We start from the raw sequence: 72,089 nt of genomic DNA, 5'->3' as shown, positions 1-72,089 counted from the left end.
AATGTGGGAGGAGGCAATTTCAAATAAAATCTCTCCAAAACTGCATAATTTTAAATCACATTCTAGCCAACAGATGGCAGATGGAATTCAACAGGGATAAGTGCATAGTAATGCACCCAAGAAAAAAATAATCCCAGCTACACATGTATGAGGGGTTCTAAATTAACTGTTATCACTCAAGAAAGATTTTGGGAGGCACCATGGATAATTCTCTGAAAACTTCAGCTCAGTGCGTATCAACAGTTAAAAAACCTAACAATGTTAGGAACTATTGGGAGAGGGATAGAAAATAAGATAATATCATAATATCATATATCATATATATCAAATATCATAATGCCTCTATGTAAATTCATGGTGCTCCCACACCTTGAATACTTGTCCATTTCTGGTTGCCCCATCTCAAAAAAGAATATAGTGGGGCTGGAAAAAGTACAGAAAAGGACAACAAAGGTGATCAAGGGTATGATTCCATACAAAGAGATTAGGGGAGGTCAGTTAGAAAAGAGATGACTGAGGGGGCATATGATAGAGGTCTATAAAATCTATGGTTTCAGAGTAGCAGCCGTGTTAGTCTGTATTCGCAAAAAAGAAAAGGAGTACTCGTGGCACCTTAGAGACTTTGTTAGTGCCACAAGTACGCCTTTTCTTTTTTTATAAAATCTATGAATGGTGTAGAAAAAGTGAATAGGGAAGTGTTATTTACCCTTTCTCACAATACAAAAGCCAGGGGTCACCCAATGAAATTAATGGCAGCAGGTTTAATACAAACAAGAGGAAGTACATTTTCACATAACACAAAGCTAACTTGAGGAACAAATTGACATTGGATGTTGTAACGGGATGTCGCTTCTCTCCCGTCTTCTTCCCTACAGAAACTGCATGGACTCCAAATCCTTCCTGCCTCTTTATTAGCCTTGATGGGTTAATTGGCTCCTTAACCCACCCATCTGGCCAGCTTGATTGTCTAATTACCCCGTCAGCTTTCTCAAGGGAACCTAATTAATATCTGAGTGATCAGAGTGTAGGCTCACCTGTTCCCCCTGCACTCTGCAACACATGTTGTGATGGTCAAAAATATAAGTGCGTTAAAAAAAATTAGATAAGTTCAGAGAAGATAGGTCCATCAATGGCTATTAGCCAAGATGAGCAAGGATGCACCCCTGTGCTTGAGGAGACTCTAAGCCTCTGACTGCCAGAAGCTGGGAGGGAAAGACGGAAGCAGATCACTCCAACTGCCCTATTCTGTATGCCCCCCTTGAACCTTTGGTACTGGCTACTGTCACAAGACAGGGTACTGGGATAAATGGATTATTGGTCTGACCCAGTATGGCCGTTCTTTCATTCTTATGTTCTAATACCTGCTTTAATTTACAGTTGGAAATACCAGAGAAATGGAGTATAGAGATTTTCACCATTAGGTCACTAGTTAAAATCTAGCACAACCAGGCAACAAGCAACTAAAAATCACTATAATCTGAAAGTGTTGTGTTGGCCTATGTAAATCATTTGGTATCCTCAATCTGGGTCCTAACAGCTACTCATATCTAAAACTACTGTTGTAATTGGCACTGATAGAACCCCTAGTCCTGCAGAGAGGCCAAGGATTGGGCATAGACACTCCAAATATAGAGATAATCACCCCTCTTTCCTAGTCATGACCCCAATGAATAGCTGCCAGACAACCTAGGGGAAGCTTGCACTACTGTTACCAATGGGATACCTGTTCCATGCAACTTCAGCATTCAACACTGTCAATCAGGTAGTGTTCAGAAACATTAAAAATAATTAAAAAGAAAGAATACAAAAAACTTTACCTTTTATTTAAACCAAACTTCTGTGACTCTTTACAGCAGAAACACCATAAGACGTGATGATCTTTGGGCTTTCCTGCAGTGATTTTGCTTACAATATCTTTTATATTCACTGCACTCTGCTTCCATACCAGTGATCCAGGCACAAGCAATGTACTATATTTTATTGTGCCTCGTTGCACCAGCATTAATGGGAGTATGAAAGCTGAATGGAAGAAAAATATCACTGAGCATATTTCTGGGTTATAACTTCATGCTTTGAGAAAATAAAATATCACATTCTGTTACAACTAACTGCTACAAGTAGCAATTTGAGTTTAATTAAAGGAAAGTCAGAAGGCTGAGAATAATGACCTGAGATAATAGTTATAAGTGCTGTTTAATAATCTCTTTACTCAGATCATTCTGGGAAAGGCCAAATTCTGTCACCTTGCATATCCATTCACATACTGACTGTATAACTTTGGTGTGGATGCCTGAGAAGCACAATGTCAGCTTAATTTACTTTTTACGCTATCCTTTCTTTCCCCAAAGTGCATTCTGGTGGATATGGCACCAGAGGGATTGCTAGAAATTTGGTCACACCAGCTCTCATTTAAGCATATTTAAGGCCCATTAAGAAACCATCTATCTGGGCTTCTTAATTGCAAGGCCCAGACCCAGGGTATGAACTCTGTCCCAAACCCTTACATCATGCTAGCTGGGAACAATCCAGTTTCATGAGCCCTATAAGTCACATGACTGGAATTGAAGTGTCTGTACATAAGGGGTAATGGTAGATGGAGATGTCTTTTTAAAACAGAAGGAGGGGAAACCTGTGATGTGTCCTAGCCTGGATCAAGAGAAAAGATCAAACATCTTGACCGCCCAACCTAGGAGCTCAGTTTATCAGTCAAACTCTTAATCAACACAGAATTATATGTACTCTACAGACCAGGTTCCTGGATAACAAACAGTAAAGATCACTGGAAAATTTCAGCCTACCGCCACTGGGGAGGCCTTCATGACTTGGTGGAAAGGAGACACATTTGTAGCATTGTCTGTGATACAGCAGAGCAAATAGGGCATATTTAAGTGTGTGTGGGGTAAATCTCATGGAATATGAGGGTTTGTGATCCTCTCAGTCTAGGTCATTCTATTTTTTAAAGGCAATGTACTTTGTTTTTAAGCTAATAGGAAGCCTGTGCTCTGTAGTAGGTATTAAAAAACCTCCCCTAAAAGCTAAACAGACATAAGTGAGTGCAAGATGGGCAGGTACTGCGTACAGTCCATCAAAGTGCTGTAGGTAGATAGATAATACAGATATTTACTATGTATAAAATATATATTATGATGATGTGATTAGAGGCAAAGTGGGATTGACAGACACTGTGGTTAGGTTCTGTAGATGGGCTGATACATACTGTAGACAGACAGATTTTGTAGACAGGCAGATACGGTAGAGAGAGGCACTGTGGACATATAGATACTGTGGGTAGAGACATTGTGAGTAGATATAGACAGTAGATAGACAAATAGGATACATACTAGTTATTTTTTTCCATGGGTATTTCTCCCTCCCCCACTTCTCCTTTTGTTTCACAATCTCTCCGCATTTGCTTTTCACTGTACCACTCATGGCTCAATTTTTCATCCCCCGTTTCCACTAGATTCCACATTCAAAACCACATTGCTGAAGTGGTCTCGTAATACGTTGGAGTCCGTCCATCCCATCCCTACCTCTGACTGTTCCTTTCATTGGCTTAGCTCCTACAGTAAGCTTTGTTTTGGACCAACCCCTTCATCCCTGAATTCCGTGTTACAAAGATAGAATCTCACCTCTGATGTCCTGCTGGGCATCTCTCAGAGCAGCATGTGATGGGAAGAGTGAGGACAGGAGAGAATATCAGACAATGCAGCAGACTCAATGAGAGGGAGTGGTAGGTAAGTGGAGGAGATTAGCAGGAACCTGAGGAGTGGTGGTGCTGGAGCAATAGGCAGGACAAAATACTGAATTGGAGAAGAGACTGCACTGGGCAGGGAACCCATCTTGAAGAGGCCTGGAGAATAGACTGACGGAACCACCGCTGTGTGTGTCTGGAGTGTGGGGAGGTGTTGGAGGGAAATGGGAAAAGTGAGGAGGTGGAACAAACTCTGCTTTTCTTTTGTCTGTGACATGCTCCCTTCATTTTGGGTTATTTTAGTGGAGCACGCAGCGTGACTGCAATACTCCTTTCCTTTGAGAGAGCAAGCCTAGTTCTTATCTAACTTACATCACTTTTACATCCATATAACTCAATGCGGAGTTGGCTTCAGTTGGGTTACTTCTGATATACTCCAGGATAAATGTGAGCAAAGTGAGGCAGCAATTAGCTAAGGACTGGGCCAGATCCTCAGCTGGTGTAAATCACTGTCGCTCTACTGACGTCAATGGAGCTGCACTGGTTTGCATCAGCTGAGGATCTGGCCTAGAGGTTTTATGTATAGTGGTAACTATTAAGAAGTCAGCCTTTGTTAACAGCTGTTGTACTTAGCACAGTTATTCCTGTTCTATCTCAGATGTTACTGACGGCTACCTGTCAGTATGCACTGATTTGCTGGTTTAATTTGGGAAATTGTTATAGAATTCCATGTTATTAAAGGAAGCACTAAAAACAGGGGCTTCAAATTGATGATTGCAATTACATTTTAAAAGCAGAGGTACAGTAAGAATAAACTGCTTTTTGTGGATGGTTATTTCGAGCCATATTTAAAAATGACACTTTTGGCTCAAGGTGTCCCTAAGCAAAGAATACTATAATAGACAGCATAACAAAATAAATATTCACTCAGGTTAATTAATTAGGTACTCCACCTCTGCATGGTGTTGGTATCAAATGTTTTCTGTCATTAGATTTCAAAAGAACTTTTATCTTGTTTCTGTAGAGGAATAAGGAAACACAACGAGCATAAATATTTCAAACTGCCTATAATTAAAACTTCATGTGTTTGCCATGAAAACCTCTCTAGCAAAGAAAGCCAATTGTTGACTGGTTATGCTCTCAGCCTGCCCCCTTTTATGTTAAAAGCTGAGCATTAAATGTTGTGTGGCATTAGTTCTCTGATAAAATGTTCTCAATAGGCCAGTGGTGGTAATGAAATCTTGCCTTTTGTATTGCACCATTAATATTAAAAGTGAAGAGACAAATGTTCATCAAGGTATTTTCCATTAAGTTTTTCAATTGGGTATAGCCAGCTTCAGTGAAGAAAGCAGTAGAATGCCCCACCTGACTGATGTTATCTGAGAGATACTCTGCATGAGAAACGAAGAAGAAGAGAAGGGCTGAAATCACAGAAGGAATTAAATGATGTGGTAATGAAGATGCACTGTTATAGGAAAGCATCAGTCCGATGGGAGCTCCCACTTAATTTAAACAGCCGAGGCCAAATTCTGCTCTCAGTTACACCAGGGCAATACTAATTAAATTAATGGGACAAAGCAGAACTTGACCCCTTCTGCCTCTGAAAGCAAAGAGGAGTCTCACTTGGGGGTATAAAAAGGGGGGCGGGTTTCTGATTATCAACAGGTATGGTATCAAATCCCAAAAGAGCCCTAGGGAATCTGTGCCATTTGTACTTCAACTTCTGTAGCAAGGTTCCTCAGAGCTGGTGCTACTGACTAGATCAGTTCTGGGCTAGGTTCTGTTTGGCAGGATTCTCTATCCACCCATCACTCATACAAAGTGACCTTCAAGCAGAAATCCAAAGGGCCTGACCCAGTGTCCATTGACATCAGTGGGAAGAATCCCAATGACCAGAATGAAGAGCAGAATATGGTACAGATTGTGGTGTTTTAAGGGCCTGCAGCTTTATAGTGACATCTACTTTCTTCAGTTACTGGGCCAATAACTCTACTAAAGCTCAATGGAGTTGGATCACATTTTCTGTGTGTGTAATATGTTTTCTGATTGGGAGTGATATTTACGGGGCTGACCTTCAGCCTCCCCCACATTTGGATCACTCTCCAAGCCCTAATTCTAGGTCTCTTTATTAACTGCATGTTTTCAATCTTACATTATCACCCTCCCATGCCCTTACTCTACTTTAACCTTTAAAAATTCACACAATGTTGCTGGCTGTTCACACAATCTCCTCCATTCACTCTCACTCTAATGTAGCCAACAGACTGGCAATTCTGGCCCATTCCTGTCAGTTGTTTATTATAAAGCTCCATTTCTGGAGAATGCATCATTCTAAATAATATTAACCCAAGGTCCATTCAATTAGCAGAGAATTACACCTCTATTTTATTATTTCTTCCATTGTTTGCAAGTATTTTCTCTCATCAACACAGTGAACCAAGTTTAAGGTCAATGATATAGATTTTGCTTCCACTCCCAGTTCAGCAAGGTCAAACTGCCTAATGATTTTGTAGTATATTATCATCAGTTTATTTTCACAAGTAAAGCTAAGTTGAACAAGAGGATAAACACAGCATGCTATTTTTGTACATTTGCTTAAACAAGGACTGATCTTTGGTGGACAGACAATAAGTTTTGGACTCTGCACATATACAAAGCATGAATAATCACTTTATGTTTTTAGAGAGAGGGTATCTAATGAGGCTTCATTTTTGTAGTGAGAACTTCATGGGTTCTAATATCCAAGTCAATAGGAAGGTCACAAGTATGGTTAAGAGTGGGAAGTCAAAGGTGGCAGGATCATGTAGCCCTATATCAGTATATTGTAAAGGCACCTATTAATGCTGATACAGTTAAAGGTTTAAATTCTATTTAAGGATTTGCAATTTTCTCATAAACATGCATTATATGTGACAGTTTCACAGCCACATGCTTCTCTTTATGAGCCTACAACTTAGCTATGTTTCAATAATTAAGATAAAAACAGGGTGAATACATTACAATTTAAAGTGATGCATTCACAACCTCTTTCTTCAATTTGGTATTCTGGATGTATAATTCATAAATGAATAATATTGTTAACACACATGCACAAAATATTAGCAGAGTTGTCATGGTGAATGCAGGGAATGGATAATAACCAATATTAGGTACTTAAGGCCATTTGCTGCCATAACCCATGATGGAGCACCCAGTGATGCTCAGCTAATCAAATCACTGCACTGGCTGACTATGCTTAACCCTATTATTTAGCAAACAGAAGGTTGCCTTGTGCTTTGATGCTAAATGCTCTTTGATTGTTTTATTTCTTCTGTTGCAGTGCTCCCTCTTAAAGCGCCTCTGAGGCTGCTCAAATGAAATAAAAATATTTTATTAGTTTTCTTATTTCATATTCAGTGATATGTATATTGTGTCCCAAAGTTAACTGTATTTGCATTTTATAGTGACTTAGTCATGGTTTATCCGGAATAGCATGCATTAACATTGCTATATCCTGATTTCCTGATTTAGAGCCATTCATAAGATGCCCATAATGAACATAAGAGAACCCTCATACATACACAGCTGTAAGGTAACTAGACTGTCTAAATGCACATTAAGGGTAGTAGCTAAACTGTACTGTTCTAAACCTCAGCCAAGCAACTTATAATCAAAGTTTAAAAAATGTTATCACATTTAAACAATGCTAATCCCACAAAATCATTTAAGATCTTTCTGCTGTGTTGATCTTCAATGAAATAGTTATTGCTAACATATGACTCATCATTAGGCTGCATGGTTATGACCCCATTGAGATGCATTGGGGCAGTTTACCATATGCTTATAGCTATCATTTCTTAATATGAGTGCTTAAATGTACAATAGTAACATGATCTTAACATCATTGTTTGTATGGAATACAGAGACCGACAGAGGTCTTCCAGATCCATATGCGAGTGTACAGCATTTGAGCCTCCATATAGCTCATAGTGCTGGTTTCCTGTCTCCTGTTCTGACTCCACTTTAAAAGCCTCAGTGTATCTGAATCAACCCTCTACACCCCAATTCTTAGCCAACCCCCAGGCGTCATGTGTTACCAATGCAATTCCCCAAAAAAGAGACAGTTGGAAAATATTCCGCAGGAATGCTCAAGCAAGGAAAACCGAACATGCTTGCAGGAAAGAAATCTATTTTTACAGCACGATTGCTGTTTTCTCAAAAAATGATTTTTTTCAGTGTAATTTCATAGCCTTATCTTTAGATTGTTTCTGTATGAGACTCCTCAGCACATGCGTTCACACACACACAGATGCACAATGTTGTAATTGCCAGGACAGCTACAGTGCACTCTCTAGAATCTGCCAAACAGGCTCCTCTGGGCTTGTTTAATCACAAAGTCACTGCTATTTGCCCATTAGGGTCGTGGAGTCAAGTCAGACTGAGAGTTGCCACAATTTATATTTGAATATTTTGCTATTTTATACGAGCGAGTAAGAGACAGAGATCGGGGCTAAAATTTTGCTCTCAGTCAAACTAGTATAAACCTCAAAGAATGCTCTTGACTTCAGAACAGTTCCTCTGGCATTATACCAGTGTGACAGAACAGAATATGGCCCAAGGACTCTCTGCGGACTTGATTCTTTGCTACCTTGTAACTTAAATTAATTTACACCCCTGCAAAGTGGGTGCCGAAAGTTGTCATAATGGAATAAATGAATGATTGCATTTTACGTTCATCGGGTAAAAGGTATAACTGAATAAGTAAGTTCAGGGTCTATAATGACAGGTTTCAGAGTAGCAGCCGTGTTAGTCTGTATTCGCAAAAAGAAAAGGAGTACTTGGGGCACCTTAGAGACTAACAAATTTATTTGAGCATAAGCTTTCGTGAGCTGTAGCTGTAGCTCACGAAAGCTTATGCTCAAATAAATTTGTTAGTCTCCAAGGTGCCACAAGTACTCCTTTTCTTTTAGGGTCTATAATGAGGCCCTATGAACCCTGAAAAAGTCACCCACTACACTAACAAATTTCCTTTTTCTTAGAGATTCTCCATGGAATTCCCTTTACTGTCTTATTCTTTTATATGCCTCCTGAGGGTTTGTTCTTTTTAAACTAAAGCTATAACTCATCAGAAATATTACCCAGGCTCCTGCAGCTCTGATTCCTAGCTGACGTTAACTCTATCCCTATGTGGAGTCGTCATATTACCTGTCTCTACGTGCACTAGATGAGAGCAGAAGCATGTGTGTATGTGTATGCATGAGTGAATAATCGAAGGACAGATCCAGCAGAAAATATCTGTGATTTTCTGGGCTATCCAAGCCCAGGAGGCCATGTATACTAGCTCTGCTGTAGAATGACCTTTCCTCTGGATAGCTCCTGGAGCTTTTGACATCCAGCAGCTGCAAAGGTAAATTTGGGCTGGGATCGCACCACACAGAAGTATACTGAGAATGAATAATTCAGTGTCTCTGATTTTAAATTTATCAGTTGATCTGTGTCCACATTTGCTTTCCATAAAACAAAATCTGATCTCAAATGATGTATGGTAACACAGTACAATGAGATATGACAAGACCAGTTCCACCCCGTGGCTAGTGGCTAGCTTTCTCCCCCCATAAACCACAGTCTCCTCTGTTGTGCTTACTGATGAATAACTAACGATAATTCAGAAGCGCTCTAGCTGTATGATAAATTATATGATTCTTCAACTGGAAACGCATAAACAGACAGCACCATAATAGATAAAAACATGACAGGGACATAGCATAATTTTCTCAGGCCATCACACTGTCTTAAATCAGCTCTTCTATTCGCCTTTTCCAGAAGACTCTTAAACAATTTTTAAATTATTTCCTTCCCAGCAGCATATGGTAATACTCGTTGCTAATGTAGCTTTAGTCATATTTGTAGGGAATTAACATACTAATTACAAGAAGTTTCTTAGAGAAACAATACTTGGTGTTAATTGTTGCAGTTTTGGTTTTGTCTGCTTTTATTGCAGAGGTAAACAGATAGCATAGAAAACACAGTAGTGAATGCTAAGTATGTTCATGTTAAATCTAAAGGTACACAAGTGTATAGGGAAAGGAGGTAAGTTCATAGGTGTAGGTCAATGCATGTAGCATTAAAAAACTCACCACCAATACATGAGCATATATTACTATGGATTGCTATGCTCCCCATGGTACTGAGGAGCAGGCAAGGGAAAGATCCTCAGAGATTTACTCCATAAACATGTTGAGTAAGCATATATGAAGGCTGTTATCTATTCAGCAAGAAAAGATTAATGGAAAGGATGGTGGTCATTGAATATAACCAAAAAATAGTTGGAAAGGTGCAGAAGGTTGCACTTCTACACAGCTTCTGCAGCAGTGGATCAGAGTCATAGCAGATTTACATGATCCCCCTTGATGCTCAGGAAGCCAACTGAACAGTTTGAATACTCCAACCAAGGTGTGGATTTCCAATCAAGCAGATTTCTTTTGCCAGTGATATAACACTCGGTCACTTGTAGCCAATGGTTAACAGTTACTTGATTTACACCAATGTCACAGCGTGGTGCCATTATTGTAATCTGTTATGGATTGCTCCCCAGCCCCATATTAAGTATACGCAAAAAGAAAAGGAGTACTTGTGGCACCTAACACGGCTGCTACTCTGAAACCTGATATTAAGTATGGTTTGACTTTTCCCTGACTGTCCACATTCCCATAGATCACACCCTGCCCCTCTCCCCCCCCAAATTTGTGCTTTATATTTTTGCTTCCACATGGAACATTTTCCAAATGGTAAATTGGTCTAGCATGATATCAAGGAGGAGATTTGGAAGCATGGTGTTATGCTTTTTACCATGTAAAGCTTGGGAACACGCATTCCTAAGCCTCCAAAGTGACACAAAGCAGGAGAGGAAAAGGCAATATTCAAGCAGTGCCTAAGGATTAGTTTATTGTCATCCCTACCTCATCCTGATACTTAGGGATACAAATCTCTGACTAAGACAGGGTTTTTGTATATAATTCCATCAGATCAAGATGAAATTTCCCCTTTAGCTGGAAATACATTGCTTTTGTGAATTGCATCGAAATTTTCCTTTAAGATAGTTTTTGGGTGGATTTCTTTTTTGCCTTTATGTATATTCCTAGTGAACACACGTGACTGAGGACACAATGCTGTCCTTACTCAAAAGTCATTGACATGATAGGGGTCTATGGGCATGAGTAAAGGACATAGGACTGAGCCTGTTGTCAATATATATGCACTATTTGCTCTATTGTCAGTAGGAAGACCACTATTTTTATAAAGTTGGTTTTGCACATGCAAAATTGATTTCCTTTAGGTCAGTGATAGACAAGCCACTATTAGAATGGTGTCTGCATTTTCTCATGCTGGAGAGTTTTAGGTATAAAGAGGTGGGTAGCATCTGAAATCCAGATTACAGCAGAGTTTAGTGCTACCCACTAAAGCAATTTAAATTTTATGCCAATTTTAATACAATACATGTGTATTTTAATTTATTATATTTTTTACTGTTCTATTATTTGGTGTTATGTATAATGTGATAACTATTGGCTGATATAATTGGAACAATACAATCCACTGCTGCTGATGTATCTTACAGAGGACCACCTTCAGTCTTTATCAGACTAATGGGGCATTGGCCTTTTATTTTTCATGTATTCCTTGTGTCATTTATTGCCCTTCTTGGAGCAGGATATATTGATCTTGACTGTTATAGGAAGTGAATGAGCTGATGTTATTGTCCCATCTTGTCCAGTTTGCTGGTTATCTTTGTGTACAGTTATAGCAAGGTTAATTAGCATATATAAATTCTAGTTATCTGATTTTCTTCATATACAAATTGTTTTTACCCAAGCCAATCAATAACTTTTAACTTAGACCAGACAATCCTGTTCCTTTGAAGATGCATGGACAAGATAATACAACAAAATATTGTGTCTGTACAGTTGCTAACATGGTGAGATCCTGGTCCAAGACTGGAGCTTGTAGTTATTACCACAATACAAACAATAACAGTGGCAAGTGCAGAGAAGGGTCCTCAGAATGGGCTAATATCACAGAAGCCACCAACACAACCGGCAGCCTTGCTGGGCTTCAAAAAGAGAGGCCAAGGAGGCCAAGGTCTAAATGGATGTGCACGCTAATTTACAGGATCCTATTCCTCTCAGAGGAATCACCTACACGTGTGGAATGAGGCACATTAGTGGACTGTGCAGGGAAACCTATGGAGCCTCCGTTCACGCTGCACTAGTTCTGTGGACTTACTCTCTCTATGAGAGGACTTCAGTCTGGAAGGGTAGCTCTACACTTATGATAGCACATAGAGTAGAGACCTGTCCCCCACAGCTAGCATGAGTATAAAGAGTAGTGGAGACAGTGAGGCACTACTTAGACGAGTAGAGTATGGAAACACCGGGACCTTAGATATATATACCCTACACGGCTCTTTAGACGCCCACACAGTGCCTTTCCCATCCACACTCTCTTTTGAACAGCGTAGTGTCCCACTGTCTCTCCCCACTGCTGAAACATATCTTCACCTCAGTGAAAGGCTCCGGTATCAGGAAGGCAGTGGGGAAGGGTTCTGACAGTGGGGAGTTGCTGGAAACTTCCCCTGCTGCCTCCCCCCTGCCAGAGCCTTTCACTGCCGTGTGTAGCTACACAATGCGGTGTGGACACTGCCTACCATTCATTGCAAGGTGTACATACACATACCCTACAAGGCGCTGCAAGGGTAGACAAGGCCTAAGACAGAACCTTTCCTCATGGAATCTATTCTAGGTCTATTAGCTTGTTTACTTCCTTCAGTGCAGCTGTGTATCTGGTAGGCAGCCTTACATATATTTTAACTGCAACTTTGAGTATTTCCCACTCATCCAGCTTGACTCAGGTTTTGGCAACTCTTTGCATCTCTCTCATTATTCAGTTCCTAATCCAAGGAGCCAGCTGATGTGGAACCCCGTCATTTTGCTTTCTATCAATCTATTTGTAAGAATACAATGTGCCTAAGATTACTCCTTGTCTAGCATGGCAGGGCTTGTCTCTGATCGTTTCAGAAGCTCACTGAAGCATGGCTTCATTTTGCTGAAACCTGGTGGGCTGTCTTTAATTAGTCTGTGCCTTTCCAAATGCTATTCTGTTATTTTTACCAATGTGGAGCAACACTCCAGTGGTTCTCAACTGTGTTTCAAAATGAGTAAGCATGATTTTTTTTTAAGGTGTGTCAGTGACGAATATCTACCTCAACTCCTTCGTTTTTTTTGCTCTATGTATGGAAGCAGCAGTCTGCGGCTTCTGCAGTGTATTTCTATTACTTATTCTTTTTTATATTTCAAGGATTTAGGAATAATGTGGAGCATTACTGGGACATAGCACCCAACTCTTCTCCTCTCCTCTCAAATTTGCTTTGATATGAGGAGGGAAATCTACTTTCTTCATTAGCAAAGACATTTGCAAAATATTTCTTTTCTCTGCTAATGCCTCCTCTCTTTTTCTTCACAGGAAATCATGGGCCTGAATCTGCACCAAAGAAGTTGGTGGGGGTTTGGCTGCGGACATTAAAGAGAGCAGGATCGGGCCCAATATTAGTACCACTGAAAAAGTGCAAGCTCAGAGCTATCACAGGCTGAGACATATTTGCCACACTGTAATAAGGTGATAACAGCATTATTAAAGAGTCTCATCACAGAGTCACCAACATGGAAGTGCTCAAAACAGCAAGCATACCCAGTATGCAAACACTCCTCAAAGAGAGATGTCTCTGCTGGTTTGGGCATGCCGAATGAATGATGGGCATATCCCAAAGGACACCTTCTATGGCAAATTGGTATCTGGACAAAGACCCAAAGGACACCCAAAATTGTGTTTCAAGGATGTGTGCAAGCGAGACCTCAAAGCAATGGGCCTGGATGTGGACAAATAGCAATATTGCACTCAAGACCACAGCCTTTGGAAACAGGAGCTTAACAAAGGTCTCTGGAGTTCTGAGAGGAAGCCTTCCAGCTTAGCAAAGGAGAAAAGAGCTTGCAGAAGGCAGAGCCCAAAGGGACGAAACATCACCTTTAAATGTAACAGATGTGGCAGAGATTGTCTCTCTCGAATGGATCTCTTCAACCATATTCGCAGCTGCCATAAAACCAACTGAGTAAATTCTTTACCTTTCGGGGCGCATACCCATGGTCTCTCGAGACTGAAGGATGCCTACCACTACTACTACATCATAGGGCTCTCTCCCACACCTGTGCAAACTGGAAAGAAACCAATTAGATACATGCTAGCATCCCAGGTCTCCCGATGAATGTTACAAAGGGAAGAAAGGTTAAAAGGAGGCCCTAAAGAATGCACAAAGGGATACACAGGTCTTTCAAACTTTGAAACCTGCCCAGCAGAAAGCCAGAAGCCTGGTAGAACACAGCCTATCCTATTAAGGCAAAGGGGACAGCAGCAGAAGTGTTGTAATCTGATAGCTCAGTTCTTCATTGAGAATATTTGAATGTGGCTTTCCTTACATCATGTTCTTTAGATTATTTTATTGCTATAATCACCCTTAAAAACCTGGGCATTAAACAGAAATGTTTCAAAGATCCCATCAGCCACTGGTGAATTGCACTTGCCGGTTGAAAACTTCAGCTAGAGCAAGACAGAACTGGCTGCTCACTGAATGGTATTGCCCCAGAAGTGCTACTGATACCTGCGCTATATGATCTGCACTCCCTGGTGGTTGATTTCTAGAAAAAAAGCTTGAAGTGTTGGTTCTGGCTTATAACATCTTCAGTGGTAACACCTCGCAGCCTGATCAACCCTCTCTGCCTCTGGGGCATTTGTGAGCGGCCAAGTGTTAATAGTGTCTTGGTTTAAATGGGAGAGGCAACAGGAACAGGCTGCCAACAGAGGAGAGGGGTTCCACAGTCAGCAAAATGCAGCCTCTGGCTGTGTTATCTCGTTGATGTAAGTTCTGTGGGACGAGAAGAGAGGAAGATGTGCATGCCCTCTAGATCTACCTCCATCATACACACACTGCACCTGACTCCTCTTCTTTCCTCGTTGGAGGCCCCAGGCCTATATAGATGTAGGGAGGTAGATGGACATCTGTAAATGTAGGGAGGTAGATGGACATCTGAGTCCCCTGCAGTACAGGGAGGATATCAACAGATAGTAGGTCCCTACTAAGTGTGGATCTCTGGGGAATGATTCAGGCCATCATGACCCTGTTTCTTTTCTTTTCACATATACATCTTGATACAAAGTCCATTGCACTCTATGGTAAGACTCCCATTGACTTTGATGGGAGCTGGATCTGACCCTCACTGCAGAGACTTCCTGGGGTGGGTACAGGACTTCAGGGAACAAGGCCTACTTTTATACCCCAAGATAGAGCTGAGCAAAATAAGGAATTTCCATCCCACAGGAAATTCTGATATTTCAAATATTTGATTCATCCAATAAAGGCACAAAAAATGTTGAAACTCCTGACTAGACTACATCTTCCATGATGCATCCAGAATCACACAGTTTCCCTAAAAAGAAAAGGAGTACTTGTGTCACCTTAGAGACTAACAAATTTATTAGAGCATAAGCTTTCGTGAGTTACAGCTCACTTCATCGAATGCATCTGATGAAGTGAGCTGTAACTCATGAAAGCTTATGCTCTAATAAATTTGTTAGTCTCTAAGGTGACACAAGTACTCCTTTTCTTTTTGCTAATACAAACTAACACAGCTGCTACTCTAAAACCTGACAGTTTCCCTAATGCACCATGCAGCTCAGTTTGGGAGGTCATCATCACATTGCAGGAGATGTTTCCAATGGGCAGAGGTCCTTGGAGGTCTAAAATGGGAGCCCCAAATTATAGATCCCATGAGGGAATGTGCTAGGGGAAAGACCCTTTAATATTGTTGTTTGAAAACTGAGTTGAAATGAAAATTTTTGGGTCTCTTCAATTTACAATATTCATCTTGATTCTCAATGGAAATTTTTGTCCACACTGAATATTTCTCATGGAATAGAGAATGAGTTTTGCAGAAACTCATGGTGAGCTATTACCAGCAGGAGAGCTGGGGGGATGAGGGGGAAACCTTTTATTGTGATAATCAAGGTGGGGCATTTCTAGCAGTTGACAAGAACGTCTGAGGAACAGCAGGGGGAGGAATAAACATGGGGAAATAGTTTTACTTTGTGTAATGACACATCCACTCCCAGTCTAAGTTAATTGTATCCAGTTTGCAAATTAAGTCCAATTCAGCAGTCTCTCATTGGAGTCTAGTTTTCAAGTTTTTTTGTTGTTGAAGAATTGCCACTTTTAGGTCTGTAATCGAGTGACCAAAGAGATTGAAGTGTTCTCAAACTGGTTTTTGAATGTTATAATTCTTGATGTCTGATTTGTGTCCATTTATTCTTTTATGTAGAGACTGTCCAGTTTGGCCAATTTACATGGCAGAGGGGCATTGCTGGCACATGATGGCATATATCACATTGGTAGATGTGCAGGTGAACAAGCCTCTGATAGTGTGGCTGATGTGATTAGGCCCTATGATGGTGTCCCCTGAATAGATATGTGGACACAGTTGACAACGGGCTTTGTTGTAAAGATAGGTTCCTGGGTTAATAGTTCTGTTGTGTGGTTGCAGGTGAGTATTTGCTTCAGGTTGGGGGGGCTGTCTGTAAGCAAGGACTGGCCTGTATCCCAAGATCTGTGAGAGTGATGGGTCGTTCTTTAGGATCGGTTGTAGACCCTTGATGATGCGTTGAAGCAGTTTTAGTTGGGGGCTGAAGGTGATGGCTAATGGCGTTCTGTTCTTTTCTTTGTTGGGCCTGTCCTGTAGTAGGTAACTTCTGGGTACTCTTCTGGCTCTGTCAATCTGTTTCTTCACTTCAGCAGGTGGGTATTGTAGTTGTAGGAATGCATGATAGAGATCTTGTAGGTGTTTGTCTCTGTCTGAGGGGTGGGAGCAAATGCAGTTGTATGGTAGAGCTTGGCTGTAGACAATGGATCGTGTGGTGTGGTCTGGATGAAAGCTGGAGACATGTAGGTAAGCATAGCAGTCAGTAGGTTTCCGGTATAGGGTGGTGTTTATGTGACCATCGCTTATTAGCACTGTAGTGTCCAGGAAGTGGATCTCTTGTGTGGACTGGTCCAGACTGAGGTTGATGGTGGGATGGAAATTGTTGAAATCATGGTGGAATTCCTCAAGAGCTTCTTTTCCATGAGTCCAGATGATGAAGATGTCATCAATGTAGTGCAAGTAGAGTAGGGGCATTAGGGGACGAGAGCTGAGGAAGTGTTGTTCTAAGTCAGCCATAAAAATGTTGGCATACTGTGGGGCCATGCGGGTACCCATCGCAGTGCCGCTGATTTGAAGGTATACATTGTCCCCAAATGTGAAATAGTTATGGGTGAGGACAAAGTGACAAAGTTCAGCCACCAGGTTTGCCGTGACATTATCGGGGATACTGTTCCTGACGGCTTGTAGTCCATCCTTGTGTGGAATGTTGGTGTAGAGGCTTCTACATCCATAGTGGCTAGGATGGTGTTTTAGCCCATTGCCAACTGTGTCCACATATCTATTCAGGGGACACCATCATAGGATGTAATCACATCAGCCACACTATCAGAGGCTCGTTTACCTGCACATCTACCAATGTGATATATGCCATCATGTGCCAGTAATGTCCCTCTGCCATGTACATTGGCCAAACCGGACAGTCTCTACATAAAAGAATAAATGGACACAAATCAGACGTCAAGAATTATAACATTCAAAAACCATTCGGAGAACACTTCAGTGTCTTTGGTCACTCGATTACAGACCTAAATGTGGAAATTCTTCAACAAAAGAACTTCAAAAAACAGACTCCAATAAGAGACTGCTGAACTGGAATTAATTTGCAGACTGGATACAATTAACTTGGGCTTGAAGAAAGACTGGGAGTGGATGTGTCATTACACAAAGTAAAACTATTTCCCCATGTTTATTCCTCCCCCCGCTGTTCCTCAGACATTCTTGTCAACTGCCAGAAATATCCTACCTTGATTATCACTACAAAAGGTTTTTTCCCCCCACTCTCCTGCTGGTAATAGCTCACCTTACTTGATCACTCTGGTTACAGTGTGTATGGTAACACCCATTGTTTCATGTTCTCTGTGTATATAAATCTCCCCACTGTATTTTCCACTGAATGCATCCGATGAAGTGAGCTGTTTGATGCTCACGAAAGCTTATGCTCAAATAAATTTGTTAGTCTCTAAGGTGCCACGAGTCCTTTTCTTTTAACTGCTTTAATGACATTACACATGCAATCACTTTCCACTGCCACGAAACACTGAAAATATGCAGCTTCATCTCTTTGTATTGCACAATTAGCTAGATGACTCCTTTGACTTGAGTGGGTGACTGGCCATATCCTATCAGGTTTGTATAATAGGTGTAGCTGACAATGGAGTGGCTGCAAAGTAATTGGAATAAGTATCACAGTTCAATGGCTTCAAAGCTTGTCTCTCTCACCAACAGAAGTTGGTCCAATAAAAGATATTAACTCACCCACCTTGTCTCCCTCAGTTCAACAGAGACTCCTCTTAACCCATGCCAGAGAATAATCAAACAATGTCTTTATCATATGAAGTTAGAATTTCCCCACTTAGCTGTACACAATGCTATTCTTTTCTTATGATGGGATTTAGTGCTCTTCACGTGAGGACTATATTTTGAAACGTGCTTCCTTTTCAAATCAGGAATATAGTATAGCTTGAACCAAGCATTACACAGGCAAAGGCTTGTACAAGACCCCAGCAATACAATCTTTTTCTGATAGCAATGCATATTAACCCTTCTAACATATGCGATTAAGTAGACAGTGGGCCAGATTCTGATCTCATTACCCCAAGGTCAGTCTGGACTCCCTCCATTGGCCTGTATCAGAATCTGGCTCAGAGACCTGGAAACAGAATTTGAGACTGGGCAATGGCTGGAGCGGGAGAAGGGGGAAGTTAAGGGAAGTGGAAGAAGGAGGCAGCAAAAAAAAAAAGGGGGGGGGGAGGAACAGGGTAAAGGGACATAAAGGTCACAAATACAGGTATGAAGAGATGGAGAAAGGATGGGGCATGGAGGAGAAATAAGGGTTTGTGGTATTGGGGAAGAATGCTCTGAAACGGCTGGAAGGAGAAAGGATGCATCACATGTGTCTGAATTCAGCCGTATACAAAAGAGGCATGAAAGAAGCTCTCTCCACTGGTTCAGTTTAGCTTTTGAGATTCAGCCTTTGGTGGGATTCCATCTCTGCTTGTGAATGGCTGGGCCAGATCCTGCCTTGTGTGAGTCTGTGGCTTGACTCTGATGGAACAAGGCCTTCCGGGATCTCCCCTTTGTAGATGGATCCTCAAGTGGCCAGGAACCATTGTAGTGACTTCAATGCCCTGCCTTACTTTTGGAGGAAAAGGACCATACCGCCCCCATCACCAATCCCTGGCTGCTATAAAGATCCCAGGGAGTCACTGGCAGTTGAGCGCAAAAGTCAGATAAAGCCATCTTTGTGTGTCCGCCACCATCTGCAGTGAGAGCTCCTGAGCTACTGTTGAAAATCTTGTCCAAATCTCTCTAACTTCACCTCTCATTCTTTGTGAAATAACTAATTATCCTGGCAACCAGATGTATTTTTACCTTATTGCTCTCACAGCATAAATAAATCCTTCACATTTTGTTCTCATAGTTTAACAATGTCAACTGTAACCTTCAATAAAGAGATGACTTTATGTTGTATGGTACATGTTATTCCTAATTTATTTAGCTATAAACCCCTTGGTACTGGCTTGTCCTTGGAAAGCCAACAAACACAATACAATATAAGGCCCAAAGTTTTTTCTTAGAACTATAATTATTTGATTTTAAAGAGTTCACCCATTAGGATGAGTCACTAGAAAGTGAATAATCAATCAGGTTGTTGGTGACTCATTAAATGAATCCTTTGATCTCAATTAATAACATGTACACAGTGTGATATTTACAGGGAGTGACATTGGAGGTAATGGAAGCTCTGTGGATTATATTAGTCACATGTACTTTAAAATTACATTAGACATTTGTTTAAGTATTTACACAAGAGATCATAACAGAACAAGTGTTCATATTATAACAGTGCCATGGATGCTACTGCATCTAAAGCTATTGAATTTCCATTACTCCAGTAGACATGCCCCTCATTTTATGATTCAATGATTTGACCATGGGAAGTTGTTCCAGCCTGTAATCTAATAGAGATGGATGCCAGGCAAGGGCAATAACTTGTCAAGGGCCTCGGTTTACTTTCTTCATTACCTCAGCCAAGTATATCAGGTATACCTTAAACAAATATGATTAAAGGTCTAGAAAACAGGACAATAAGGGAAGATTAAGACAATTGGGTTTGTTTAGTCTGGAAAAGAGAAGACTGAGAGGGGACATGATAACAGTTTTCAAGTACATAAAAGGTGGTTACAAGGAGAAAAAATTGTTCTTAACCATTGAGGATAGGACAAGAAGCAACGAGCTTAAATTGCAGCAAAGGCGGGTTAGGTTGGACATTAGGAAAAACTGCCTAATTCTCAGGGTATTTAAGCACAATAAATTGCCCAGGGAGACTGTGGAATGTCCATCATTGGAGATTTGTAAGAGCAGGTTAGACAAACACCTGTCAGGGATGGTCTAGATAATATGTAGTCCTGCCATGAGTGCAGGAACTGGACTAGATGACCTCTCGAGGTCACTTCCAGTCCTATGATTCTATAGTTTATAAAAATAGTCTGTGAATGTTATTTAATAAGAACCCTGGTCTAGAAAATCCAAATAAAAGATCCTATTAAGAGGGATGACATCAGAATGGTAAGTTTGGACAGCAAAGTTACACTCAAGCATATCATTTTGAAACATCAAGCAGGGTGGAAAAGATCACTAACAATGGAGTGACTTCTTCAGCGATACAAAGGCAATCAATGTTAGTTCTTCACTTTGAGGCACTTCTTTACAAGAGGTTCTCAATCGTGACCAACCTGTCCTTCCTATATTGCTGAACATGATTAGTGGCCCCAGCTAGACGGTAGGGAGGCCCCAGAATAGAAAAGCTTGAGAAGCACTGATGTAAGATGCAGCCAAACATATCCAGGACTTGTTGAATATCTATGGGTATGTCTACACTGCAGTTAGACACCCAGGGCTGACCCATGCCAGTTGATTCAGGCTCACATGGCTTGGGCTGTTTAACATCAGTGTAGGTGTTCAGGATCAGGCTAGGGCTTAGGTGGGGTCAGGTGGGAAGGTCCCAGAGCTCAGGCTCCAGCCTGAGCCTGAATGTCTACACCACAATTAAAGAGCCCTAACGCCTGAGTCAGCTGGCACAAGCCAGCCACGGGTGTCTAATGCAGTGAGACATGCCCTAAGCAGTCAAGATGTACACTTCATTGTGGACCATGCTGATCACCTGCCATCAACAGTATGAATGAGATTGTCAAGTCTGAATAAGACCAGAAGGGTGATTATGTGAAAAGGCATTTTCTTATTCAACATATATAATCTGAGTGTATCCAGATCAGATCTTCTCTATTCCCTGATCCAAACACTAGCTCTGTAGAGACAAATACAGCTGCAAACATTCTGCTCTGTGCTGCCTCAGGTAAACGCAACTCAAGTCTCTAGCTGCAGAACCTTTTATTTTTGAGGCTGATGCAAAAAGCAGGAAGAGCAGACCTTGACATTCATGTTGCAGGGTTGAGTTTGCATTGTTGGCAGCTGTGAAGATAGCCTCTTCACTTGTAAACCAAGAGCCTTGAAAGATGTGGGACTTCAGGATCTTTCCTTTAACCCCCTTCTCCCTCAACCTCACCTCCCTTCCCGTCAGAACCATGGTAGGACAAAGCGATGAGCCCTTGAACACCCCTCTAAACGTGACAAATCCTTGAGTCCTTCTGCTTTTATTCAGCCCTTTTTCAGGTGCATTCCTGTTAAAATGGGTAGAATTATTGTCTGCCTAAGGTATCAAGTAAGCTACAAATAAAGGCTTTGAGGATGTAGACCTCTAGGAGCTGTAGATACTCCCCCACTTTCCTCCACACTTTCTTATATTGTAAGATCATATTTTTAAGCACAAGTCCCCACTGAAATCAGCTTGCGATTCTGCTTAAAAAAGGTGGGGCCCCATTTGAAATAGCAATACCACAACCTCAAGCAGTTCAGCGTGGTTCAATGCGGATACAAAGAATGCTTATCTGAATCCTATTTAAAAACCTTGAGCCTGGAAGCCAGGATGAGACTCACAAGATTAGGTTTCTTTACAAGATTAAGAGTGAGAAACAGCTGGTGTAAACTGGCATGGCTACACTGAAGTGATAGGCGCTATCTTAATTTAATCCAGCTGAGGATCTGGCTCAGCGTACAATGAAACCTGTTATATGTAACCACCCAAGGAACCAGCAAAAAAAAAATCCATTGCTTCGTGGACACAGGCATTTAATTAAAGGTCACACAAATTTGTTATCTTAATCTAGGAGATACTGTAAAGTAGTTACTTAAATCAGGATCTGCCAATTTAGAGGTAGACTTTAGGGCAACTTCCACTGTGTTTCTTTATTTCATCTAGACCTGACTGACTGTTGGTTGGTCACCACCCCCTGCAGAAAATTGACAATTTGTAAAAAAAGATTTTTTCCCCTTCGGTTTTCAGTCTTTTTTTTTGGATAAACAGTTGAGATTTTCTGTGGAAAGCAGACACCTTTAATGAAAAAGAAATGTTTTGTTAAAAATGCAGTTTCACACTTTTTTTTTTAACTGCCCTATCTAGAAGTATTCTCCAGTTTGTGTTGAGTTAGTTGTTGATTTCATTCAGGACATGGAACCAGGAAACATTGGAAAGCATTTTGGAAGAAACTCAAGTTCTAATACACCCCCGTAATGAATGTATGCCTAACTTAAGTGTTGTCTACATGGGAAAGTTGTACCAGTATAGTTTGTATTGGTAAAATTAATTATATTGAGATAAAGCCAACATTGTGATTCCACACAGCTTTGTCTGCTCTGGGGGGGGGGGCAGGGAGCGGAGGGTTACTTCCCTGCAAAGCATTGTGTCCACACAGCACTGTGCTGTATTGATATGAACATGAAGTGGTCTAGGTGAATATCCAAGGCTGCAAAACACTGCTGCTTGGGTCCATGCATTCAAGGTACTTTGTGGTGGACTGTGAATACCTTGGCAAAACTATAGAACTCTGGGTCCAACTCTCATGATCCCTTCCACAATAGCCCACAATTTATTGGGTGTTCACTACACTCCAGCAGTTTTAAACTGCTGTCAGGCAGTATGATGGAGCTGAGCAGAGCTGGAGCTTTGCATACACAGACTAAGCAATTGCTTAGGGCCTGGAGGAACTCAAAGGGGCCCTGTAAAGGAAAGCAGACTCACCCCTGCAGCACCTCCTGCTGGTCATTGGGAATTAGTTCTTTTCCATCCTGGAGCACCCTCTGCAGGCTGGTGATCCACACAGCTCTGGCCCCCATGTCCCTCACAGACCCCAGTGCCCATCTTTCTGGGGTTCTGGCTCCTGGCAGTACCCCCACACTCTGCCTCTGGGTCTCCCCTTCCTGGGGAACTCCCACCCCCACTATCCCCACCTTGACTCAGACTGAGCTACTGCCAGTCATCACCAAGCCTCCGCTCCCTGGGGCAGACTGCAGCATAAAGGCCACTCCTCATAGGCAAGGGGGTTCGGACCTGCTGCCTTCCTCTGCCTCCCAGTACCTCTATAGGCCTTGAACCAGGCCCTATACCTGGGGAGTTGCCCCAGCACAGCACCACCCTCAGTACCCTGTCAGCCAGGCCCAACTCTCTCCCAGCCTAGGGAGAGACTCCTTGGGACTCTAGCTCACAGCCTTTTTATACAAGCCAGCTGGGGCCTGATCGGGGTGTGGCCCAGCTGCGGCTGCTTCCCCAATCAGCCATCCCCACCCACAGCCCTCTCCAGGGCGAGAATATTCCTGTTTAGGGCCCCCTCAATCTGTCTACTATCAATATGAACTGGGTAATCCTGATGTATTAGGAATCATGCAACTGGATTTAGAGCTCATCGACAGTTTTTTGGTAAATCTTTTCCACCAAAAATTGCTGTTTCATTAAAGCCAAACTGTTTTTCAGGTGCATATCAGTTTTAACCAAAAAAAAATCATTAGAAAAGTTTCCCAAGTCAGAATTCCTGGCAGGAAGGTGTGAGAGAGACCTGTCCCAGAACAGCCAATAGCCTGGTTGATCAGACAACGCAGGGTCTTACCTCAATCACCCTCATCCCTGCGGAGTTCCCTAACAACCAGGCTACAGAGTCAATCTCTCATGTTTTTTCATGAACAATTTCAAAAGGCGTCATCATTTTGTCCTGGGTCAGAATGAAACCAACTTCCAAAACCTCAACATTTTTCATGAAACAAATTGCTGTTTTCCAGCTAGCCTGAGCCGGCTGGCGTTAAAGGGAATCACAAATCACCATCCAGTATGATTTTGCACAGCTACTCCTAGAGGTGATGGCAGAGAGGCCAAGGCAAGCACACTTTCATGACATATTCCTTGACAGGCTCCACCTGAAGGAGCGATGCTTCTAGGCTCAGCTAACGAGCATAGACTGGAATGTCTAGCTTCACAACAGCGGTAGCTTCACAACAGAGGTAATAGATGGGAAAACGATCAAAGAAAGAATTAAATGTGCAATGTGGACAGGAAGCTGGGCTCATGAACAACATTATTACTGTTTTTGTTGATGTTTAACCATAGCTTTGTAATTAATCGTTTGCATTCCATTCCAGGAAAACTCGCACAATAAATTATGCAATGCAGCTCTGAGCTGGTGATGCTAGAAAGGGACCTTCTCTTGGGGATTTATGCCCTGGAAATAACATTTAAAGACAACTTGATGGAGTTGGACAGCCTAGTGTTAGATGGAATAGCCAAAAATAAAGCATCAAAAATGCATATGATCTGGCTAATACCATAATGCTTTCTCTGGAGTTGTTAAAGCCTACAGGGGCATGTAAATCCCTATTTCTGACTAGATATATTGCAGGAAATGCTCCTTCATGTGAAATTATTTTTTTAAGAGCAAAGATTAACAATGAACCTCAATGACTCTAGCAAAAGCTGGCTTTCATGCCACTTTGACTTCTGCATCTAAATGGTGCAGGGGGATTGAAGCACATAACTCCCACTATCTCTAATGGGAGTTATGTGTGACAGTTGCTTTGCTTCGTGATGAGACTAACTTGGAGGTTTATGTGCTTCAAATAGTAATATTTTGAAGAGGGGGAAAAATTGAGCCACATGCAGAGAAAACCTTATCTCCAATGAAATCACTCAGTCACTTTTATGATTATTCTTCTCCTAACACTCTAGTCGATATAATAATTTGAAAGGTTTTCATTTTTTTAAAATGAACTGTCTTCTGAATGGTAGAGGAATCTTTACTAACAGTGTGTTGCAGTTCTACACTCAAATGACTATTTGTTTAAAGATTTTTTTTAATTGGATTCTGTTTGCAGTTTCTTCTTATTCAGTGTTGAACTGCATCGATCAGTTTCTGAATTAAGCAAGGCATTGATGCTTTCAAAAAGCATTGTATCCATATTAACACTATGTGGAAAAGTCAGCAGCTCCGAGTGTCCCCAATGAAGAGAGGAGCAGGTGGAGTCTCCATCACTGGCAATTTTTAAAATCAGGATTGGTTATTTTTTCTAAAAGATATGCTCTGGTTAAAAACAGAAGTTATTCTATAGCCAGTGTCAGGCAGGACCTGAGTGGCGCCTTCTGGCCATAGAATCTATGAAAGTGATAATCTAAAGGCAATGGGTTTAAATTAATTTAACTCTGAGAACCGTGAGTTGAGGTTGCTCAGCACTGGAACTGGGTAAAACTTTTAGGGTACTTTTCTTCCCTGAAAAATGAAAATTTGGACTGACAGAAACATTTGAGAATTTGGATCAGATTTGCTGATTGTTTCAACCGAAACTGGAAAATAAAATCTGTATTTTGTTTTGACATTTTTTAAACCCATCCATGGTTCTATTTGAAATGCCTTTTTTGTTTGGAATTTTATTACCATTTTACTTTTTAAAAGGTTAAAAAAAACCCTCAACACACAACAAAAACATTTTGTTTCAGGTCACATGAAATATTTTGTTTGATCCCAAAGATTTTTGTTTTTTTGTTTTCTTTTTTTTGGTTCAGAAACCAAACCAACCCACCCCTACCCCCAATAAAATAACAAACATCACAGCTCCGGTCAGCACTCCACAAAAGACCCCAACAAGTTGCTGGTTGAAGCCACGGTTGCACTGCCAATGCCACGTGGTGGTTGGAAAAACAGACACACAAACACTGGTTTGGATTTAAAGGGCAAAATAACACAATTTTATTAATGTTGCATGTTAATTACCTGTCACTAAACCTGCCCATCATCAAATTGACTAGGGCCATCTCTCTACAGGCACCATTATTGTGCTTCCACCAAACCCTCAGGATTCTAGCTCTCTAAGCCATTAGAAGCCCTGCCAGCCTATAACTGTAGAAAGAACTGGATGAATCCCAAACGTGTCTAATTGATTTATGATGTTTAAATCCCCTCCCCATTTCCAATCCAATTGTAAAAGCCTCTCCATCCCCTGGTCTGCTTTACTTTTGGGGTATTTTACTTTGAAACCTTCCAACAACTGCCTCTTGGTAACAGCTGTAACAGCTGTGGACCAGCAAGCCTCACAGTGAGGTGACTTCTTAATCCAGCACAGCTGAACTAAACACTAAAATAGGCCACTAGCCCACACTAAGTCAGGCTGGGCCTGGGGTAGGCAAATCCCCTGTCAGCTGGCCAACTAGCATTCAGGTGAGGGGGTAAATCTGGCAATCATCCTTGGCCCTGGCCATGCCAGGGTGGACCAGTTATTAAGACCAATTCACAGCACTCTCCTTGCAGGCCTCAAGCACAATGAAGAAGGGAGCAACTACTTTCACAAGGGTGCCAGGGATGGACATGGATAAAAGGTGCCTCTTTGGTAGCTAAAAGCACCATGAAGAGATTAGGGTTGACAGACCTGGGAGCTGGCAAGTTTCAACTCCACCAATCCCTCCTGACCCACTATAAGCATCTGCGTAGCTGGCTGGAGGTTAGCAAACCCCACCCCTCCTCATGGGAGTCAAACAATGCCACGGAGGCAGGCAATTACCCACTTTTCTTCAGTCATCCCTTCATAAGGAAGGAGAGTCCTTGCTGTTAGGATCATTCCATTTGAATTCTAATGCAGTCTGTGTCATATTTAAAATTAGTTAACTCTGTTTTTAACTGTGTGGTTTCTTGCTGTTTACCATTGCTCCCAACTTACTGCTATTGGCACAATTTATTAATCTGCTGCTTTCAATTTAAACAAAAAGGATCGGACACTATCTAGCTTAACTCCTTCTAATACTCAGGAGCATACACTTTTTCTTTAAACAATTTGTGCTGGTTCTCTTTGCCCTTGAGCTATTTCTCAATCCAATACAAAAATCCTTTTCATTCGCTCAGTGAATTTGTATCCTAGGTATTAACTTCAAATATAGATCTCACCTCTCCACCCATTTTCTAAACTCTTAAGTAAAATTGATGAGACTCATTTTAACAATATGGTATTTTCAGCTATACGCTCCAAAGAAATCCAACAAGTTGGAGAGGGAAGTGAGCATACTTTACTGAAATGAAATGGGCTACCCTCAAATCATGCTCTGCTTTTCTAGGGGTTCTTACATTTGATCTCTTAATATGGTTTCTAAGCTTTTCCCATAGCCAAAGTTAAACTAACTGATGTGTAAATTCCTGTTATGTCCCTTGGTTCTTTTTCAAATCATAGAATTATCTTGGCCATTTTCCAGTCTTTAGGGCATATTTTTTCGGCATTGACTGTTCTTATAAAAGTATCTGCTACAGTTTTTATTTAACTTGTTTCTACCCTTATTTCTTTTATCAGTTTATGGACTGTTTTCTTTGTTCCTAACACTTAGAATTTTTTTTTCTACTTAGCCACTTTTTGTGAGCTTATATCCATTTAAGAACCATTTCAAATGCCATTTTTATAATCTTTAATTCCTGTCTCTGTCAGTATATTCCTCACTTTTAATTTAATCCTATTAGTACAGATGGAAAACCTATCCAGTACGTGTCATTTCAGCTTATTGGAACTACAGCGGTTCTAAGTGTATAAGGTGCAACGCCAATATATATAGATATTCCTTTTTATATAAATGAGGGTAAATGTCACAAGAACAAGTCCAGACCACAATGTGTTACAAGGTTACATATCCAGTTTACCAGGCAACATATGCAGAGATGAATGCACAAGCTAGATTCTTCCATACTGCATTTGATAGAAGAGAGTAAATTGTTTAAGATCATGACCTTGTACCTTTTTCCATTTTCTTCCTTATTTTTCCATTTTATTTTTAAAATTCACCAGATGAATTGTTGATATTTTGAAAAAAAAAAAAACCTGTTGTCCATGACTAAGTATGGTCAGGGCTTTCTGCAATTCACTAATGAGATTTTTTTAGAGTGACAGTGAGATTTGCCTTCCACTCTTTAGGCAGTGCCCTTCCCATCAGAAAAGGAGTACTTGTGGCACCTTAGAGACTAACAAATTTATTAGAGCATAAGCTTTCGTGAGCTACAGCTCACTTCATCTGATGAAGTGAGCTGTAGCTCACGAAAGCTTATGCTCTAATAAATTTGTTAGTCTCTAAGGTGCCACAAGTACTCCTTTTCTTTTTGCGAATACAGACTAACACGGCTGCTACTCTGAAACTTCCCATCAGAGTGCTCATCATAGCAGACTTCAGAGTGTAGAGCAATAAATGGTTCCTGAGGTTGCTTTAACACCAAAGTGCAGCTGAGATATTCAGTAAAATCAATAGTAATTTACTGCAAGTGTATGTCATTGCCATGAACATTATTCCTTTTGCACAAGACGAGAGAAAACAAATCATAACACAATTAGGAAAATAATACTGCTCACTTCGCTCATGAGATTTCCCAAAGGCTCCAGTTGTCTCTTTGTGGGATTTTCCAGTGACATTCTATGGGTTACCACTCAGAGTACCTTTTCAAGGACAGGCCTTTAAAATAATATTTATCGAGGGGTAGTTTCAGTCAGCATTCCTTAAATGGTAAGTAGGTAGGAGGGGTCCCATAGGCTTGTCTCTACCCAATCTTCTGTTGCTTACCAGAGATAGTGGATTTGTTTCTGGTTTAAATGGGCCCTACTCCTCACTAACAGGTTGGCTTCAAACCTCCCAGTCAGCTTCTCAGCCCTCTCGCTGTCTATCTGGCATCCTATCAGCTGGGAAGACCCCATTCTCCACACACAGAAACCAGGGCTGGTTGGTTTGCTGGAGACATGCAGTGCCTACTCCCATTTCCTTGCATAGAGAAATCTCATAATCCAAGGATCAAAGTCATCTCGGGTGCAAGGGGCTCCACATCATTAAGCCCCATATAGGCACTGAATGAGGGTTTGGTACAGATGCTGAGCAGCCTACACATTACCTGTGTGCTTCAAAAAGAGTCTCCATAGGCTGGCACACAAGGCTGCAATGAGCAGGCTACAGGAGGAGGAGCTGCAGATCCATCTTGCTATTGATCCAGAGGACTGAGTGCAGCCAGTATAAGACTAGAATATCATTCCAGCCCTAAAAGAGGGGGTGATTGGAGGTGGGTATTGGTGTGAGAGAGATTTCACTTCTCCAGCGCTCTCTCACACACACTGCATTTACACTGGCATTGAATAATAGGGCTTTATCTGACTGGAGTGATTTTAGCCCTAAATGCATGGACTATTAATTATTTAATAGACATATTACAGAAACATTGACATAATTACTAATACTCCCCACACACAGCCCTCCCCCAACTCAACCTAACGCCTTGAAAAAGGCCTGGATAAATACTAGAAAGTCTTTCTAGTTGATCCCACAGGTTAATTTCTGGTTGTATCCAGACTTGGGCAGGGATGGAAACAAGTCCTGATCCTAGCGTTCTCCACTGAAAACACCCTAACCCCACTCCCCAGCTGATCACATCTAGGAGCTGTTTGACCAAGCATCTTAGCTAACATCAACTGCCAAGATCAAAAAGAAAAAAGACAGAGAGTTTAAGATATGCAAGATCCAAAACATAAAGGGATGCATAACTGAAAAGCTGAACTTCTTGAACATAGCAAGACCCAGTCACAAAAATCATCCTCCGAAACCAATGGAAAACTCATATTTCAGCTTCTACTGCACAGAAATGCTATTTTTCAGAGGAGGGCACAAGACATTGTCAGTACAGATAAGTGTGACTGGGGTTCCAGTTTGCTTTCCTTTTCTGCCACAAAATGCACTGTAAATTCATGGCAGCTGTTCTAAATCAGTGTTTGCTAGGTGCAGTTAGCAAACATTCCGTAACATAACATCAATCACTTCCCGTAACACTTTAGAGAAGTATAGAATTGTTTCTCTGCAGTAAAATCATATTTCTGCTCTCTCAGGTCTGCCTACCCATTCTTCTGGTATAAATAAAGTGCTATGTGGGATCTGACTGCCTGCAGGGTCTAATACAGAGTCTATGTAGGTATTTAGACGACCAAAGCACCACAGTACCTGAGTACCTCTCAAACATTTAACAGTAGAAATAATAATAGTAGTCTCTTTTTCTTTCTTCTCTCCCAGTCTATAGGAGAAATAGCATGATTTATTGTGTATGTATATATATATCAGACACATATGTATATACATCTGATAAAGAAGGAGCGTGTGAATCTGTGTGTGAAGAGATTGCTTAGGGAAAACTAAAAGGAAGAAATGAGTTTTGTATTTAATTCTGAGTGCAGCCAGATCATTCTCGCCTCCTCTATAGTGAGGTTCAGTTCCTGTGAAAGTCCCATCTCCTGTGCAGATAGATCAATAGTTTTGTGTTTCCAGTGGAACATGGCTGTCATGGTCACAGAAAGAATCTTTCTGATAGCACTATGTATAAGATATATGGTTTACTGGGCCATGTGTGTACAGAATACACTGTATTCACTGTAAACATTACAATTTTCCTAAGTAAAATAGAGAAAAGTGGGAACCGATTTTCTGTTTCATAGGAAATTCCACAGTTTAGACATTTTCCATTTTGAAACAGAATGAAAAATTTAAATATTTCCCACAAAACAAAATCCCTCCACAAAACGCTTCATTTGATATCAAAATGTTTTATTCCAATTTCATCTATTGATAATATATTGAAACAAAAAGTCATTCTGAAATGGAAAATCAAAAACTTCCATTCTGAAAAGGTCAAAATGGAATGGAACATTCCATTTTTTCTTTTTTTCTAAATGAAATTTCATAGAAAACAACATGTTTCCACAAGCATTTTGAATTCGATGAATCAGCCTTTAATGACAAACATTCTGTGGTGTTTTGAGGACTATGATGGAATTGCAAGCTATCACAGTAACAGGTTGTGTGTGTGCAGGGAAGGTGTGTTTCCTGGTCCTGAAGGCTAGGGAGCAATGTAGGAAGCATGCAATCCAAAGGAGTCTGGACAGAACCAGCCTAGAAAAAGGTGGGGTGAGTTATGCCTCAGGGAGCAGCCCACTTTGTGTGTCTCTATTTTTGGTTACTGTGTATTATTGTTCTGGATTCTAAGAATAGTGTTTCACTTCAACCTTCCAGCAAGAGTATCTTATGCTTTCTATCTAACTTATCTGTGCATATCCAGTGAATATAAAACTCATTTCATTGCAAAGTTTCCAGCCAACTCTAGTGGAATCTACATATGACTGGGATTTAATCCACCTGGGAAGGCTTCAACATAGTTTCAGGCATTTTACAGGCACTCAGCTAAAGTTTTCCCAAGTTATACCTGATTGGTGTCTGTTTTGAGATAATGAGTAATACTAATTGATAGATAATAACCTTAGTGTATTAGCAAGTGCTCCAAATGCCCAGAGATTCAGCTAGTGAGTTAGTTGAGTTTGCAATTGTTATATTCAGAGCTGAAGTGGCTGACTTCTTTGTTGTCTAGCTCATCTCCACTTCCCTGTCTGAAGAGTCAAGGCACACATCACATCTCCAGCATTTTTCTCCTGATATTGACTGCCTACTTCCTCAAGGAGTTCACACTCTTACAAAAAGGATTACCACAGTGAAGTGGGAGAAAGCTCTATTGTTCATAAGCATAAAGCAGCTGCATTGTCCACACTGTGCATTGACCTGCTCTTCTGAGGGACGTTTACCCCCAGACAATGATTTAGAAAAACCCCACATATGCATAATACTTTTTTCAGACACATTGAATTGATTATTTGGATTTCAGATGGAAGCTAGCAGCAGAAGATCTGGAACACACCTGAAGGGCAAATTCTTTGAGACCATTCGGTTGTAACAAAAGCAGCAAAAATTGCCAGCTTGTTTTCTGACTATCCCATACCAAAGAACAACTTCAGTAAGATTTTCTTGCCATTCTTTTGCCCAGTTGGGAACATAATGTTTTCAGCCACAGTTTATATTAAAGGTACAATTATAAATGGTTTGCAAATGGTTAAACAATGAGTAATAGGTATTTTAACACATCGTTAGACAATTTTTATAGAATCTTACAGATAAACAATAGTTTGCTTATGACTAGGCTTGGCAGAATTCATTTTTATAATGTCAACAGATAATATCTATGTTTATTTTCGAACTCTTTTTTGTATTTATCAATTTAAATGTTCAGAGTTGAGTGAAATTATGGGAGGGGGTGTTCAGAGAATAAAGGGATCAGACAGTAATTACTTAATGGCAGGAGATGTTGAGATTCAAAAGTTAAAAGATTTATAAACAATGAAAATGGTCAACATTAAATGTCCAAACATACAAAGTACATATCCTTAAATCAAACTTTAAGAAGTTCTTGAACATCATTTTTTTCTTACTTTGCTTATCTAGAAATTTTGATTATCTATGGACTTTTTGTTTGTTTGTATGTACAAGGTGAAATGGACTTTTACTGACTTTACCGATAAAAATCTAATCCTTCCATGCCTGTTTATGACAATTTATAAACACTTTTCTCAACAGAAACCACTCATGTGTCATAACTTGTTATCCTTATATATAAACTATTTCTATGTGTACCTTTAGAAAATTGTGACTGCTTTTTCTTAGCAGCTCTATCTTTGCACCTTCTTGTTAGGGCCAGCATTACTTTTTTGTAGGATTGCAAGCAACAGTAGCTTTTTTTCATTGTGAGAACTAAGGGATCTAGCTAAGAACTGCTCCTCCCACTACCAGAGAGGGACACAAGATGTTTTGTGGCAATGCCTCAACCCAAGTGGTTGTAGCCATGTTGAAGCCATGGTGCTAATCACTGATAAGGAGCCCCCTCTCTCTTTTCCACTGTACTATTGCCTGTTCTGTGTAATCACTGTTGACACTACAAGGGAGCCCTTCAATACTTATAACCCCCCAACAACAGCAAAAGAAACCCAAGATATTTTGGACTAATCACTAACCCTTACTTTTGAAATATTGTTTTTAAATACAGCAAGAGTCAGGGGTACGGCAAAACTAAGCCACAAATGCACCTACATTTCATTCATCAAAGATGAGACAAATATGTAGTCCTGAATTTAATATGGAATGCCTCATTAAATTATCAGGATCTGATATAGAATTATTGGGCTAGATCTTCAGCTGGTGTCAGCTGGCTTAGCCCCACCAGCTAAGGTTCTAGCCAATTGGCTCTAATGTTTGTTGGGACACATGACTGAAGGCTGACTGTAAAACTCAAGGTGGAAAGGTAGAATTCAGTCCAGTATAGATGGCTTATTGCAAACTACTCTATACTGCTTAAGCCCTGTGCCAGAGACTTAAGTGGAGCTTAACTGGGATGGAGGGACTTTTACAGGCCCTCTTTACTCAGAAAATTTCACTCCAAGGATTGGAGAAACTGGAGAGAATAAAACAGCTAGAATGTCATTTGCATTCTGAGGGTGGTTGAAATCCAAGAAATGCTGCCTGAAGGCTGATAATGTTATAAAGTGTATTTTGGATATTATTAATTCTGCACAAGTCAGGGAGTCACCACTCTTTGTTTTTGAATGAAGAGGATATCTGCAGAGAAAGCTGCTGTGGCGGCTAACCTACCAGTTACCTTCCTGATTACTTGTGAGACTATCTAAATGATGCATTCAGCTCCTATGGCTGCCAAGAAGAATGGAACAAGCTTGTATTAAGATGAGAGGATTTGATCCTTTCCGGATGAGCTAAAGAAGAGGAAAATATTGTTGGGTGTGAAATGAACTGTACATATTGAGTACTTATTAGCCAGCAGATTGCCATGAAGGAGCTGCAATTAAATCCTTGTAATAAATCTTTAAAAAGGGATAGAGTTTCTTACAGTGAGGGGACATATAGAAACTACAATAAAATTAAAACACGGGACTATAACTTATTCAGACTTTCATATTTGTACTAAGTTGGGATCAGAGAGGAGTTTGCCTCACACTTTGAGAATCTTAAGTTTTGTAATCAATTTCTCACTTGGGGAAAAAAGAGCAGAATGACCATCTCTCTGCAGTGGACTATTATGATCAATTGGTAGCTAGATATTGAAGGATCCATTCATAGAAATCACCATTCCTTGCTATGCATCTATTTCCCCCCTACCCCCCTCAGGAGTTTGGAGGTAGTTTATAGATTAATAGAGGGCCTTCATGGTCATCTAGTGTGAGCTCCTGCATAATACAGGCTAAAGAAACTCAAAGTAATTGCTGCTTCAAGGCCATAATTTCTGGTTGAGCTATAGCGTATATTTTAGAAAGACATTTAGTCTTGATTTAAAGACTTCAAGTCATGGAGAATCAATACAGCAGGATAATTAGAGGTAGAAGCCTATTATTGACTATTACTCAGTTCCTACACAGACAAGATTCCCATTAGTTTCATCAGGTTAAAACACAAGTAGGTAGAGCCAGTTCAATTACTGAAGAATTTTAAAAATCAAGAATGCTGTCAAAGTCCATGCACCACATTATAGGCAGACAGTGCTTAAAGGCAGGGTGCTGTAACATAAGTATATTTGCCTAAACCAGGAAATAAACACACTGCTGCATTCTATGCCAGTAGAAAGTGACAAAGATGTATTGCTGTAAATCCTACGAAGAAGAAATTACCATGATCAATGTGGTGTTGCTACAGTTTCACCATGGAATAAATAAGGGAAGAGCCCATGCAAACAGTGAGAAATAAAAATGGCATTCTTTCCCTATCTGGAACATGACAACTGGCATTGATATTGCCATTCTGGAAAATTCCTTTAAACAAACAGGAGTATAATGGAAGAAAATAAATCCCCATATAGCCAATGGCAATACTTCCAATTTGACCGGGGTAAGAACAAAAAATCTTGATGTATTCAGTTCCCGTTATTGTTTAAGGATTCAACCACAGTAGAAACCACACTTGTAAGAGCAAAAGATATACAATGGTGCGGCATCAACATTCAATAATGATGAATATCTTGCATACAGGGCTTACAGTCTGTATATTGTATACTGACAAACTTGGGATACTGGGCAGCTCACCATGGATGCTGCATATTCAGGTTTTTCAATGATGACACACAACAGTCCATCACCATTGCTAGACAACTGTCTTCTGGTTATGACATGAATCAATAGACGTCAGCTCCAAACACATCATACACATTAGTGACTGAAGCAATAGCTCATGGTAAATTGTATCAAAACCTGGTGAGAGGTCCAGCTTCACCCAAATAGTCAATTCTGACCTAAAATTAGAAGAAAAGGGATAATTTGCTACCTTGACATGTGCAGTCTCTCCTCCAATGAAAAATTAGAATCTTACGAGGATAATAATTGTGTCCAAGTGTACCTGGAATGTAGTGCAATCATCTTTTGGATCTGAGATTGGTTGGTATGTATTTGGCAAGTACTCCAGTGTGCAGGGATGGGTTCTTAAGGAGGTGAGGAAGAGAACTTTTCCTGCCTGACGATGGTTGGCAACTTCCCCTTAACATATTTATGATTGATCTGGAAGGTGGGGGTGGTGAGTAGTGAGGTAGCAAAATTTGTAAGTGACAAAGTTATTTAAGTTTATCAAGACCAGAGAGGACTGTGAGGACCTTCAGAGGGATCTAACCATATTAGTGAATGTGCAGCATGATGGCAAATGAAATTCATTGTTGACAAATGCAAAGAAACGCACACTAGAGGTAGTTGAAGTTGAGGCCAAGAGCTTAACAAGATTCAAAAAGGGATTGGGTAATGATATGGATATCAAGAATATGCAGAGTTATTATAGAATTTCAAAAGGGATATTAACCTGTGTTTTAAGCCCTGAAGTACAGTATTTATTAGAGACCAGGCTGAGACCTAATGGAGTAGGGGAGAGATTATTACCAATTGTGGTGTTCTTACAGTTTCCTTTAAAGTATGTGGTGCTGGTCACTTTTAGAGAAGGGATACAAGACTAGATGGACCTCAGTTATGGTCCAATATGGGAATTCTATGTTCACAAAGTGAAGTTTTGAGAATGCCCATCTATAATGGTACCAAAGCTGCATCACCTTCTTTGGGCAATGGATGTTTCCTTCTCTCATTATAAACATCTTCCTTATCAGTAAAACAGGGCTAATAATACTTACCCCACTGGACTGTTTTGAAGACTGATATTTGTAAATCTCTTCATGAAAATTATGCTATACATTATATTTTTTTATCATAAGTGCAGCAGTAATGGTGCCTGTAATAAGATTGCATAACATTTTCCATGCTAACTGTATTTAATTGCCTTTTTCATATATACTCTTTAAAAAACGCATTATCATACAGTTATTTGTACTCAGCATCACCAGAGGAGTTGAGCCCACAATATTAAAGCATAACCTGTCTTGCTAGTATATTACACCTCTAATATATTGATTGGTTTTGTTATTTTTAAAACACCATGTGCCATTTCCTGCTCCTATTAGACAGATTTTACACAAAAAGTTTTATTTGTTCTATGCCTTTTGTGATGTCTTTGGTTTCTTTCTTTCACCTTAGAAAGTAACCTCAGTTCTTCATTGTGAAAGTTTAATAACTCTTACATTTCTTTTTTTTTAATAAAACTTTCCTCATCTATTCATCTCTAGCTGGCATCAACTGAAGCATCCCTGAAGCCCTAATTATCAGAAAAACAGGCAAATAATGAATCAAGAATCAAAACGTATTTTATCAACTTTGAATACCTGAGCATAAATCACAGCGTAATGAAAGTATTATGACATACCACTACTTATCTTAATTCAACATTCAAAATTAACACAGTTTTTAAATGATATAGACTTATTTAAATATATAGAGTCACTGACACTCACAATCATAGGCTCTTCATACATTTTCTGTTATCTTCATTTAAATATCAATCAATTCCAGGGGCTTATACGTTACATGTAATTGATGGTTGATGTATTGTGCCAGCAATCTCAACTGTCACCAATTTTGTAACAACTGGTTATAAGAAAATTCAAAGGAGAACTAAAATATACTAATGGAATTTTAATTGTAATGAGACAACCTGGCATTTGTTTATTTTGTTTGTTCGTTTGTTTTTTATTAAGCTACATAAAGCAAAAGTTTTCTGGGAGGCAGAATGCTACTGCCTAACTGGGACTTTGAACGTACATAATATAACATACACACACACACACAAATAAAATCAGTGGATGCTGAAATAAGCATGTGAGGAGCAATTCTACAGGATTTGAAGTCAATGGGACTACTCACACATGCTTCAAATTAAGCACATGCTATAGAGTTTTGCTGTATTGACTCCCTTACTTTTAAACCAATTATTTTTGTAATGAGTAATAATACAAAAAATATTTTATAAGACTTGCTCTAATGCCCACGGAAGTCAATGGAAAGACTCCCATTGACTTCAGTAGGCTTTGGCACAAGTCCATACTTTTCATCTGTACCTCACCAAGCAATCTATAAAAATGGATTTGTAAGGCTGCCAAAATCCTGCACCATTATTAGCTGCTCAAAAATAGTTCCTTTTTTGGTTGTTATATAAGAATAAGGTCTGCAGGAGAAGAGTTCCCAGGCAATATCTGCAGAGTCTTGGGATCTCCACAGGAATTTAGCTTCAGATCTGTGGAGTGTCTGAGGTGAGTTGACTGCACTCTATAAGCATCTACAAAGGGAGAACATTTTGATAACAGAGGACACTTTAATCTAGATGACAAAGGCATAAGAAGATCCAATGACTGGAAGGCAAAGGTAGAAAAATTTAGGCTAGAAATAAAGGGCATTTTTTTTAATTTTCTTTGAGAATACAAGAGAAACCTACTTAGACGTGTGATAGATTCTCCATCACTTGAAGACTGGATGCCTTTCTTTTAAAAAAATGTTTCAGCATGTATATGCAACTACAGGATCTGGGTTTCATGCAGGAATTAATGAATGAAATTCTAGAGCCTGTATCGGGGGTAGCTGTGTTAGTCTGTATCCACAAAAACAACAAGGAATCTGGGGGCACCTTCAAGACTAGCAGATTTATTTGGGCATAAGCTTTTGTGAGTAAAAAACCCCACTTCTTCACATGCATGGAGTGAAATTTACAGACATAAATATACTGACACATGAAGAGAAGGGAGTTACCTCACAAGTGGAGAACCAGTGTTGACAGGGCCAATTCGCTCAGGGTGGATGTAGTCCACTCCCAATAATCGACAAGGAGGTGTCAATTCCAGGAAAGGGAAAGTTGCTTTTGTAGTGAGCCAGCCACTCCCTATCCCTGTTCAAGCCCCAAATTAATGGTGTTAAATTTGCAAATGAATTTTAGTTCTGCAGTTTCTCTTTGAAGTCTGTTTCTGAAGTTTTTTTGTTCAAGTATGGGTACATTTAAATCTATTATAGAATGTCCAGGAAGATTGAAGTGTTCTCCTACTGGTTTTTGTATGTTACCATTCCTGATGTCCGATTTGTGTCCATTTATTCTTTTACATAGAGACTGTCTGGTTTGGCCAATGTACATGGCAGAGAGGCATTGCTGACACATGATGGCATACACCTACTACTATCTACAGGAATTTTGCTACCAATATCAATGGGAGTGGAGTTGGGCCTTTACAGACGATGCAGACTCTTCCAGTTGTGTGGTCACTAGGTCTACTTGCCCAGATTAAACAGTGCTCAGGTGTATAAGGGTTTGCAGGATCTCACTATTATTGCTATGTTCCTAAAAATACTCACAAAGAAGTTCTGGGGGAGCATTAAACTGAACAGGATGTAGATTAGATTCCTACCATAGCTCTTGAGTTATCCAAATAGCCATTGTAACTACTGCTCAAATTACAATAGCTCAAACAATTTATTTACAGTCAGACCAATCTATGTATTTCTAGCATGTTCAGCACCATGATGTCTGGGTGCAAATAAATGTAAATGTGTAAAGTAACTCTAGATCATAAGGATCATACTAATCTTTTCACTATTCCATATACATATTATGTGATATGTGCATGCAAGATAGGTTTACAGGGATTTGTGTGTGTGTAAGATAAATCTATAAACCCATGTGATTAGCTGATTATTGTCAAACAGTGGAACAGAAAAAAAAAGTAGTGAAGCATGCTTTATATTTTTATTATTGAGACCTGCTCTGTTTTGTGAACTAGTCTATCGGCTCAACTCTACAGGACTGTTTTTGAGGTGGGGTGGAGTCAAGCCACCCTGGAATAGCTCCACAGAGATTGTTCCTCAGGAAGGCAGAATCCCTTTCAAAATTCCGTGTTGTACAGTGGCTACATGTTTATTTCTACACCCAGTCTTGGATGGAGCAAACTTCTTCAGTACCCCTGGCCAGCTCTTCTGGTCGATGTGGAAGTGATGTAAGGCCATTTTCCTACCTATTAGCAAAGGAAAAGAACACATGTTTTGTTTAATTCTGAAATACAGGTATGTACACAAGAACTATAACGACTAACTAGTAATGTACAACATCAACACACTGCCGGGAAATCAACAGAGCATGACACGCTGCACACCAGAACTTTGGCTTGTCTTCTATACGGTAAGATGCACCCTGAGAAAGAATTTACAAGCCATTTAAACATAAGTATGCACACCTGATGGAAGTAAATGGTTGTTAAAGCTAAAAGGAATCTGGCCTAACAAAGGAAATTATCCTTCTAAAATAAGAGAGCCATATTACAGTGACTTCTTCCAGGAATTTAAACAGAAGTTTTCTTTTCAAGCATTAAAAAAAATTGGTTTACAATCACTTAAATATGATGAACTGAGGAAACAAATGTTATGCAGCTAATAGTCTCTGAACTACATTCAGCAGGGTAACAGCACTGCTCTCAGACAGGGATGTTCAAATCCCCATTGATGCTAATGGCAATTTCAAAGGTGTCAGAGGGCAGACTAAGGTTGGGGAGGGAATTCATTTCTTCTTTGGCTCTTAGTTTTGCTGCTCATTTTGCTAAATGCCAACATTAACCAACAGGAGAATGACCCAATTTAACATCCAAATAGAATCATTTCCGATTTATGAGCTCCCTCCGGTGAGGCTATTATTCATCCTTCAAAGGTTCTGATAATCCTCATTGTTATGTGAACTCTGCGTAAAGTCAAATGTGCATTTACTCTGACGTATTATTTGCACTGCAGCTAGAACCTGGGAGAAATTTGGTGTAGTAATTACAAATTTGTTATAAAGCAAAATTTGCATCCTCTCCCTTCCTAAATAGAAAGCTATTTATGTAGAAACTGGACACAGGAACCCACTTAAATAAGGAGAATAATTAAAATCAGGTGTTGACAGGTGTAGAGCAGAGTAGGTGGGCATTTACTCTCTCATTCATAACTTCCATTTCTATACTGAATATTCTATTATGATTTGAACCAAGATGGACCACAAAGCACCTCACTGCTTTTTAATACAACCCTGGAAACACCAAACCATTCTTCTTTCACTTCTGCAGTCTCTCCAAATGCAGAGCTCTCATTGACTTCAATGGGAGTTCCATGCAATAGGACTGCAGGCAGACTCCTTTGTGGTTTTCAAAATGATTGCAGTGGGAATCAGATTAAGTTCCTAGTAGTCAATGGAAGTTTTTTTTCTAGTGGCTGCATTAGATTCTGGATCTGGCCCTAATGGAATTACTCACATGACTAAAGGTTTGCCGGATAGGTCATAACCTAGGTATATCATATGCCCTACTACATATGCAGAGCTATTTACAGCTAAAACACAGAAAGTTTCTTGTTCTTTCCATTTCTTTACTAAAGAAATAAAGCATGCTTTAAATGAAGCTTGATGCACTTGAAATTCTGCACACACTTAAATTCAGATAAGAAATAGGGAAGTGCACTTAATTGAAGTTCATAGCTCTCAATTTTTCCATGCAGGGATCAAACTCATTCTACTTTTTAACTTAAAAAAAGTGACACGCAATTGAAGCCAGATTTGAAAATGCATCATGCTGTAAACAAAAAAATGCACACTATCAAAAGTAAGTGATTTATCGATGCTGAAAGCTGGCTCATGATAAAATGCATACTTAAGGAATATATTTACACCATGATTCTTTGTTTGCATTGTCCAAGTCAAAATGTGATTAGCTGATTATTGTCAAACAATGGAACAGAAAAAAAAGAGTAGTGAAGCATGTTTTTTATTTTTATTATTGAGACCTGCTCTGTTTTGTGAACTAGCCTCAGTAATGTCGATTAGAGTATTTTTGTTGCAAATTTTGGCCCCGTTCCTGCAATTGGATATATATGAGTAGATGCTTATGCCCACACCGAGCCTTAATAAAGTCAATGATGGTCAGACTACATTGGTCTGAATGTAGGATACTTGCATAATATAGAACTGTAATTTGCAAAATGTTGTGCAATAGTATCGTCTGATTAAATTATTTTTCTAATGAATATAGGGCTCATGAAGAGTATAGGACTGACAACACTGGAGACATTGTTTTCTGTTTATACAGACTGGGTACAGCATGGAGGGAGAAGTACAAGTTTCACAAACTGCTCCCCTAATGCGCCATAACTATGACTCCAGAGGGGTATGGGAGGAAGGAAACTTGCCAAGTGTTGACCCTCTAACAGGGAGTGCTCCATGCCCTTTCAATAACTTAGCTGAGTCCACCACAAAACTGCCTAGTAGGGGAAGTGTAGAAGTAGCTCTCTGATGCAGACATCTGTTTTCTGGGAACCAGACTGATACAGACTCATTTTCACATGGCCAACTGCTGGTAATAACTTGCTCACAACAAACAAGGATCTTGCTCAAACCAGCAATTTAATGATGGAAATCTCCATGCCTCATTACCTATCCGTGAGGCAGCCAATCCCCAACTTTAATGCATTTTTATTATAAAAGATACAATTATTGAAGTACATTTCATGAGCCTGATTCACATCTCACCAGATTTTTTGCACCAGCTAAAATCTGTTAACTTCAATGGCATTCCTCCTAATTTACTCTGATGTACATAAGATCAGAATCACACCTTATGTTGAAAAGCTTTTCTTCGTAATTAGATAGTTACACACATGTAGCTGAAACCAAGTTCATAATACTCTAAGCTGAAGCATATAATTGAAGCTAGTAGTTGGATACGTATTCAAAGCAAAGCAAGCTTTTGTCTTCCGTACAAGTATTTTTAGATTTTTAGTATGCAAATCGACAGATGCACTTACTTGTTGCATTCTGCTGAATGAATTATATCAACTCTGACAAGTTTCGCATCTTTGTTAATTACAATATTTAGGAGAAAATTGTAAAGCGTGTTGCCACACAGCTAATAGATGGGTCTAAAGCTCATATTTGCCCTAGAGGGACTGATTATATTAACACAGCCAGCTCTGCATTTGTAGAGCAAACCAAGTTTCAATCCCTAAATTGGCATGGTACTTTAGGTCACTGGGGAATTTATAGACTGAAAAATGAAGGTAGATCACATCCCCAAATGACTGCCCCTCTGCCGGCACCTGTGTCCCATCCTTCCACCATGGACAAGAAATGATAGAAGGGATGTTTACAATGTATCAACATCAACACACAGGGTTCTGGATTCCCCAATCCAGACATTTTCAGGTTCACTTGTCTGGATTATCAAACACCACATGCTAGGGAGAGATAAGGTGGGTGAGAGTAATCACTTTTATTGAACCAACTCTACTAAGAGATATTACCTCACCCCCCCTTGTCTTTCTCTCTCACATTCGTGGACCAACACAGCTACCACAACACTGCAAACACTCCAAGGACTCAGTTGTGCATTGCTTGCTCATCCAAAAGCCTAGTGAAATCAGTGAGAATTTGGGTGTACAAGTCATGCAGGATCAGCCCCATGGACACAAATTAGTTAAATTAATTGGAAGGCTGGTCTATAAAAGTTTACATACTGGGCTTTTGTGCTTGCTGTCCCTTGGATCATTAATTAAAATTCATTAGTTTTGTAACAACACAAAATGACACCCAATCTCATTTTCACTGATGCAAATAGATTCAGGGCCAGATTCTGATTTTCACTGGTATGATGTGGAATAATTCCTATGGTTTCAATAGAGTCACTTCTGATTCTAGAGGTGGAATTTAGATCCAAATCTGTCCCTAGATCTATTTGGAAGGTACCATTAGCACGCCATGGAAACAGTGCTTTTATGAGCTAAGAATTAAGGGCAATACTGATTCAGTTCAAAATTGCACCCGATTCTAAAATACACCATGGAATTGTTGTAGCGTAACTCAGCACTTCCCCACCCCCCACCACATAATTTATTCTGACCTTTGAGCATTGGCTTCTTCTCTGAATCTCCACACAAGCTCCTACCCTGCTGATGAGCAAGATCCTTATCTGCCTCTTGCCATTTGGAGCAGCCTCCCTCTAACCTTTCCACCTCATTGACTGTCCAAGCCATTTCTAAACATATTCTTTCTCCCTGGCCTGTAGCTCTAAATTTCTCTTTCCCTCTGCTATTATTCATTATTTAGCTATGTTGATTTATTATTTACAGAGGCTCTGTAGAGCATTTTGCTATTCAGCTATACAAAGAGAAGGCCTGATGTTTTGCAATTTGAAGTGAAACTCTTTGAAGCCAGCTGGAGTTATGCCTGAGAAATGACTTCAGGTCTGACCCTGAGCATACGATTGATTTTATTTTATCTCCATAGGGTGTGCTTATTTCACCTTGTATTTAAGCTTCTCTTTTCACAAGAGCATTGTCATTTGTAAAATCTGCTACTGAAGATGCATGCACCAACCATATGAACTAATTTTAGTAAATTACTTTCCCCATGGACTATCATATCATGCTGAGCTTTCTTTGAATATGATTTTTTGATTCTGTCTCCTTCATTTTTAATCAAAATTAGATAGCTGAATGTAATATTGTTTTGGGGGAAATTTGTGTCCTTTTTAAAATTTAATAATTTTAGGCTGAAAAAAAAATGGAATGTGTTGACTAGCGCGCCAGTGAGCATTTCATCAGGGATGCAGGCTCCAGCAACCAAATCCCACTAGATTTGTTCAGATCAGGTTGCAAACTCAATTCCACTCTTCTCAGGCTTGGGCTACAATGCAAACATGAAAGCTATCAATATGCATATTTGACGGAGTTGTTTTTATTTAAGATTGACAGGAATCAGAGAGACCGTTTTTGCTCCCTCCCCCTCAAATCGTTCATCTTCTCTTAAAGAGTTCTCTAGAGATTCTAGGACTTTATCTAAATTTTATAGGTAGATTCAGGGGATTCAAAAGTTCTTTCATGATAGGATTTTGTCCTACTATCTCAGCAACATGATGTTGCAAATGCAATGCCGATCATCTGGAGCTGCATTGCACAGGACCTTAAAAACAGATCATCTCATTTATTTCAGGGGAACAAGGGCCAACCATTAGGACATGTTTGGGACAGGTCAGATACTATGGCACTTCTGCTCAACAAAACATGCAAGTCATTGTCCCGGATTGGCAGATGTATTGAGATCTTTCCATATTGTGAGTAGCTCTAAAATTGCACAAATTAATAGGGTCACAACCAAGTCCCATAAACTAATTGCTGTTTCATAGGTACACCTATGTATTCCCAGATCCAAGCTGCATGACAGTAACAAGAAGCCTTGGGAAAGCAGCCTGACCAAGTTTGTTTGCAGGGAGAGGGTGTGGAGCAGTGTTAAATCCTTAAGAGGAGACCAAAGAAGTCTGGTGTTAAAAGCTGCAGTGCCCAAGAGCCTCAGGAGATTCTCAGACATGCAGCAGCTTGGGAAGAAAAGAGGAAGTAAGGAGTATGCTTTCACAGCAGAAGGTCCTGTTTAACCCAGGAGGAAGAAGGAAACTGGCTGCACAGGAGACAGAAAGACTCCATGATTCAGAACTGAAGCCATATGCAGGAGGAGGTATCCTGTACTCCTTAGAGGCTACACTCAAGACTGGTGAGGAAACTGAGGCAGGGATATGTATCTAATTGTTTTGTCTAGGACTGTATATTTCTTTGGCTAACTAAAGTAAAGAGAGATTGTTTATTGGGAACCCTTATAAAGTTTCTTTGTCTGCTTTTACTATCACATGAACGGTTAAACCCAGAGTCCCAACAAGACTGGAGCTCTCGGAAAGGTTTAAGTTACTGATGAGTATAGGAGGCCAAAGCACTGGTCCTGGAGGCCTACAGTGGCTGGGCCATGACACTCCATTTCCATGAAGGGAAACAGAAAAACTGCACCCAGAGTGGCCAATGAAAAACACAAGACAGAGATGCAGTCTGCTTAGACCAAAGACCAATAGGACCGGTAACAAAGACAATGCCAAGAGCTTTCACACATGAATATCATAATTGTGGATGATCTTCATTCAGTAAATGTGGTGGGATCTCTGAGATGCTGAGTGCCTTCAACTATCACTGAAGTCAGCGGGAGTGGAAGCGGTGAAATCCTTCAGGATTTGAATGCATTTCTTTGATCATCCCCATTGATTTTAATTCTCTCCTTCCCTTAGATCTGCCTTCTTTGAGCTTTTTATAAATTAGATTCTATTCTATTCAGTCACTAGTTTCCCTTCGAGAAGGTCTTCATTTTGTACTTTCCGATTTCTTAATAGAATTCCAGATGCAAATTGTAGCATTTACTATTTTTTTTCCTGCAAGCAAGGGAAGTAATCAGAACCTGTTGTAATAGCTTCCTTAATTCTCTAAGCTTAAATATGCTCATATATTAAATAGACATAATTAGCCACAAGAATGTGCAGAGCATACGAAAACAAATAACCACATGACAAAAACACCAGGGGAATATGGAGTGAATGCATCTAGTCCGTTCCTAACCCTCACTATTGTGACTAGGTATGGCACCACATGCAGTAGTCAGGGCTGGTTCCTGTGTTGCCAAGCCTGCAGCCACATAGACTCAAGAGCTGATCAAAAGAGAGGAAGGAAAGGGGATTGCAACAATGATTTTTCCTAGTTTTGAAATGTAAAAAGCTTTGGCCTGCTCTACAGCAGATGGAACAGACAAAAGAATTTCACAACATTGTCAACATTCTTTTTCGTTCAGTCAAAACATTCAGGAAAGTTTTGAATTTCAAGCAACTACAGGGTCAGCCAATGCAAGTGCAAGGTTTACCGACCAGTCAAGTAGCACTGATTTTAGTATCACCAGGATGTAGCCTATTGGAAACATCAGTGATGCCTGACAAGTTGTAGGTGCTAAAGAGGGTTTTCTTCCTAACTACATGCAGGGATTCATTTCCAGCAACCATCCTTTGCTTCTCTTGGGGACACACTATACTAACTGTCCTGCAAGTCCAAAGACAACTAAGTTCAGAGTCTCTTACCCTGTGTGCAGCTGGGCAGAGGGTGCTGCAAACAGATGGCACCTGAGCCCAGGATCCACTGAACTCATCCACTATTTTATTTAATCAGGAAATTGAGCCTTTAAGAACCTTTAGGAACCAGATTTCAGTACCTCCCTCCAGGACTGACAACTCCTCAGTCCGAAGGGAGTGTATTTTACATCCCTTACAAGGGAGCCCAGTTACCTCTCCCTTCAGCACTGACTCCGGACAGCATGTAAGAACATTCAACTTAAGCACATGCTTCAAGTTAAGGATGTGCTAAAGGACCTGACTCTGGAAGACACCTATTCAGGAAAGCACGTAAGCATGTGTTGAACTGTGAACACATGCTTAGATACTTTCCTGAATACACATGTGCTCAAGTGCTCTCCTGAATTGGGGCCCGATTGCTGTCCTATTTAGGGAAGCTTTGCTGAATCAGGAGCCTTTGCCTGATACATATATAACACAGACATACTCCTGTCATCGGAGTGCAGGCTCAAATCTGGGACCTCTGGAGCTAAATGCACGAGCCTCTGCTGCAAGAGCTAAAAGCCACATGGTCCTTAGCTAAGGCTGTAGAGCAGACTCATTAATCTCTAAGTGGTCTCAGTGCCACTACATGGGACAGAACACCACACCCAGGAGGTGTGGGGGTTACACATATATCCTGGGTATGATACTCCAGTGGTGTGGAGCGTAGAACTTTGATGACAGAGCATTGTGAGATGTTGGGGCATTAGCCCTCTAATGCAGAGCTATCTGGGAAATGTCACAAATCCCCCCTCCTCCTGTTTGTAATAGGAACTCTCTGTGCACTGTTCCCCTAACACCCTCCCGTGTTTTGGCCGCAATCCTCATCTCCTCCTCTAGCATGGCATAGCAGTTTGGAGCAGGTTATATGCTAGATCGTGGGAGTTGTGTATGAGAGAGAGAAAGGGGGAATGCAACTGAAAGGATGGGTCCTCAAAGTGTTTGAACTGGCTCTGGTGGCACTTTCTGAAGATGGAATGAGAATTGCCTGCTCTCTGTTAAAATTAAATTCTGATTACTGGAGTTAATTTTGACTCCTTTTTAAACAGCGTCAGGTAAAACAATGAAGGGAGAAAACAATCAAAGCATACAGGCTTTGAAGGATCTGATGGAATTTCAATAGAATCATTATGGTGCTCCACAATATGCTACTATACACTCAATGATCAAAGATGAAACACATTATCGTTGATGTGATAATAGCTCTTTCAAGCTATTCTAGTCACTCATGTCCACTCAGACTTAGGAAATCTTTCATCTGCATATGCACACTAACTCTGCAGTGAATGTCAATAGTATTTTTGATTAAAAGTAATTGTTACAGAGATGCAATGGTAGCTGTTTCCCTCAACCAACTAACAATTGTCTTATTTCTTTATTATTTGAATACCAAAAGATATTAGGCCACCTTTTAAAATAACCCACGGCCAAATTTCATTTTGGAAAATTAAGCATCTTTCACACTACGGCACTGCAAAGAGTATCTGCCACTAAGATTTTTCATCGCTCGCAGTCTCTTCTGTTTAAAAGAAGAGGGACAAACTGTGTAATGGGGTGGTCACCCAATCTGGCCCTGAAGGGGTTAAAACAGCCCTGGGAAGGGCTGCCTCAGGAGAGCCAATAGGGTAGGCTGATTGGAAAGGACCACTCCCCAATCAGGCCACAGCTGGCCCTATAACAGATTGTGGGTTACTGCTGGGGGCTGAACCCTGAGGTAGAGGGGCACTGGGGTCTGGGAGGGACATGGGGGCTGGTGGCAGGCAAGACATGGGCCTGCAGAGGGTGTTCTGGACTGGAAGAACTAATTCCCAAGACAACCAGCAGGAGGTGATACACCAGTGAGTCATTACCCCCTTACAAGCTGACACAGCATACTGGTAGAAGCCAAGATTCTCAAAAGTGAGTAGAGTTGTTGAGTGCCCCAAACTTAAGATGGTTGTGATGTTCAGAAAATGCTGAGAACCCACCTTCTGAAAATCAGGCCCAGATTAATGGACACAAGTTGGGCACGCAAAGACAATGGTCACTTTTAAAAATCTTGGTCATTTTTAGTAATTGTAAAAATCTGCCAGTGGGATAAGACTTTTGCATTACTCTCAAATTGAATTATTATGTGTGAGTTATAAACAGACAGAGGTTCAGAATAGAAATAATGACAGAACTTTAATTACACAGCATGAATAACAATACTACCACCATATTGGGAGAAAAATAGTCATGTCATTTGATCTTGTATGTTCTTGAAACCTACGGTAAATGAACAAATTTGCATGGTTTTAGCTGTTCAAAGTTGGTTCCCTTGAAATCTTTTGAAGGTGCAAATGGATTATAATAATGCTTAGCACTTTGTTAACACCTTTCATCCAAGGATCACAAATTGCTTTACAAATCTTGACTTCTTAAGCCTTATGGCACCCCTGGAGAAAAGTAGAGGATATATTCTTTCACTCATCACTAAATACACCCTCTGTGTAGGTGGAATGTAGCAGCTGATTTCAAGTGTGCAGCAAAAGTACATGAGGTTAAGAGTTTAGGTATGGGAAATAAGTACACAGTATTCAGCTGAAGCAAAGTGTAGCAGTCAAAGTAAATACTTGAGCTGGAATTGTCAAAAAGAATTGTCATGAAAGAATCTCATGGCACCTCCGACAAGAATAAAGGTGGTCTCCTGAGATCATACATGGTTAGGACTAGCATCGGGCAAAATGTTTCACTTTGCTGGGAGTTCCTAAAACAAACCCATTGGGATTTGGGTTAAACCAAATCAGAAAATTCTTACAAAATAAATTCACTTGGGGTTGAATAAAACCTGTTGGGTCAAACATGTTTCATTTCTGGGCATTTGAAAAGGGTTACATTTGCAAAACAGAAAGAAGTGGAGAAAGTAGTGGTGCTGCCATGCACCTTATAACTTTTGGCTCTGTAGTTAGCACGCTCAGCAGGGATGTGGAACATCCAGGTCCATATTCTGCTCCAGATTAAAGTTGCATTGGTACATTTTGGGTCATCTGAAAACTATTTTTTGGTGAATAAACTATTTGAAAAATGTCATCCAGCTCTAGTTAGGACCTCAGTTGCATTCCCTCCAAAGATGCAAAACAATATGCTACATCTACAATGTAAGGAGAAATAAGATACTGGACAGAATTCCTTTCCTTTCTCATTCCATTGCTGAGGAAAGTTCAAAAGTTTTGCTAAGGCTGTTTAGATATCAGTAAATTTCTAAGAACGATCACACTTCCTGCCATTGTTCTTGGAACCAACATGCTCAAAAGACTACTTTCACAAAGGGAGGGGTCAGAGTCTGGCTCTGGAGCCTGATCAGAAGAGGCCAGTTGTACACTTTGGTTCTGGCTCTGAATTCCACCAAACCTCACAAGGGTTTCAGATTCAGAGTTTTGGGTTTGGGCTCATCTCCGCCACCAGGAATCATGTCCTAGCCATAGAAATGCTGATACTGCAATGTTTTCAGCCAGTAGATTTAGAGAAAAATGTTAGGGCCCTGAAAATCCTATTCATGTGTAGTGGGGATATTGATGGATCCCAGATAACGAAATGCGTGCCTCTCTGACTAATTGCTATAAAGTGCAGCATCTAGAGGAATTCCATGCTAGTCTATACTAGAAGCAGCACAGCTGCACCGATGCAGCTGCCCTGCAGTAGCGCATCTGGTGAGGATGCGCTATGCCGAGAGGAGAGAACTCTCCCAGCAGCAGAATAAAACCACCTGCATGAGGCAGTAGCTTTGTGAGCAGAAGAAGCTCTCCCACCAACATAGCACTTGTCACACTGGTGCTTAGGTCAGTGTAATTTACCTTGCTCAGGGAGGGAGCTGAAAAATGTACTGAGGGAAAATAATATACTGGTCTTTCAAAGCAAAGCTCTGCTTTTGCAGGATAAAGCAGAGAAAAAGCCTAACCAAACTTCCCCTCTCCCTACCAGTTTGGCTTTAACAATGGTAAATACAAGAGTTGTGTAATGCATGTTAGAGACACATTGAGATGCCCAAGGGTTTGTGCCAGCTTCAGAATTTTTTGTCCAGATGCCCAGGTTTTCACCACCAGCATTCTGAACAAACTGACTTTCTAGGCTACTTCAGGAAGATAGTCATACTATTATGAAAAGGAAAGTGACCCTTTCCAACATTACTAACATCTTTAGACTTTCTTGCCGCTGTGTCTTTGAGCGGCTTCTGCAACACAACAGCCCCAAATGTCGTCTGCTTTTCCAGTTGGAGAAGATTGTGTCATCTATGTCAATCATAACTATCAGACCTTCATTTCACCAGCTACTGTATAGATTGTTCACGTTTATCTATGGAGTTCATAGCAGTTTTGCTACCTACAAAGAACCCACCACACAGACTTCTAGCCTTACAGCGGGGCTAGGATGACCAGATGTCCTGATTTTTATAGGAACAGTCCTGATTTTTGGGTCTCTTATATAGGCTTCTATTACCCCCACCCCCTGTCCTGATTTTTCACACTTGCTACCTAGTCATCCAGGGCGGGGGCAGGGGGTTGAAGCACAGAAAGCTTGAAAGCATGAAACTGAAGAGGACAAAAGAAAAGGCAAATAAAAAAATTCCATTTTAAAGATCTCATGAACTATGTGTCGATCTTGGAGGGGTCTCATCCATGAATCATGAGCACTTTGGATTGGTACTGCTGGCAGGGTGACCCAGATCAAGTCCAGTTAAATACAGAACTGCATATTTCACTGTTACAGTCAGTGACTGTCAATGGATAATGTCATTTGCTGCTTTTTAAAAGGCAAAACCTTGCCAAAGAGATCTAGTCTAGGACTTCTAAACCTAGAGACATGAAATTGAAAGATTAATCAGAATTAATTAACTTTGATTAGTGCATTGGAGGAGAACAAATCTCTGGAAGATCTTCTAGGTCCATGCCCAGACTAGTAAGAGATTTTTTTTTGTCCCATTCACTCCCCCCTAAATCTTATCAGGTGGTAGCAGGGGGAACTAGATTGGGAGACACTTTACTACCAGGAGATTTTTTTTCTTCTTCTATTAAAGGAATATCCTAAATTCAGGCTAATACCACAAATAATCCCCAATGTTTACTCATTAGCATAAACCCTGAGAATAATTTATGAACTACAAATTGATTCTTGGGATGATCATTACAATATCTTGAACATTCATGTGCTTTTTTTTAGAATTTTGCAGCTATATATTTTATTGTCCTAGTTCTGAGATTCATATTAAATCTCTGTTCTAAGCTCAATCATGCACATGCAGTAATGCAGTGCTAACCATAAATAAAAAAATACTTATACGCTATAGTTGCATCAATACACGATAGACACCACATATTTAGGAAGTAACAGTGGAGTTATTTCTGTTTCATTTACAAAATCCCTCTGGGTAAGATCCTGATACCCATACTCATTCTGAATATCCCCGTGATGGGGTGTTCACCATACACCATGGCTAAAGGGGCTCCGAAGGGGCTACTCATCAGGATGGGCTGCACCTGGGTGAGGTATTGGCTGGATATACAGCCCGAATGGAACCTGATGCCCAGTTGGGTAGGAAGAATAGGGGCTTTTACAAAGCCAGGGAGAGGAGAGGAGAAAGGGGCTCCAGGATGAGAGAGCTGACTATCACTCTCAGGCAGGCATGCTGGAACAATTTTTTAGAGGGGGTGCTGAGAGCCATTGAACCAAACTGTAAACCCTGTATATAATGGAAACCACTTCAAGCCAGGGGGTGCAGCAGCACCCCAAGCACCCCTAGTTCCAACACCTATGCTCTCAGTGTTGAGAGAATGGAATAGGAAGAAGCCTAGGGAAAACAGCAGTAAGGGTTAGATGGCACAGCCCTTAGCTGCTGAGTGTAGGGTCCCTAGGATGGAACTCAATGTAAACGGCTGGCCTGGGTTCCCCTACCAGCCAATGGGGGAAATGGCACGGACAGGGCAGTAGACCTTTGAAGACCACCCAAGGCAGTAAGTTAGAGAGACTTTGATCCCCCATCTCCCATTTCGGGGTACTACAGTGACCTGGCAGGAGGGCCAAACCACAAAAGAGGAAGCTCATCAGCTCATGGAGCATAAGAGAGGCCACTGAGTGAGAAATTGGGACCAGGAGCAAGAAACCACATGAGGCAGCATCAAACCAGTGGTGAGCTTATCCCCCAGATGAGCCACAAGGAGGTGCCACCGTGTTGAGCCCCTTACTGTGTTAACCGTTCAACAGAACTGCACATCGAGTGAGTACTATTTAATGTGAGTAAAGAGTTCCGATCTGACCTTCGGGGCCAAATTCAGCCTCCTTAACTCACATTGAGCAATACCTGAATCTGCAGATAGTCTCACTGAGACATTCATTCATGTTACAAAACACTTTAACAGGGCTACATGCAAAGCAAGGCACTAAATATGAGTAAGAATCACCTAATCTGGCTTTTAGATTGTAGTCTTTTACATGTGCTTTATTTAGTTAATGTTGTCAAAGTGTGTTGGTTTAGCTGGCCAGCCCAGAACCACATTCTGACATCCTTAGTCAGAGGGTATAGTAGTCCCACCAATTCTGATTGCAGAATAAAGTACTGTACTACCCAACATGAACATGTGCAGCAGAATCTAGCCCAAACAGGCAATGAAACCCAGATGAAGGACCTGTGCCCAGGATGCAGTTCAACAGAATTAGTCAATGTATTTTAAAGTTACCATGGGCCAGAAAGGGCCACCCCTTAAATCATGCTAAATAGTACCTTACTCCACACCTCCCAACCTGTCAAACTGCTAAAACGGCCAGTCTGCTCCTCCATAGATTGAGACAAAGGGGTGGATGGGCCAAATTTGATAGACATTGATTCATAGTGCCCGGGGTTGCAACACCTATCAAATCTGGCCCGTCTGTTTCTCTGTAGATGGAGAGTGACAGGCTCAAACCTGAGCGGTGCTGCAATCCTGTGTGCCAAGTTGCAATGCCACTTGGTTCGGGGGCTCTCTCAAAGAGGAGAGATGGGGTAAATTGCCTTCAACCTGGACAGGGAGGTTTGGGAGTCAAAGCAGGACATTCCCAGGAAACTGAGGACTGTTGGGAAGCATGGCACTCTGTGAGTAATTGCTGATTTATAGGAACTGCCAGTCTCTATCTAGTCCAGCCTTTTGTCCCCAATAGTGGGCAGTGCTGCTGCTTCAGAGGAAGACGTGAGAAGCCCTGCAATATGGAGTTATGGGATCACCTGTACCCAGGGGTTAGTATAGCTTAGTCTCTATAGATGCAGGTTATACCTCCTAGCAGGCTGCACTTCAGAAGTGAGGATGCCAGAATCTGGTTCACAGTGCACTTGTTCATGCATGCGCAACAATGAATTTTAGCAACTGGCATCTTTGCATGACCAAACATCTAAGGACAGTTCAAGCCCCTAGATCTTTGTAAGTATCTCCTCCTCCTCCTCTCTGCCCCCAGAACTGTATCCCAAATAATTCACTTTTTAGACTACAAATTAGCTTGTTAAAAACAAATCACTTCTGTGTACATTTCAAATGATCTGCAGGCCTTTTGCAGCATCAGGCACTGTCACGATGCCTGCAGATGGAATAGCATCTTCATAAAAATGCAAATTATTCCAATTATAACAGCAATAAGAGTCACACAGAGTGAGGGACTCCTCAATTAGAGCTCGTGTGTAGTACTCAACATTCCCACTGAGGCACAGCAGAGGAAAAACACAACAATTTAAATAACTTAATCCCAGTGTCCATTCCCATTACAATTCCTAATGGCATGAATATTATTTTAAGACTTAGAAATGAACATCCTAGACAAAATGTAGTATTACTTGTAAGTGAAGCAGGGCGGAGGGGACTAATCTAAATTCACTAGTGTTCTCATTTCAGCCACTTTTGCCAGGATATTAGGAATCACCACAAGTACTGACTGACAGATAGGTTCCAATCTGTTACTCGTGCAATAAAGCAAATGGGATAGTGGCAATTTTTTCAATACACACAAAACGGGCCAAATTCTGTCCCATTTCTGAGCTTTGGCCAAGGAATACTCACCATAGTTCAGGAAGTAAAAAGGTGGAGTTATGCTACGTTGGTCTCTCCCAATCTTGAGGCGGTTTGGATGCTAGTCCAGACCCTGTCATATGGTAGAGAAGCCTAAAGACTTTGCTATGTACATGGCTTCCTTATGTGGCTGTGGGGCTTATGTGGCTGCCTTAAATTAATCAGGCAGCCATCAGCCCGGAGGAACTGATCCAGGATCCTTGGATCAGACAGATGTAAGCGATTGGCCAGTGCAGGAGAGATGACTGGTTGAGTACAGGGGAGGAAGCTTAGGAACTGCTGTAGTTTCCTTATGCCATCAGACTCTTTACACATGGAGAATCCTCCAGAGTCCAGCCATTCTGGCTATGGAAAAGGGGTTACTGCCTGGAGAAATGCAGGTCTACAATTGCACAAATGGATGCACCCCCAAATTTTGAGGGTGCAGTTAGAAGCCATGTGATAATGTGGCCTTGAAAGATAACATTTGGCACATTAACCTTTATGCAGCACATCCTTTCTTGGCACTTTAGGGCAATGGTTCTCAAACTGTGGGTCATGACCTGTTTTAAGAGGGTCCCGAGGACTGGCATTAAACTTGCTGGGGCCAGGGGCCAAAGCGCGAGCCACATCACCCGGGACCAAAGCCTAAGGGCTTCAGCCCTGAGTGGTGGAGCTCAGGTTACAGGACCCCACTTCTTTTTTGCGAATACAGACTAACACGGCTGCTACTCTGAGGACCCCACTTGCAGCTGTAGCCCTTAAGCTCTGGCTTTGGGCCCCCTGCCGGGGCAGTGGAGCTTGGATGAGTGGGCTCAGGTTTGGTCCCCACTCCTGGGGTCATGTAGTAATTTTTGTTGTCAGAAGGGGTTCACAATGCAATGAAGTTTGAGAACCTCTGCTTTAGGGGATACTAACTATATTGTATAAAACTCCTATAACAGTTCTTTTGGAAGGGGGCCCTATTATACCATACTGCAAACTGTAATGTACTAGAACGGTAAATAGGCAGGAAAAGTGTGTGTTTGTTTTGTTGGAGTATCTGTTCAAATTCTATACCTCAAAGAACACTCACCTGGAGTCGTTAAGGTCAAGGCGATGCCAGGAATGGGCTATAGAATGTGAAATTCACATGTAATTGCAGGATGCAGAATTCTTTTCAAAAGCTGTGCATGCCTGAGAGAGATTTCTCTGTCTTTTGATTATAAGTCCTTATATCCACAGGACAACTCTGCTGGTTTGACACTGTCATGAAATTAGTCATAGTTATTTGTACAGCAGCAGCAGCAAATACTAAAGTGGGCATAACTGTACTTTAGGGTCTCAGAATAATACCTGCTAACATTTTACTATGCTATCATTCAACTTTAATTTATTTTCTTAACACAGGACTCCTACCAGGCAGAGTGCTCTCCTGTATTATACAGGAATGATTTGATCTTGACTCCATGATTAAGATCTTGGCCTAGATGGATGTCCCCCAAGGTCAGCATTGCCATGGCTGGACCAAGGTCTCACACGTATTCGGCTGTAGCAGCCAGTCAAAGAAGCTTTGTACCCTTTGACAATCAGTGTGAACATTGGCAGTATCACTGTCACCACCAGCCATGAAACAACAGAGTTCCCCTTCCTACCTACATCACTTGTCTTTTCTCAACTCACCTTGAGCTAACTGCTCTGCACTTAGCAAATTGTTTTCTTCCAGGCACTGAGACAGCTTGGTGATGGCAAAGACTGCAGCAGCAGTAGTGATGGAGTACAGTTACAAATGTTAACTGCATGTTCTTGGCACCAGGGCTAGAGCCAGGTGGAAGTCTTTTGTTGAATCACTTTCTGCCAAATGGTTTTGTTAAAAAGAGGGAGAGGAAAGCCAATTTGTCAAAAAAAAATTTGCAAAACATGGCCAAGGTTGATTAATTTTGTAATTCCAAAAGAGTGTTGAGAAGAGTTGCAAAAATATCATCTGAAGGTTTCACTTAGAGGTTTTCTAAACAAAATTCTCATTCAAAATGACTTTCCATTTCAAAATTTAAGCTAATTAGCCTGGGCAAAAAGGTTAAACAAAAAAGTTTGAAATTGAAATGAAGTATTTGCATTGACTTTTTAAAATTATTTTCAGGATTGAGTATTCATTCTGATGGAGATAGAGGGGGAAAAATTCAACTCTAAAATATAAACCAGGATGGGGGAAGACCATTTCCACCCTTTCTCTGATCAGGGCATCTTATGATCTCTCCAAGCAGTCTCATGATGGGGAGAGCTCTTATTATATTTGGTTGCTCTTCATGCAATTTTTCTAATTTGTAAAGGAAGGAAGAACACACTTAGCTCCCAGATTTTCTTTTACATTCACTTTCTCTTTCATGGATTTTAAGTCTTGCATGCATTGGTGAAATATCAGAGAAAGGAACAAGTAAATGCCTCACCATTTTCTCCTGAGTTGCAGAGAATGTGGTTACATCTCAGACAACTGGAAGAGCTGACTTTTTGTAAAGATGACATTAATTTGCAGTTCACTTATTATGATCTTAATATTACTCAATTAGTTCCAGAGTTAGTTAGCCTATTATTCAATTTTTCTTAAATTCAGGGAGTTCTGTTTCTCATCTCTCCTTGTTTATACAATGTGTCTTCCAGTTTGATAGCATCAGCAAAAGGAAAAAATCTCACAGCAGTGATAAATCCAAGCTGTGGCAGGATGGGGAATAAAGACAGTCTTATTAAAAAGGTGTGGTTGTCTCCCCCACCCCTTTCAGGGTCAAACCTTTTGTTTTAATATCTTGAGTGTTACAAGAATTATTATTTTGTAATGTAGTGGGGGAGGAGGGAACCCATGCAATGTCCCTGGATCACTTATTTCACATTTGTTTCCTTTTTAATAGGTTTCTGTGTCTTGGCAGAGGAACCAGGTGTCTGGGTCATAACTCCAAATGTTTTATTGCTGCATCTTTCTCAGACTTATCTGTCCATTTGCACTTTCTGCAGATCTGCACAATAGATAATTTCTCTGGTCCTCTTACTGAGGCTGCTTTTATACTTCACACCAAAGATCTTTAGTCCTTTGGTCTCATATGCACAGTGGTATATAACTTTAAAGGATTTACAAAAGTTAAATATTTGCCCTCTTAAAAAAAACCCACCTCTTTTAATCCCCTGTAGCACTAGGCCTCTTATGGTACTCCATATAACCTTTCTTTGACTTCATTCTACCTGGCATCAGTGATTCTGCATATGCCATCAATCAGTATGGAATACTGGACACTCAGATACAGAGTTCCTGATACCCACTGAGGTTCGGGGTGGGAGGGGGCGAAAGAAGGAATGGTAGTTATCATCAAAGCAGAATGCCTAATCAAGAATTGGAATAAGGAAAAGTGGGGGGTGGGGGTGGGGGTGGAGAGGAGGGTATTGACCATTAGTGCTAGTTGAAAAATTTTGATGGAACAGAGTTCCATTTAAAAAAAAATCAATTTAATTGAAATTCAAGTTCCATGAGAATCTATCATTTTTAACATGAAAAATATCTAAACATTTCAAATGGCAGTGTTTCAGTTTCTTTTTGACTAATATATAGAAATACTAATTTCATGTTAATATTTGTTATATAAAATATTTAAAGTCAAAGAAGTTGCTATGGTCCCAAATCAATGCCTGACAAGCTCTACTGGCCACAAAGTCATGAGAAATGGCATTTAATAAAGACAATGTAAATGGCTGTTTATTATAGGCACTGCCTCATTCCCTATACACCTCAAGGATTGCAGGAAGAGAAAAGATGCTTTAGGCATTTGAATGGTGACCTGGAGAATCAGATTCTATCCCTGTCACTGCTATAGGGAGTTTGTGGGGGACACTAGGCAAGTCACTTAAATCCCACTTTTCACAGGCAGCCATGCAATGGGTATGCAATGGGTATGCTTTGGGTATGCAATGGGAGACCTCTGTGGCCTGATTTGCAGGGGTATTGAGCACTCTCAATGGAAGTCAGAGCTGTGCACTGAACAAAGTACTATGAGATTAATTTCTCTAAAAGAATTCAGGCCCTGGGCACTCCAAATTATTATACCATGTGACAAGATGGCCAATGGTGGGTCCTGTGCTTTTCTTGGCAGGGGGGCTAAGATGCTACTCCTTGCCCCTGCTCTTGGGGCACCAAGGGCCCTGCTAGTGACCCAGGAACGTGGTACAGAAGGGAAGTAGGGGAGGGCTCTGGGTTTGCTCCTCACTCTGAGACCCAGCCCCTCTCAACCCCTGCAGGTTCTTACACTCTTTCCCCCACTTGGGTGGGGGTACCTTCGGTCCTGAGATACTGCAGCAGGGTCCCTCTGGTTTTTCAAAAGATACCTCCAAGCTCCAGTCCTTTCTCCTCCCTGACTGCCTGAAGCATGGGGTTTTATTGACTACAGGTGCTCCAATTAACCTGTAGCCACCCTCCCTAGTCTACAGGGAACTATGCCTTAATTAGCCTAGGGCTCATATATTTCCCCACTACCATTCTCCCACTGCTCCGTGGTCCTCCTGTATCACAACATTTTCATAGAATCATAGAATCATAGAATATCAGGGTTGGAAGGGACCCCAGAAGGTCATCTAGTCCAACCCCCTGCTCAAAGCAGGACCAAGTCCCAGTTAAATCATCCCAGCTAGGGCTTTGTCAAGCCTGACCTTAAAAACCTCTAAGGAAGGAGATTCTACCACCTCCCTAGGTAACGCATTCCAGTGTTTCACCACCCTCTTAGTGAAAAAGTTTTTCCTAATATCCAATCTAAACCTCCCCCATTGCAACTTGAGACCATTACTCCTCGTTCTGTCATCTGCTACCATTGAGAACAGTCTAGAGCCATCCTCTTTGAAACCCCCTTTCAGGTAGTTGAAAGCAGCTATCAAATCCCCCCTCATTCTTCTCTTCTGCAGACTAAACAATCCCAGCTCCCTCAGCCTCTCCTCATAAGTCATGTGCTCCAGACCCCTAATCATTTTTGTTGCCCTTCGTTGTACTCTTTCCAATTTATCCACATCCTTCCTGTAGTGTGGGGCCCAAAACTGGACACAGTACTCCAGATGAGGCCTCACCAGTGTCGAATAGAGGGGAACGATCACGTCCCTCGATCTGCTCGCTATGCCCCTACTTATACAACCCAAAATGCCATTGGCCTTCTTGGCAACAAGGGCACACTGCTGACTCATATCCAGCTTCTCGTCCACTGTCACCCCTAGGTCCTTTCCGCAGAACTGCTGCCGAGCCATTCGGTCCCTAGTCTGTAGCGGTGCATTGGATTCTTCCATCCTAAGTGCAGGACCCTGCATTTATCCTTATTGAACCTCATTAGATTTCTTTTGGCCCAATCCTCCAATTTGTCTAGGTCCTTCTGTATCCTATCCCTCCCCTCCAGCGTATCTACCACTCCTCCCAGTTTAGTATCATCCGCAAATTTGCTGAGAGTGCAATCCACACCATCCTCCAGATCATTTATGAAGATATTGAACAAAACGGGCCCCAGGACCGACCCCTGGGGCACTCCACTTGACACCGGCTGCCAACTAGACATGGAGCCATTGATCACTACCCGTTGAGCCCGACAATCTAGCCAGCTTTCTACCCACCTTATAGTGCATTCATCCAGCCCATACTTCCTTAACTTGCTGACAAGAATGCTGTGGGAGACCGTGTCAAAAGCTTTGCTAAAGTCAAGAAACAATACATCCACTGCTTTCCCTTCATCCACAGAACCAGTAATCTCATCATAAAAGGCGATTAGATTAGTCAGGCATGACCTTCCCTTGGTGAATCCATGCTGACTGTTCCTGATCACTTTCCTCTCCTCTAAGTGCTTCAGGATTGATTCTTTGAGGACCTGCTCCATTATTTTTCCAGGGACTGAGGTGAGGCTGACCGGCCTGTAGTTCCCAGGATCCTCCTTCTTCCCTTTTTTAAAGATGGGCACTACATTAGCCTTTTTCCAGTCATCCGGGACTTCCCCCGTTCGCCACGAGTTTTCAAAGATAATGGCCAAGGGCTCTGCAATCACAGCCGCCAATTCCTTCAGCACTCTCGGATGCAATTCGTCCGGCCCCATGGACTTGTGCACGTCCAGCTTTTCTAAATAGTCCCTAACCACCTCTATCTCTACAGAGGGCTGGCCATCTCTTCCCCATTTTGTGTTGCCCAGCACAGCAGTCTGGGAGCTGACCTTGTTAGTGAAAACAGAGGCAAAAAAAGCATTGAGTACATTAGCTTTTTCCACATCCTCTGTCACTAGCTTGCCTCCCTCATTCAGTAAGGGGCCCACACTTTCCTTGGCTTTCTTCTTGTTGCCAACATACCTGAAGAAACCCTTCTTGTTACTCTTGACATCTCTTGCTAGCTGCAGCTCCAGGTGCGATTTGGCCCTCCTGATATCTTTCCTACATGCCCGAGCAATATTTTTATACTCTTCCCTGGTCATATGTCCAAGCTTCCACTTCTTGTAAGCTTCTTTTTTATGTTTAAGATCCGCTAGGATTTCACCATTAAGCCAAGCTGGTCGCCTGCCATATTTACTATTCTTTCGACTCATCGGGATGGTTTGTCCCTGTAACCTCAACAGGGATTCCTTGAAATACAGCCAGCTCTCCTGGACTCCCTTCCCTTTCATGTTAGTCCCCCAGGGGATCCTGGCCATCTGTTCCCTGAGGGAGTCAAAGTCTGCTTTCCTGAAGTCCAGGGTCCGTATCCTGCTGCTTACCTTTCTTCCCTGCGTCAGGATCCTGAACTCAACCAACTCATGGTCACTGCCTCCCAGATTCCCATCCACTTTTGCTTCCCCCACTAATTCTACCCGGTTTGTGAGCAGCAGGTCAAGAAAAGCGCTCCCCCTAGTTGGCTCCCCTAGCACTTGCACCAGGAAATTGTCCCCTACGCTTTCCAAAAACTTCCTGGATTGTCTATGCACCGCTGTATTGCTCTCCCAGCAGATATCAGGAAAATTAAAGTCACCCATGAGAATCAGGGCATGCGATCTAGTAGCTTCCGTGAGTTGCCGGAAGAAAGCCTCATCCACCTCATCCCCCTGGTCCGGTGGTCTATAGCAGACTCCCACCATGACATCACTCTTGTTGCACACACTTCTAAACTTAATCCAGAGACACTCAGGTTTTTCCACAGTTTCGTACCGGAGCTCTGAGCAGTCATACTGCTCCCTTACATACAGTGCTACTCCCCCACCTTTTCTGCCCTGCCTGTCCTTCCTGAACAGTTTATAACCATCCATGACTGTACTCCAGTCATGTGAGTTATCCCACCAAGTCTCTGTTATTCCAATCACGTCATAATTCCTTGACATCACCAGGACCTCCAGTTCTCCCTGCTTGTTTCCAAGGCTTTGTGCATTTGTATATAAGCACTTGAGATAACCTGTTGATCGCCCCTCATTCCCAGTATGAGGCAGGAGCCCTCCCCTCACAGACCTTCCTGCCTGTGCTTCCTCCCGGTATCCCGCTTTCCCACTTACCTCAGGGCTTTGGTCTCCTTCCCCCGGTGAACCTAGTTTAAAGCCCTCCTCACTAGGTTAGCCAGCCTGCTGGCAAAGATGTTCTTCCCTCTCTTCGTAAGATGGAGCCCGTCTCTGCCCAGCACTCCTCCTTCATGGAACACCATCCCATGGTCAGAGAATCCAAAGCCTTCTCTCCGACACCACCTGCGTAGCCATTCGTTGACCTCCACGATTCGACGGTCCCTACCCAGGCCTTTTCCTTCCACGGGGAGGATGGACGAGAACACCACTTGCGCCTCCAACTCCTTTATCCTTCTTCCCAGAGCCACATAGTCCGCAGTGATCCGCTCAAGGTCATTCTTGGCAGTATCATTGGTGCCCACGTGGAGAAGCAGGAAGGGGTAGCGATCCGAGGGCTTGATGAGTCTCGGCAGTCTCTCCGTCACATCACGAATCTTAGCCCCTGGCAAGCAGCAGACTTCTCGGTTTTCCCGGTCAGGGCGGCAGATAGATGACTCAGTCCCCCGGAGGAGAGAGTCCCCGACCACCACCACCCGCCTTCTCCTCTTGGGAGTGGTGGTCGTGGAACCCCCAACCTCAGGACATCGCATCTCATGCCTCCCAACCAGCGGGGTCTCCTTCTGCTTTCTCCCCCCAGACATATCATCTGGTCCACTCTCCGCATTGGTACCTGTGGAGAGAACATGAAAGCGGTTAGTTACCTGTGTCTGTGTTACTGGAACCCGGACATTCCGCTTACCTCTTCTGGAGGTCACATGTTGCCAAGCTTCTTCACTGGCCTCTTGGCTCCTCTGTGCAACCTGCTCTATATCTTTAGAGCTTTGTGCCCCTAGAAGGCTATCCTGAGTTTGGTCCAGAAAATCCTCAGTCTCTCGTATACAACGCAGGGTCGTTACCTGTTGCTCCAGACCTTCAATCTTCTCTTCCAATATGGAGACCAGGTTGCACTTTGTACAGACAAAGTCGCTTCTGTCCTGTGGAAGAAAGACAAACATGGCACATCCAGTGCAGGTCACAACAGCTGAACCCCCCCCTTCCATATCACCTACCTACTATGAGCTTCCTCAGAGACGTTGGCAAGATGTAAGCCTCACTGGGCTCACTCCAGGCGAACTCCCAGGCAAACTCCTGCTGTGAGCTGCTCTGCTGTCCCCGCTGCTCCGCTGGTTCGCTGCCGCTCCGCTGGTTCGCGAGGCTCTGGCTATTTTTAAACAGCCAGGCTTCCCTGACGCAAACACACAGACACCCTAATGCCCGCCCCCTGCAGGCTAGCAGCCAATCAGACACTCACTCAGGCTCCCTCCCAGCAAACACACGCTCGGATACTTCCTCAGCAAGCAAACACACACACTCGGATACTTACCAGTCCCAGGCAAACTCCTGCTGTGAGCTGCTCTGCTGTCCCCGCTGCTCCGCTGGTTTTATCCATTAATCTGTCTCAATGGTTCATCTGTAGAACAGGAAAACCCCTGTGAGGTAAGTAAAGAAAAATTCATTAATGTTTGTTGCTGTAGCATCTGTGTACTTTATAAGTACCACAGAAAAGCCTATGATGAAGTTAAATATTTCTGTATTTGGAGCAAGATTTGAATGGTGTGTACTACATAAGGCCAGGGGGTTACTGAACGATAGGGATACAATAAAAAACATCAAATAGCGGCTCATTCAGGTGGCACAGTCCATTCTGTGGACTTCTGAATGAGGCAAAGGTCCCCTGGGACAAAATAGGATGAGATCATATAATTAAAGACTGCACCATCTTTACAGTGGGTTGGAACATTTTCCATTTTATTCAAAGTATGATATTTTGAAACCAAAACATTTTGCAGAGACTATTGGTTTCAAAGTTTCATGGTAAGGTTTGAGGTTCAGGATGGACTGTTTGCTTACTTTCAGATGGAGAGAAAGAGACCTGAATCAAAAAGGGACATTGAAATTTTTATTTTGTTAAAAGGTTCAAAAGATTTTCATTCCAATGAGGAACAAAAGCAAATGCCAAACTCTTAGGAACAGCCTCGAAATGGAATTCTAGTTCATTAGCCAACTCTACTGTACAATAATACATATTGACAAAGCAGGTTGGAAGTGAAGATGCAAATAGCCTTAATTCTGGCATTTCTTGACTTTGCAACCTCAATAATGTTCTTCTCATGTAGGGGGGCTTTTTAATTGTATGTGTTTGCCTGAAAGCAATTGAATGGGATAAGTTGGGCTGTGATTGGGAAGGGTTTAATTTGGGTGATATTTGCCAATGTGCTTTTTTTTTTTAAATCATTGCATATAAATTGCATGTGTGCCCAGAGTTTCACGATAGGCCTATTTACCTAGCTCGATTAAAATACATGAACAAAACTTTTAAAATTAATCAAAAGAAAACAAAAACCTGTTTAACTAGAGGGACAATTATGTAAAAAAATGCATCTTTTTGCAATTAGATTAGTTTTGTGTCTTCCCCTTCTCCCCCCCCCCCCCCGCCCGCCATGCAATTTGGTGAACGGAACTTTACACTTATTTTAAAGCTCACATTTTTGCCAGGATTTGTAGTGCAAATTTTCAATCCAGTTCACATACTTGGCCACATAAGGTTTTCATAATTCTGAACTGTTCTTCCCTCTACAGCATTTGCCAATCTGGGCAGAAGGCTTATCTGTTTACTGACCTTGATTTAGATCTAAATTTGCTTTAGGAGAAGGTACATCAGTTTGGAGGAAGAGACTGAGGCTCTGCATTGAAGAGTCATAGCATGAAGAAGACCTGGTCTCATTGTTATTCCAATACAACCTAAATCTCTCTTTCTCATAAGTTGGATCCTTGTGTATATTTTCCACTGGACATGCAACTCGGACCATAGGAATGTATGGATGAGTGTAGAATATGCTCCAAATGAAAAACATAGTCAGTCCACTACCACATACAGCAGATACCCAAATTGCACCCAGAAGTTTTCCCAGCAATGCTTCTTCCCCATGTTTCCTGTGCTATTTTTTTAGCTCACTATGGGTGAAGTGCTTCACTCTGCAGCAAGTCCCATGAACCATTTACAGCTAGGGCTTAAGTGTGGTTTAAGTGGTCCATAGGCCTTGCTCTGGCTTTCTGCACAGGGCTGGATTTCACCCACATTCCATCCAAGCTAGCATTCCCCCTATGGTGCAATAATGAAACTCAACACCAATCAACAACTTAAAGAATAGCTACTTCTCCCCTTCTACTCCACCACCCCACACACTTTTTTTTTTTGCCCACTGACACTCCCATTAGAAAAACAGTGAATGTTCTTTCATCCCGAGGCTATAATTCCTATTATCATTATTTTAAATAGTCCAATGATCCTTGTATAAAAGAGGGATACAACCCGCACTTTCCAAATGTTTTTCCACATTGGGTACCATTTCCATACTAGGATTGTCTTGTGCCTCCTACTTTTGGTTGAGAGAACCACCTCTCTCCTCCCTTTCATCGTCACATAATGTCTGTATTGCAACTACAGCAGCTGAACATTTGGAGAATTAGTCTTAGCAGTGATTTAGCTGCTGGAAGTGAGGTCCACCAACCACCATTTGAGAACATCTGCCTGTGTTTAAAGAAGCTTCCCTGAATTCCAAGTGCATCTTTCCCTTATGCAGAGGCAACCCAAGGCACCTTATAATAACAAGTAAATTAAGTCAATTAATCCTGCAGAGTTAATAATTAGTTAAAATCAGTTTAGAAGCCCCCAAGTCTACTTGTTCTCAACATCCTTTCTTTCACATCCCAGTGCATCATATTAAAATGAAGCAAAAATTAATCCCATGGTAGGACATATAACTCACTGTAATGGAAGGAAACATGAAAGACAGCTTTTTTTTTTTTTGCAAGATTAAGAATTGCTAAAATATTCAATGGGGGTACTTTGTGCCAGCTACAATGTATGTTTTAATTTGGCATCTCTCTCATCTGGACATTAGAAATACAGTGAATGAAGATATGGCGAAGTATTTATTTCGCTATGAATATTTACAATATCAGTATCTCATTTACATGAGTTTATTTACTTTCAGCAATGTCAAGACTCATTGACATCAATGAGCTTTGCATCAAGCCCTTATCTTTAGGCCCTACAGTTACTACAATAATCAAACTGTAAATGCACATACACCCTTTAGCCACAATCCTGAAAAGAGTTAAACATATGCTTAACTTAAGTTCACATAACTAGTTGACATAACACATTGAGTTCTACTGAACTACTCATATGGATGATCTTAAGCACATGGTGTTTGTAGGACTAGGGATTTTATCATTATCTTGATCCTTTTATTTTAATCTGTCTTTCTAGCCCCTTTTTTTACCCAATAACAATTCAACAGTAAATTCTAAATCGTGAAAGTCTTGCAAACCCATAAGGCTTTGCTATTTGATTTGTAGTATTTCCCCAAATCACTGTGCATGCCTTAACATTAGACTAACAGTCAGTGCTATAGATGTGAAGACATAAACATGGATGCCACACGTTATCACTCAATAATGTGTTAGCATTCATGGCAAAACTTATTCTCATTAGAAAAAATATTCCCCCAAGGAGTACAGTTGTAAAACAAGTTTGTTACATTTTTATATCCTATTAAGTAATCTAGATTTCCAGTCACCTTGTAGAAATTCTGTCCCTGTCCTCAGGGTTATTATCCTGATAGAATGGAACAGCCTTTTGCCCTAAAACCTAGAGAGCTTTAGCTGACAAAGTTTCTATTTCAATTAATGTCTTTATTTAACCATATGAAGCAAGCATTTGAATATCAAACTTCTGCAATGTGCCTGCAAGTATCTTGTAGGACAGCTTGCTAGTTTGTATTAACGGCTAAGAATTGCTTACTCTGTTCTTTTAAAACAGTGTCATAAGATCATAAGAACAGCCACACAGGGTCAGACCAAGGATCCATCTAGCCCTGTAGCCTATCTTCCAAAGTGTCCAATGCCAGATGTTTCAGAGGGAATGACCAGAACTGAGCAATCTGTCAAGTGATCCATCCCCTGTTGTCCAGTTGCAGCTTGTGGCAGTCAGAGATTTAGGGATACACAGAGCATAGGGTTGTGTCCCTGACCATCTTGGCTAATACCACTGATGGATGTATCCTTCATGAACTTATTTAGTTTTTTTTTAACCCACTTATACTTTTGACCTTCACAGCATCCCCGGCAACGAGTTCCACAGGCTGACTCTGTGTTGTACGAAGAAGTATTTTTGTTTGTTTGTTTAAACCTGCTGCTTATTAATTTCATTAGTGACCCCAGGTTCTTGTGTTATGTGAAGATGTAAACAACACTTCTTTATTCACTTTCTCCATACTATTCATGATTTTATAGACCTCTATCATATTCCCCTTACATATTTAAAGGAGTACTTGTGGCACCTTAGAGACTAACAAATTTATTAGAGCATAAGCTTTCGTGAGCTACAGCTCACTTCATAGGATGTATTTGGTGGAAACTGTCATTAGATATTTAACTGTCTAAACTAGTCAAATTTCACAGTTGCAGTGCAGGGTCTCTTTTAGAATTTGAGGAATAAAACCATAAGGTTCAAATAAATGTTTGCACTATGTTGCAGAGAGTTTTGCCATCAGAGAGGTTCAACTATCAGATGGTTTTGCTATTTGATTATTTTGCTCTCAGTGCAAGAATTGCTGTCACAGTAGTTGATATCAAAGTGGTTTTCAAAGGGGCAGAAGCATTTTCTTTCACAGTAAATTGCAAGCATATTGTAGCTTTATGCCTTTGGAGTGATCAAACAAATTGGATTCTTCATATTTCTGCCATTTCTTTTAAAAATAAAACCAAAAACAGGCTTATAACCTACACCGGAAGGTAAAACAGTAAAAGTTTATGGAAAAGGATTAGAGAAGAAAAGTTTCATAATTGTTTCAAAAGACTATATTTTAGGAATTAGAAGAAAAAAAAGAGAGAGAGAGACACCTGCCCAAATATTCCCATGTTAAAATTCTAAGTGAAGCTTAAGAATGTGATGATATTTTTATTTTATTTTATTGTTGGGGGGTGAGTGTCATTAATGGCTCTTTAATAAAGGTGGAGTTCTGTTTCCCTATTATACTAGAGTGTCATTTGGTCTATTATTGGGAAAAAAAATACTGAACCTAGTGAAAAGGTGACACACAAAGGTTAGAGATGTAACTTCCCCCAAATTCAAAGAAAATGCTTTCAGTTTTTTCAGCGTTCTAAGACCTTTTCTTCTAGGAATTTGGAGACGAGTGTAACATTTCATAAGATGCATTTCTTCAGAAGATCTCATAAAATAAAAGTTGGGACCACACTATGATTTTCACTAAAAAAAATCTAGTAACAATAGAAATGCCCATGGAGGGTGGAAGAATAGGCAATAGCCTAATGTATCATCTTTAGGAATCAGTTTAATCTAATACGAAACTCCAAATACTGAGGCTACATCTACACTTGGAGCTAGAGCTGTGACTCCCAGCTCATGTAGACATACTCATGCTAGCTGTCATGGAAACAGCGTGCTAAAATTAGTAGCATAGCTGTCCTAGCCCAGGCAGCGAGTGCTCCGAGTAGATATCCATGAAGTGCGAGTGGGTTCATACTCAATGGAACTAGTCTCTCCCACTGCTGTCTATGCTACTGTGACTACACTACGAGCACAAATATGTCTACACAAACTGGGAATCGCACCCCTAGCTCCAAGTGTAGACGTAGCCTCAGATGCCATGAAGAAACAGTATGATTATGGTTATAGCATCACTACAGGGAAGCGTTAAGGTTGTTTGGGTGCTTTACGTGTTTGTTTCCATGTTCTACTAAGGTAAACACAAAGATGAGTGTATTTGTATAAGTTAGTAGTCTGAGTGCTCAAAATAGTCACCAGCCTAACCAATGCCAGGCAGCAGTGAGGTTTTGAAGAGGGATTTGTTGACCTTTAAAGCCGTTCCTTCTCTGTTCTAATTCCCCGGACGCTCCTCCTCTGTCTTGCTTCTACTCCCTTGTTCTGTCTCCTATTTCCTAGATTGCATCTCTTACTCCAAGTTCTCATTATCCAACCGGCCCCATAGCCTCCCTCCCGACAGTTGGCTATTTCCTATCATTGCATTCCTAAGCATTCAGAACTGTCTCAAGGGATGAAAGGATTAATAGAGTTAACTAGTCTAGGACAGGATCTAAAGCCCACTGGGAGACTTTCCATTGATTGCAATGGGTTTTGGATCAGGCCCTTAATGAACATGGCAGAGGTCAACATCACTCCTTGGAGATTTATTCACAGAACTGCTATTCAGCAGAGTATTCAGTGCAGAGCTCATTCTTACAAAGGGCCACTTTATAACTGGATTTTACAGACTGAGACAAATGCAAATCGTGGAACAACTGAAATGCCAGATAACTGCAGTTATTAATAATGCTATAGAACTATTTATTTCTAATCTGACTACAGAATTTCTATGGCAATTTGTTTGTTTGTTAAAATTCAATTGAGTGTATTTCAAGTTATGTATATATACACGTGTGCATACACACATAAAGAAAAAAGTAACTTGTGTTAAGTTACCCTTGCAAAGTAAATGCATATTATCCTTAGTGCTAATAAGAGTAAATGAGGACTAACCCTGAAAAGCACTAGGTATTATTAGTGGTATGTTATTATTATTTTTGCTGATTAGAGCTAGTTTTGTGTTATAGGTTAGTTTAGAACTGTAAATAGTTAAATAATTAAACAATTAATTAATTGGCCATTATGCACTGCACCAGGGTAAAACAGTCCAGCTTAGTAACACAGCCTACATTTCCACATAAGCCAATAACTGTAGGCACATTTATTTCCAATCAGTTTAGGTCATTATCTCCCAAGTTGCCCACGCCAGGGATTTAGGTACCAATGATGCAAAGACTTATGCACATGCTTAACTGTACATGGTGACTAGTCCCATTGACTTCAGGTAGACTGTTCAGAGTGGGTTTGCAGTGTTGTTGTAGCCATGTTGATCCCAGGGTATTAGAGACAAGGTGGGTGAGATAATAATTTTTTATTGGACGAACTTCTGTTGGCCAAGGAGACAAGCTTACATGCAAGCTTGTCTTCTTCAGCTCTGTGTATGCTCAAAAGCTTGTCTCTTTCACCAACAGACATTGGTCCAATAAAACATACTACCTCCCCCACCTTGTCTATTCAGAGTGTGTAGAGTTAATCACACTCTTAAATCTTTGCAGCATTGGGGCTTTACATATTGTGATCTATTGTGAGCACAAATCCTACAGGTACAAAGTTGTCCAGCTGTCTGTGAAAAGAAGGCTTTTTTCCTACTCCAAGACCTCAGTCAACTCTTTCTTAAGAGTCAGTTCTCCACCTGGACATCAGTTCCCTAGTGCCCATAGCTTAGTATGCAAGAGGGTCCAACTCAGTGCCTTCTACCTCTTTTTCTTATTACTGGGTTTGGGAACAGTTCTACCTAAGATGTCAAGAAACATCTATTTAACTGTCTCAACAAGTCCTAGATTTTTTTCCCAGCAGTGGCATAACAGATCCTTAAAGCAATAGGCCATCAGCCTAAGTACTATCAGGAAAACTGTTAAGGGATATTCTTAGGGCCCTACCAAATTCATGGTCCATTTTGGTAAATTTCACGCTCATAGGATTTAAAAAAAAATCTTAAATTTCACAGTTTCAGATATTTAAATCTGAAATTTCAGTGTTGTAACCATGGAGGTCTGACCCAAAAGGGGATCATGGGGGGGGGGTAGGGTGTTGCAAAGCTATTAGAGAGGGTCGTGGTATTGCCACCCTTACTTCTGCATTGCTGCTGGTGGTGGCGCTGCCTTCAGAGCTGGTGGCTGCTGGCCAGAAGTTCAGCTCTGAAGGCAGAGCCACTGCCAGCAACAGCGCAGAAGTGAAGGTAGCATGGAATGGTATTACCCACCCCTTACTTCTGTGCCATCAGTGAAGGGAGTGGCCCGTGCAGGAGAAGGGGAATTCCTGTCCCTCTGCAGCCCACCCAGAACTAGCAGCTGGAGCCCAGTGCATGGTAGGAGCTCTCGGCTGGGATGCCTGCAACCCTGCCCATCCCAGGTTAAAAGGGCCTTCGGCTGCCTGTGTGGGTGGGTGGGTGATCACAGCACCCCCTGACCACGGCACCCTGCGTAGTCACCCATGTGAGGCCGGCCCTGTCCCCCCCCAGAAAAAGACAACCCCCCCCATATCATTCTACCCTGCTGGCAGCAGTGCAGTATTTAGAATTGGGTGCTCATCCAGCAGTCCCCACTCTCCAGCCACCCAGCTCTGAAGGCAGCACAGAAGTAAGGGTGGCAATACTGTGACCCTCTCCTACAATTTCATGGGGGAGACCAGATTTCATGGTCCATGATGCGTTTTTCATGTCAGTGAATTTGGTAGAACCATACATATTCTCTAGGTCAACTTTTCTTTTGCAACCTAGTGAGGATTAAGCCAACATGCAGGATAATGGCCCTGAAGGCTCTGACAAATCCTCTGCTCAAATCTTTTTATTTGAAGCACGTAAACCTGAAGGTTTTGTTTCTAATAGCCGTCATTTAGGAACACAGAATATCAGAATGGGGAACACTAGCTTGTAGGTCTCTGGGTCCTTGTATTATAGGGAAGAATTCAGTCTAAGTGCCTTAAAAATTAGAGTTTTCTCATTATGCACTACAGCCTGCAAAAATTAATTGCATTAACATATTTAGCTTTCTGTCTGTTCCATGGAGTGTATGGGATAGGGGAAGGGATGGGACAATTTTATGGGGTAAATATGAATTCATTTTAATGTGTATGATCTGGAAAACAGGATGAAAGAATTAACCAAAAAACCCATATTGCAGGAGGCAGGTTTATTGTGATGTAATGCAATACAGCTGCTTGAAACTTCATTTATAAAATGAAGCTCTTGTTTGAAGAATATCAGTCATGCCAAGACACCTGAAGTCTCTGTATCTTTAATCAAAGGCAT

The 72,089-nt window shown here is 41.2% G+C and overlaps 1 long non-coding RNA gene across 1 annotated transcript; it reads right to left on the bottom strand.

The window, feature by feature from the left end:
* Positions 1-39,370: 39,370 nt before the first annotated feature.
* On the bottom strand, positions 39,371-59,002 carry LOC122455892. The gene is made up of 3 exons (XR_006274400.1): positions 58,979-59,002; positions 55,710-55,879; positions 39,371-39,638 (listed from the first exon to the last, which is right to left on the bottom strand). It is a non-coding gene; the product is annotated as an uncharacterized LOC122455892 (long non-coding RNA).
* Positions 59,003-72,089: the final 13,087 nt, after the last annotated feature.

This window comes from Dermochelys coriacea, chromosome 9, assembly GCF_009764565.3.
Source record: "Dermochelys coriacea isolate rDerCor1 chromosome 9, rDerCor1.pri.v4, whole genome shotgun sequence".
Lineage (NCBI taxonomy): Eukaryota > Metazoa > Chordata > Testudines > Dermochelyidae > Dermochelys > Dermochelys coriacea.
This window is presented reverse-complemented; position numbering and strand designations above follow the sequence as displayed.